This window comes from Homo sapiens, chromosome X (genome assembly GCF_000001405.40).
Source record: "Homo sapiens chromosome X, GRCh38.p14 Primary Assembly".
Taxonomy (NCBI): Eukaryota; Metazoa; Chordata; class Mammalia; order Primates; family Hominidae; genus Homo; species Homo sapiens.
Window position 1 is genome coordinate 46,252,216 of NC_000023.11, and position 72,089 is coordinate 46,324,304.

Here is a 72,089-nt window from a genome sequence, read left to right on the forward strand (position 1 = left end):
TGTTCTTATGATAGTGAATTCTCATGAGATCTGGTTGTTTGAAAGTGTGTAGCACCTCCCCTTTCACTCTCTTCCTCCTGCTCCAACCATGCAGGACATGCCTGCTTCCCCCTCACCTTCTGACATGATTGTAAGTTTCCTAAGGGACCTCCCCAGCCATGCTTCCTGTACAGCTAGCAGAACCATGAGCCAATTAAACCTCTTTTCTTTATAAATTACCCATTCTCAGGTAGGTGTTTTTTTGTTTGTTTTTTTTTTTGAGACAGAGTCTCACTCTTGTTGCCCAGGCTGGAGTGCAATGGCATGATCTCGGCTCACTGCAACCTGTGTCTCCTGGGTTCAAGTGATTCTTCTGTCTCAGCCTCCCGAGTAGCTGGGATTACAGGCACCTGCCACCATGCTCAACTAATTTTTGTGTTTTTAGTAGAGACGGGGTTTTGCCATGTTGGCCAGGCTGGTCTGGAACTCCTGAGCTCGTGATCCACCCACCTCGGCCTCTCAAAGTGCTGGGATTACAGGCATAAACCACCACACCCAGCCTCAGGTAGTTCTTTGTAGCAATGTGAGAACAGACTAATACACAGGATGATGCCTAATGCCACTTGCTGGTGGAATGGAGTTCCTGCATTCCTTGAGCAAGTGTTTCAATACATTTGAAACACCTTGTGAAGGCATGGATGACTTCACAAATGACAGCATGGAAAACTCAAGCATTGCATCAAAATCTCCAGTAGACCACAGGGTTGCTCCTTCAGGAAGGACTGCAGCATAAAACCTGACCCGGGTGGTGCGGAATCCATCTGGATTGATTCCACGTATTTTAGCTCCTTCACACAGTTTCTTTTCATCCCTTATTGAGAATGGATATTTTGCAGAGAGCAGTTTCCAAAGAGAGCAGAGGGGTGCCCACACTTAAACATTGATTGCTCTGGTTCAAGAGGAGTTTGACTCCTATCCTAAAGAGATGATAAATTCAGATAGGTGAGATGACATATCCTTGTCCAATTGGCTGGCAAAAACCAGTGATTGGTAGACACACACACACACACACACACACACACACACACACACACATACAAATATTAATCCCATGGGGGCTTCAGGGTAAAAAACAGTCGTACTTTTATCATTTAGCTCTCCTGGGTGAAGCTGGCTCAATGACATTCATCCCCTTAAACTGGGCCTGGTAGGTTTTATTACAATAGCTCAGGTCCATAAATTAAGGATTAGAAACAAATGTTTCCTTTGGAGAAAAATAGGCTCCCTCTTTTCCTCTTTTGGGGGAATATACTACGTAAGGTATGCTAATCTTGGAGCTTTGTTGGAGATCTAGGTTGCGTGGGACCTTGGCTCAAATGACAGTGGAAATGATGGACAGATATATCTTGGGGTAGGGAACAGATATTTGTACTAAAGCAATGGAACTGATGGGAAAAGGAAGAGAAAGTAGCAGAATCAACAATCATAGATGACAATGGCTTCATAAGTATAAGTCTGAGCCAGAAAATACCAAAAATTTTGGATATTGAGGGAGGAAGAGGGGAGAAAAGAAGAAGGGAAAGGAAAAATAGGGAGAAGTAGAAATAGCAGAGTAAGGATGGGAAGCATTACTATGATCGATACTTGGAGGTAATTCTACAGAAATACATTCAGAAATTAAAAGGTGGAGAGTAAGAAACAAGGCTAGTATGAAAAGAGAGATAATAAAATTGATATGGAGTCTTGTTCTGTCATCTTCTTGGGGAAAGCTATCTCCTTTGTGTTGTCATCTGCTTCAGAAGAGTTTCAAGAAAGTCTGTTTTAAGTCTTCTGTTAAGGAAGAAGGTTGAACTGAGAATTATTACTGTGAAGTGTGTTGAATGTGCAGGTACAGAGGCCAGGGAAACATGGTTACACTATGTGCTCTTAAGTCTTGCATAAAGTCATTAGGATTTTTTTCCAGTAGGACAGGAATACTGCAAGGACTGGTACAAGGAATGAGTAAATCTGCAACAGTGGGTTGTAGTTTCTCTGGGTGCTTTGGGCTTTAGGAGATACTGAAACAATTCAGGAAGAGGCATTGTGGGATCTCATAAGGCTTCTATATCCTTTTTCTCACATTTGTAGATGATACAACCCAGAGGATACTGGGGACTGAGGAAAGTAAATAAGAAAATTGAGGCGATTCTAAGGGTAAGACAGTTGGAAACACAAGAGTGCCGAGCAGTCAAGGGAAGCCATCATAAGATGTATTTGGTCATCCTAGTCAAGGAGATCAAGAAAAAGTCCTTCACATGTGTGACCATCTAATAGTGGCACTTTATTTAGCCTGTCTACCTAAAATAACTGAAAGGATCAGAAACCAGTTTTAAAGAGGTTATTCAACGGGAAAGCTGGAAATGGCCATTCAGGAGACAGAGGCTCCGGAGAAATGGGGTCAGTGCTCCAAAGTTAAAAGTTAGGTTCTTGCTTATATATGCAGAACACAAAGAAATTAAACAGGGTTACAAGTTTTCTATACAAGGCTGGTTTAAGAGTTACAACAAATTAGTTAGTTAGTTACAGTCTGTTTTCTTTTTCCTATGGCTTGTTTTCTTTTCTTTACAGCTGGTTTTCATTTCCTTTCCAATTTAAAAGAGCATATTTAACATTCCATCTTAAGACAATGTGATAGCCATTAAATCTTTGTGTGAGAAAGGTAAGAGGGAGGTTAATCTACAACGAAGACCAACAGTACAGAGGGAAGGGGGTCTTCTCTGGTGCCCTTTGGTCATTTACAACATTTTACAAAACAATGCAGGTGAAGAAGAAGGTTTAATCTATAATCACAGAAACAAAATGTACAGCTGCCCTGGTTACAGCTGGCTGTCACATGACTCAGGCTCCATAATCACATTCCTTTAAGGCTCAAAATAATTTAGAGTTCCAACAGTTTATATTTTGAATTACTTATTTTCTCAACCCAAAAGGTCCCAACCTAATAGGTTGAGGGGAAGGAAGAGAATGAAAGGACTAAAAAGAATGACACATTGAGAAGTTAGGGTCCCAAGAGGACAGACAGGAAACTGTGTTGTATCTGTGGTAGGCCCTTTTTTCCCTTAAGCTGTTTAAGCTACAATGCCATAAGTTTGCGGTGTGAGGTTTTCTCTTTATTTATCATTTTATCCCCAAAATGCTGGGGTAAGTGTTGTAATTCATGTATAGGCATGATCTGCAAGCCTATTTTATGCTTCTGAGCAGCAGCTTACATTTCAGGCTTAAGGCCATTAACCAAATAAAGGTGGATATCACAGGTCCGAGTGGTTTTAATCAGTCACTAATATTAGAGACAGATTTATCATGCCCTTATTGACAGGACTGGATGATTCCCCAGTCCATGTAAAGGAGAAAAACTTCAGAAACGGTCTTTTTAAAATGTTCTCTTATTTCTAGGCCTTTTACATATACAGAGAGGGTGTTATTTCTATAAGGTTAGTTTGATCCTTATTTATAGAGGCCAGTTGGCCTTGTCAAACCAGGTTCAGGGATCTCCTGGTTCTATTGAAAGATGTGTTGAAAGATACAGATAAAGGAGCTCAGGAGCATAAGCCCCCAAAATAGCTCAATACATTTATTTCTTTTTGAGGATTTGGGAAATCTTTAATATGGCATAAAGGTCAGCTCACAACCAGGGTTTGAAGGTCACTTGTGATTGAGGTATTGGATTGGGGTCAGGAACTGCTTGGGAAGGAGCTGATGAAGGCCTGCATCTAAAAATGAGAGGGAGATGGGGAAGGGTAGGAAGAGGAGGAGAAGGGCACAGAAAGGAGGGCAAGGAGCAGGAAAGCAGGGCAGCAAGAAGGGACTGGGATTATAAGAGGCAGAAACAGAGCTAGACCAAAAGGAGGAGGTCTTTGTGGGGAGAAAGTTGAAGTTGTTTTGGAGAGACCATAGATTAGAGTCTGCCTGAATTGTTTCTTTACTTGGCTTCTTCTTACCAATTAAATAAAGCTACCTATTGTAAGTTAGCTATTTTATCTTCTTTTATTCCAAGGCACTTTGCAAATATACAAGTTTTGACTTGTTGCAAGATTCCAATATTGCCTTTCCTGAAGTCCCACAACTTAGAAATTTAATAGTTAGGACCACATTGGCAGAACATGTGCCCAGTGGGAGTCCATTGAAGGAGAAAGTTGGGTAGATTGTTTCCCAATAAAGGAAGTACTAGATAGAAGAAGGGAGAAGGGCCTTGTCCTACCTTAGGACCATCATCTAATCATCCACTTGCCCAGAGAATCCCAAAAAGACAAAAGGAAAATAGATGCAGTGACCTATCAGACAATAAGTTAATCCTTTCAAAGAATGGAAGCCTGAAACCTCTGTGTTACAAGAAAAAAACCTGAGCACAGAATCAGGAACATTATTTACCTCTCAACCCAACAGTAGTCCCCAAGAAAGGAGGAAGCAAAGATCCCTCAATGCAGTCTCTCCTCCTCTGAAACTGCAGTGGGATCCAGGGTTCATCCAGATCCTAAGTCACAGCATTAAACTGTCAAGAAAAAAATTGTTAAAGTGATCTCAAATAGAGGTCAAAGGCTTTATTCAGTCAATGTTCATCAGGGAGCACCTCAAAATTAGGTAACTCCCTGAACCAAAGTAGGAATGGAGTTGTTATACAGCAATGAGAACAGAGGGGTATGTGACTTTGGTCTTGTCCCAGGTTGTAGTTTTTGTTTTCCGTAACTGCTACAAAACTTGTGGTTGGCAAGATTGGGATAAGTTGGCTTTGAGAAATGTGAGCCCCTTTAAATTATCAGGCCCAGAAAGGCATTGAAATGTGACAGCAGTCATGTCTTACTTCCCTCTTTGTAATTGCCCAATGGGTTCTTCTTGCCCACTGCCCAGCTAGAGCTGACATTCAGACAGGAGAACTGCAATACAGAAAGAGTTTAATATACTAGAGCTGGCTAAACAGGAAACCTGAGTTTTATTATTACTCAAATCAGCCTCCTCAAAACTTCAGAGGCTAGGCTTTTTTGAAGGTAGTTTGGTGGGCAGGGGGCTATGGAGTAGGGAGTGCTGATTGGTCAGGTTGTGGATGAAATCATAGGAAGTCAAAGCTGTCCTCTTCAGCTAAGTGAGTTCCTGGGTGTGGGGCCACAGACCAGACGAGCCAGTTTACTGGTCTAGGTGATGCCAGTTGATCCATCAAGTGCAGGGTCTGAAACATACCACAAACACCAATCTTAGGTTTTATAATAGTGATGTTCACCCATAGGAGCAATTGGGAAAGTTAGGAATCTTGGGGCCTCTGGCTGCATGACTCGTGAGCCATAATTTCTAATCTTGTGGCTAAGTTATTAGTTTTGTAACCACTTGAGGTGTTCTTCCTGCCCACTGCATAAAGAAAGATCACAGGATTGTGGTAGAGAAAGACTTTAATAAACATGAGGCCGGCTACACCACGTGGGAGATGGAGTTTGTACTCAAATCACCTCATTTGAAGCTCATATGTTAGGGGTTTTCCAAAGGAAGTTTGGGGAAAAAGTCGGGGGGGGGCGGGTGGCCAGGTAACAGGTGCTTGCTGCTGATTGGTTGGGGCAGAGATGAAATCATAGGGGATTGAAGCTATCTTCCTGCAGGCAGAATGGCTTCTGGGTGGGGCCACAGTAGCAGGGTTTTCAGTCCAGGTGGAGTCATCTGGCCCAGGTGGAGCCAAGGGTGTCAGACATGCAAAAACCTGGAAAGATATCTCAAAAGACCAATCTACAAAACTGGTGTTATTTGCAGGAGTAATTGGTGAAGTTTCATATCTTATAACCTCCGGAATAATGTCAGCTCCTCACCTCTCCTCAGCCTGATGGCCTCCTATTAGCTTTGCAAAAGCGGTTGAGTTTTGGGCAAGGCCTATTATCATTTAAACTGTATCCTAAATGTCTTCCAAAGTTAGTTTGGCCCAATGGCCCAGGAATAATTAAGGGAAAGGCAAGATGGGGATTGGGTTAGCTTAGGTTACTGTTGTAATTTTCTCACTGATAAAACTTTTGCAAAGGCAGTTTCAGTTTTATAAATACAGTCTGGTCCCCAAGCAAGGAAGTGTCAGAGGCATTTGAACCAGAGCAACTCCATCTTGAATACGGGCTGGGTAAATAAGGCCGAGACCTACTAGGCTACATTCCCAGGAGGCTAGGCATTCTAAGTCACGGGATGAGATAGGAGGTCTAGGAGTTTGGCACAAGATACAGGTCACAAAGATTTTGCTGATAAACAGCTTGTGGTAAAGAAACTGGCCTCTGGTTGTCCTCACTGCTCATTATATGCTAATAATAATGCATTAGCATGCTAAAAGACACACTCACCAATGCCATGACAGTTTACAAATGCCATGGCAATGTTAGGAAGTTACCCTTTATGGTCTAAAAATGGGAGGAACACTCAGTTTCTGGAATTGCCCACCACTTTCCCAGAAAACTCATGAATAATCCAACCCTTGTTTAGCATACAGTCAAGAAATAACTATAAGTGTCCTTAGTCATAGAGCCCATGCTGCTGCTGCTCTCTCTATGGAGTAGCCATTCTTTTATTCCTTTACTTTCTTAATAAACTTGCTTTCACTTTATGGACGTGCCCCGAATTCTTTCTTGCGCGAGATCCGAGAACCTCTTTTGGGGTATGGATCAGTTATGTCGGAGAAAAAATAAATTATTTAGGCAGATAGTGAGGGTAAGAAAGTCCTCGGTAAGGTTTTCCTTTTAATAAAAAGCAGCCCCCAAATCATTTCTTTTCTAACAAAGAGCAGCCTGTAAATCGAGCTGCCGACATAGATAAGCAAGCTGGAAGCTTTCACGAGTGAATGCCGGCGGCTGTGCCAATAGGAAAAGGCTACCTGGGGGCTAGGAATGTTTAACATGGTGGCTCCATCTTCCCTTTTCTTTATCAACCACGTGTACAGTAAGGAACAGACAACATGGCACCGGCCACGGAGAGAATCCGTCTGCATAATAAAAGATTAGGGTGCGGTGGCCAGCTTCTTCAGGTTCTATGTAAATGGCACACCTGGTCCAACCAATCTTTGGCCCTATATAAATCAGACACCATCTCCTCAAGTCAGTCTATAAAACCCCATGCACTTGGCTATGGCCCGGGAGACCCACTCGGGCACCCCCCCTTTCACTGCAGGAGAGAGAGCCGTTCTCTTTCTTTCGCCTATTAAACCTCCACTGTTAAACTCACTTCTTACGTGTCCATGTCCTCGATTCTCTCAGCATGAGACAACGAACCTCAGATATTTACCCCAGACAATGACGCCGCTTCATCAGGACCCCTTTTCGGTAACAGAAGGGGTTTGTTTCAGGGAGGGGCTGTTGTCCTCTTTGTTTCAAAGTTAAATTATAAACTAAATTACTCCCAAAGTTACTTTGGCATATGTCCAGGAATAAACACAGGCAGCTTGGAGGTTAGAAGTAAGATGGCGTCAATTAGGTCAGATTTTTCTCATTGTCATCATTTTTGCCAAGTTATGTCCAGCTTATGGCAGTTCGATTGATTTATGGGTACTTGGCATCAGTCTATAACCCACATAGCAAGGTAAATGTAAATCAATGAGAATTTCTGGGAAAAAAAAAAAAAAACTTTTTTACTAATAATTGCCCTTTCCTTATTTGTCCTTTTTTCTTTTAAAACCCAAGTCTCTCCTTTGTTTCCTGGAGCATCTTCTGTGTTTCCTGGGCTGCAGTCCTCAAACTTGGCCCAAATAAGCTCTCTTATTTTTATTTATAAATTTTCTAAAAAATTTATTTTTTGTCTTCCCAAAGCGGTGGGATTACAGGCATGAGCCACCGTGCCTGGCCCCAAATAAACTCTCTATGTTAATTTTGCCTCAGTTTCCTTCTTTAGGTTGACAGTTTTCATGCCACTTTTTGCAGATCATTAGTGCAATTTAATTTTGCCAGCTGCAAGAACAGTTCTTTTGAGCGCTTTCTTGTAAGTAAGCCTTGATGTTTCCCTCTTAGCTGTCTAATGCCAGTTAAGGTTCAGGGAAGCTCCCAAGGGATAGAAAAGATGAAAAGAGCAAGAGAGAGGACAGAGGGGGAAAACGGAAAGGAGGAAAAAGTCTGAGCAAGAAAAACTGGGATCTGTTTTAATTTTTTACAATAGGAAGTGATAACCTAAGTTCAGTTAGGGGCATGACCCACTCAAGACATAACTACCTTAACTACTTGTGGAGAATTGAGTCTGAATCTGTGCTTTGCATATATTAGCTCCCAGCAGTGACCAAAATGAAATAGCTTGGTCTTTTTCCCAAGAGTTCTTTGGCCACTACAATAGTAGCTAAAGCAAACCTAATAGGCAGGTTCTCTATGACTGAAACTACAACCAGTCAGGGAAAGGGAGGCAGAAAAAGTGTTCGGACAAATTTTCTGGAACAATACATTCCTGAGCTCTGCCCAACCACACTCTTGCCCCACCCTAAGCCACCAGCCCCTCCTGAACAAGGAATTCACAGATGCCCTAGGCCAAATTCAAAATTGAGGAACACCTGGGCCTATGAGGAAATGAGCTAGTCTCATCTCTTCCCCCTTCCCAGAGGCTACAAACATAAGAGGCTCACACAGTCTTGCATTTCCCTGCCCAGCAGCAGGGGATAGGCTTACTCATTATCAAGCAAGCCTTAAACATCTACTCTGAGCCAGCCTCAATGAATACAAAAATGAATAACACCAAGCCATGAATAAAGAGCTGATAAACTTCACTTTACTCATACATTTTTGCTCAGCAATGTGTTCTCATTTACGGGATCTGAATATCAGATCATTTAAAAGCTCAAAGTCTTCAAGTATTATGTAGGGATGGGAGAGGTATCTGCTATCTGGGGGAGGTTCTGGAACCAATCCCTCATGGATACTGAGGGACAATTGTATTTAATTTTGAAATACCTTGGATCAAGAAGGGCCTTTGACATGCAGAGAAATGCAAGTGAAAAAGAAAGCATGTATTAGAATAGATATGTGGGGCAATTTACCTGGTCCAGCTCACCTAGCCAGGAACATTAGAGTGGTCATAACTATCATCCAGGAAGTGTGCCTCTAAGACTAGGCCATACCTGATCCTTTGCCCCCTGCCTGTGGTGGGGTTCCTAGAAGTAGTGCTCACACGGGAATTCCTATTGAAGTGATTTATTGAGGAAGGACTCTATGTAGGGGTGAGGAGAACTAGCAGGATGTGATGTGAGATCTAAGCAGGAGACTAGCTTCAGCCTGATCCCACAGGGAAGCTCTGGAGTACAAACTGTACCCCTTTATAAGTCAGTCATTGGCCACAGTCTGTGGTGGGCAGTGGTAGGGGGTGCATGGGGATTGCTGGGCAATTTTCTTTGGAGAGGGAGGCAGCTAGAGAAGAAGGCATCTGTAGGTTATCAACCAACAGTCACAGCAGCTAAAATATTGTTACCGGGGGGTCCTTGCTCCCAGAGCTCCCAAGATGGTGGCGGGCCTCTTCCAAAATGCTGGTGGGCCACTTTCAAGATGGTGGCAAGCCTCGTGTTCTCTGACCTGGAGTTCTTGGCCTCACGGATTCCAAGGAATGGAGTCTTGGGCCATGTGGTGAGTGTTATAGCTCTATTAGAAGCCATGGGTCACGGAAGAGAACCGTGGGACCCAGTGACTAGTGTTCAGCTCGATTAGGATGAACCCAGGCACTTAGCCGTGCAAGAACAATGGCAAGCCTTTAGCCCGATCGGGAGCGGCAATGGGCGTCTCGCTGGATCGGAAGCACAGCGGACACCCTGCCAGATCCGGAGGGATGGAAGTCAGCGGTGGGTCTGCGACGGCAGCAAACAGCAGCGGTGGGCGGCGAGTTAAAGCTCAGCTCGGGCCGTAACAAACACGGACCAGAAGAGTGCAGTTGCAAGATTTAATAGAGTGAAATAGAATAAAAACAGAGCTCCCATACAAAGGGAGGGGACGGAAAGAGGGTAGCCGTTGCTGGCTCAAATGCCTGGGTTTATATCCCGATCATTGTCCCTCCCCCTGTGCTGTCAGGCAATAGATGATTTGCTATTTCTTTACCTCCTGTTTTTACCTAATTAGCATTTTAGTGAGCTCTCTTTACTATCTGATTGGTCAGGTGTGAGCTAAGTTGCAAGCCCCGTGTTTAAAGGTGGAAGTGGTCACCTTCCCAGCTAGGCTTAGGGATTCTTAGTCGGCCTGGGAAATCCAGCTAGTCCTGTCTCTCAATATGAGTGCAGAGAGAAGAAAAAGGAATCTGGGTGAGGCCATCAACAGCATGCACTACCTAGCCCCACCCTCATTATCTTTTTCTGTCAAGGGCTAGATGGTAAATACTTTAAGCTTTTGCCAGCCGTATGGTCTTCATCACAAGCACTCTTATTTTAGCACAAAAGCAGCCATAGGCAATATGCAAATGAATGGACAAGGCTGTGTTCCAATACAATTTTATTTACAAGAACAGGCAACTGTAGCTTCTGTCTGTCCTCTTTCAGAGACAAGAAGAGATCTTGGTCTATCACTAGCACCATGTGCAAGGATCAGATACGGACCGTAGGGGGAAAGATCGGGCTTCTAATCACAGCCCTGTGTCTCTGTAGCTCTTTCAGATGCAAGTGCCAGAAACCCAATGAAACAAGAAATTTTCCTTGACCCTTTCGTGGGCCTCGCGACGGGGGTGCCTTACTTCCTCAGTCCGCAGCTCTCAACTCCTCATGGTAGGGGGAGCACGCAGGAGCACCCAGGTGAGTGGGTGCAGGAGCCAGAGCGAGTGATTTTGGGCGCTGGCAGGAGCAAAACTCTGTGCGGCCCCACAGCAGCATCTAGGGGGGTATCTGTGACCCCTGAAGCCCCAGGAGGCTTGTGTTACAGTGCTCTTTTAGCTTGGCCTCCACAGATGGCTTAAGTGTTCAACAGCTCAGTGGACCCTCTGCCTTTTCACAAAGGCAGAGGGTCAGTGTGACAGCTTTCTGTATCCTGAGCTCTTGCCCGGTGTCCAGAAAAAATCGGGTCACACGAACAAATTGAAGGATAGTAAATATGGGGGATTTTATTCTGATGGAAGTGGCTGTCAGCAGGAGGACTAACTGGAAAGGGGGTGGAGTGAGAAGGTATTCCTCCCCTAAAGTCCAGCCAGCCAGACTCTTCTCCAAAGTCCTGCTGTCAAGCTGTCTGTCTGAAGTCAAGCTGTTTCTCTCTGATGTCAAACCACAGTCTCTGATGTCCAGCTGCTTCTCCTCTTCTCCGCTTCTCTGCTCTCTGCCAGTGGAGCCTGGGGTTTTCATGGGCACAGGATGGGGGACCCGCCAGGCCATGGGTGGTTTTGGAAAAGGCAACATTGGAGCGGGAAAACAGGAATGCATGTTCTCACTTTGGGCCACAGTTCTAGGCTTGAGGGTGGGACTTCGCCAGGGACTTCCTCCTTTTCTGCCTAGAATTTTCCTGCCTCCTGTTCCTATCACTAAGTCAAATAAACTCAAGGAAAACGGTAGGGGAAAGGAAGTACTTAGTGACTCAGGTAACCTAACCATGAGTGGACTGACCTCAAGGACAACTATTCCAGGAACTCAAACTCTTTAGGACCTGCCCTCCACTTATCTCAGCATTTTGGCTTTAGTCTCTCCTACTATAGGTGGACTTTATTTCTGCACCAGGGAAGACAGACCTCTGCTAATTCTGGACTCAAACACTGATGGCTCTAGCCCTGGAGAAGAAAGAGGATCTCCTTTATCGAGGGCCAGGTAAAAAGATCCTGTGGAAAAAATTGGATTACATGCCCATCCATGGATGACAGATCACCCCACCCCCGCATCTCGCCACCCCACCCAGTGTGGTCAGGGCAATAGTGTCTGACACAAGAAATATGATGAAGAGAGCCCAGACCTGGCCGCTGGGGAATCATTTTGAACCACAGAGTCTCCCTAAATCATGTTGGTTATAGTAGCCTTGATCTACTGACCTCTGGAATCTGTGTCTTCTCCCCTCTCTCTGTTTGCCTGTGCTGAGATTTTAGTACTCAAAAAGTACAAATACTTTTTGAGCACATACTATGTGCCAGGTACCGTGCTAGGTACTGTGGATTTTGTATGAACAAGACAAAAAAAATGACTGACTTCACTTAACTTCCAGCAGGTGAACCTTGCAAAACCCAGAACAGCCAGCCCTGATCTTTGGTTTTGATGGCGTGAGAAATCACAGAACAAGGTATGTTGCTCTAAATAATAGCCTTCATGGCCGGGCGCGGTGGCTCACGCCTGTAATCCCAGCACTTTGGGAGGCTGAGGCAGGCGGATCACCTGAGGTCGGGAGTTCAAGACCAGCCTGACCAACATGGAGAAACCCCATCTCTACTAAAAATACAAAAAATTAGCCAGGCGTAGTGGCACATGCCTGTAATCCCAGCTACTTGGGAAGCTAAGGCAGGAGAATTGCTTGAACCTGGGAGGCGGAGGTTGTGGTGAGCCAAGATCGCGCCATTGCACTCCAGCCTGGGCAACAAGAGCAAAACTCCACCTCAAAAAAAAAACAAAACAAAAGGATAGTCTCCATTCACTGTCCACTTCTTTTCTCTCATTATCTCTATCCTACTGCAGTGTCTTCCACCATTCCACTGAAACTGCCCTGGAAAAAACCACCAAGAAACTTCTTATTGCCACCAAAAATGCACCATTTTTGTCCTCATTTGTATTGAACTTGGGTGCATTTCATGTTGCTATCTACTGCCTATATTCTAAAACTCTGTCTTTTCTTACCTTTGGTAACATGCACTCTTCTGGCTCTCCTAGATATCTGAATGAGAGGCCAGTTAATTATACTTTTCAATTTTCACTTTTTATACTTTTTTTATAAATAGAAAGTTTTATATTAAAAATTGAATTTTTTAAATAAAGTAATTTAAGGCTAATAAGAAAGCTAAAAAAAAAATCTAGGATTCATGAGAAAAGGAGTATTGATCTAGCTCTAATTCTATCTAACAGTCAGAATAAACTCTCTACATTTCAATAGCCTAATCTCTAAGAAAAGGAGATATTGCTAGATTTAATTGAATAAGCATTGGCTGTACATTCATTCTCTGTACCAAATCACATAGATATATAATACTAGGTATTGGGAGTACAAAGATGATGAAGACCTTACCAATGGCTCAAAGAGCAGTGGTGGAGGGGCAGGACAGATTTTGTAGATGAAATGATAATTGTCCTGAGATCCGAGCAAGTATTCATCAGGCTAACAAAGTGTCATGCTAGACAGAGTCAAAGCAGGCAGATTAGCAATAGCCAAATTTGCTGTGAGTCCCGAGTAGCATCATGGCTGAAGTATAGAGTTTGGAATAGGGAGCAGGGAGCCAGGATGAGGCCAGAAAGAGGAGACAGGAATCAGATCAAGGAAAACCTTACAGGAAATGCAAAATGTGAACTTTTTCTGCAAGCAATGGGGAGGCGGTAGAGCAGGGCTTTCTTAGCCTGGGCTATTAACGTAGTTGACCATCTTTTTGCATATGTTAACCATTTCAAAATCTACTAGATTGCTTATCTTTTTCTCATCAATTGGTAGGGCACTTTAAATATCTAGATCTTAAAAATGTACCTGTTTCCAGTGTTGCAAATATTTTCTCTCAATCTGTCACTTATTTTTTATGCTTGCCTATGTGTCTTTGCAGTATAGAAGTTCTGTAGTTTAATGTAGATACATGCAGTGGTCTTTTACTTTAGTGAATTCAAAGAATTAATTTTGTGTTTTTAAAAGTCCCTCTTCATTCTAAATGTGAAAAATATTATCTTGTCTAATTATTTCATAGTTTTGTTTTTATAGCTAGCTTTATTCTGTCTTGGATTTTACTTTGTGCATGGTGTAAGGTGCACATCAAGCTTATTTTTTCCTCAAAGGAAGAAAGACCTTTCACACCATTGTTTCTTGTGCAGTATATTCTGTCCCATGGTATGAAATGTCATCTTAATCACATTCTAAATCCAGATTTTCCTGTATACATTAATTAACATATGTAAATATGTAAAACATTCAAAAACACCAGAAGCTAAATAAGAAAATGGCCAAAGGACATGAACAGAAAATTAATGGAAGATATATTTAGCTAACCTCCAATCTCAGTAGAAGCTTAAAGTGCTGATTAAAATAATAAAATAAAATTGTTTCTTTCTAAAATCAACAAAATGTCACACTAGGGGTTAAAAATAAACCAAAGTTTCTAAAGGTAAATTTTAATGAACATTCTCATTCTCTGATGTTGAGAATGTAAGTTGGTATAATCTTTCTATTCTTAAATTTATAATTCTCATTAACACAATAAATCATCCTTTAGCAGTGTATCCTTTAAAAAAAAATCAAAGATTGTCAAGGATTTACATAAAGGATGTCCATGTCAGTGATATTTAAAACCAAGACAAATTTAAAGCAACCTAAATGTTCATCAATAGGAATTAGTTAAATTAATTATGATACATGCTTATTAGAGAATATCACACAGTTATTTATTTATTTAGAGATGGTATTTTGCTCTTTTTGCCCAGGCTGGAGTGTAATAGCATGATCTCAGCTCACTGCAACCCCCACCTCCTGGGTTCAAGCTATTTTCCTACGTCAGCTTCCCAAGTAGCTGGGATTACAGGCATGTGCCACTACACCTGGCTAACTTTTTGTATTTTTAGTAGAGATAGGGCTTCACCATGTTGGTCAGCTGGTCTCGAACTCCAGACCTCAGGTGATCCACCTGCCTCGGCCTCCCAAAGTGCTGGGATTACAGGTGTGAGCCCCCATGCCCGGGCCACACAGTTATTTAAAAGGATGCCTTCATAGTGTGATTTTTAAAACAGTTTCAATTAAAAAATGTTTCTGCACAAGACTCAATATACATTTATTAACAATGTCTTGCCAAGCTAATTTCAGTTCTTTTTTGAAGAGTTAACTAGACTAATATATAAGTGGAATTTAACACAACTAAAAGAATATATAAAGCTTCTAATATATAGAGAGAGAGCTCCTGGTACACCTGGTGGATTGTAGTTGCCAGGTACTGAAATATAGAGGTAAATAAAATGTAACCCCTGCCCTCAAAAAAGCACATAATCCAAAGACAGAAGGGAACAGACAAATGAAAAATTATAGTACAATGTTGTAAATGCAAGGAGTATTCAGACTTACCACGTAAGGGAGCAGAGAACAAGTATGAAACTCAACCCAGGGGCATCAGGGTAGAATGACTTAGAACCAGTATATCTGAATCCTGCAATTTTTGAGAAGGACTCTCCCATTCTCTGTATGGATTTGAGTGGAAAATGCTGGAAGAATGGCAAAACAACTTGGTAGGTCCATTGAACAACTTATCTGATAATTAGTCTCTACTAGCATACCTCAGGATGCTGTACTTGACATTCCTCCTTTTTTTGAAAATGTTTTAAATAATTTGGATGAAGACATATAAACATACTTTGATCATTTACAAATGACCCAAAGATGGGAGGACTAGTTAACATAAAAGATGAAGGAATCAAGAATCAAGATATAGCTGGCAAGGCTGAAATGATGGACCTCACTGATAGGATGCAAGTTAACCAGAATGCAAAGTCCCACATTTAATTCAAAGGCTGGGTTAGCCTAGAGTAGGTAGCAGTTTATAGTTTTAAAGACCAATGGGTTTTATTTGATTGCAAGTTCAATACCATCTTAAGGGACACCAATGCATTTCTGTCCAAGACATCAGCTGTGCCTGCATCAGGGCACTCTGTACTGGCTGGACTACACCTGAAACAAAACCACTATCTCCCTTTAAGGAAGGACTGTACCTTGCCAGATCACAGTGAAAACAGGAGAAAACTGAGACTCTTCTGCATGAGAAAGAGAACATGAGAGTCTTCCCCGAATATCTGATGGATCACATTTATTCTGCCTGGCAACATAGGGAACACTTAGGAACTTAACAGGAGACATATTTCTCCACATTGGAGGAAACATTTATGAGCACCTTAGGACAGGTAGCACATCTAAATAATAACATTGTTGAACGTTTACTCTCTGCCATGGAATTTCTCATTTAATCTACACTCAGTTTTATGAGGTCAGGAGTATTGTTATGCCCATATTACACACATAAAATAGATTTACTGAATTAAATTAAAATTAACTCATGCTGCCCATAAATAAAATGGACTGCCCTCAAGGTAGTAACTATCCAGGTTGATGCAGAGGGAATGTAGCACTGAGGCCCTCCCAGTCTAAAATTCTATCATTCTGTGATTAGATGAACTCAAGTTAATATGGGACAAAGTTACCATGTTCAGGAAAAGTATGTGAAAATTTGCTATATCATTATTTTAAAAGGAGCAAGAATGAAAAGTCCTCTTAGCTGGGGCAATTAGTCATGTCTTTAATAGGTAAGCTCAGCTCCATCAACTTGCTGAGTCATCCTGCCACTTGCTTGAACATGGGTGAGTTAGATGCCAAGTTCCACTATCTGGTAGAGCCTAATGGCTCATGTTTCTCCCACATCTAAGCGTTCCTACTTCCTGCTGTGGTGACCCAAGTTTAAATGTTATGACTTTTGCCTCTGTTTCCCTGACTTGCCATCCTATTCCTCACCTGAGACAAAAGTTCTACCTACCATACAGTTGACATCTTTTAGCATTTACTATGATGCTAAGTCCCATGTAACTTTTCCAAAAACCCTATAATAATAGTAAGTAGTATTGCTATTCCTATTTTATAGATGTGGAAACTGAGGTTTAGCATGTCCCTGAAGTACTAACAATTCTACAGGCTGGATCTACGATTCAAACCTAGATCTATCCACTTCCAAATCCATGCTTTTACCCATCATCCCCTGGAGCTAGTTCTCTTGACTAATACCATCATATGTTGTCTAAGTCTTGCCATGCCTAGGGCCATGAATGTATTAATGACTATAATCATGGAGCCTCTTGTCACAGGAATCCTAGGATTTCCCACCACGCAAATTGTCTCAGTGCTGTGCCCCACCAGCTTGATTAGATGCCACTCTTGAGCTGGCAGTGAGCCATCTTAATGTCCCTGAGAGCCCCCATCAAGGCTAAATTGGTTTCTCTTAAGTCCCCTTGCTCCCCTTGATAACGAACAAGGAAGGGGAGAAAATGTGTAAATCAAAAGTGAAATCATCACCTTGAAATATTTCATACCCTTCAAGCTCTTGAGAAATAACCGAATGTGTTCTCACAAATAACTGGGAGACATCAGGATAAAAGTTCATGTGAAGTTTGAAGGAGAGGATGAAGATCCTCCAAGCGCATCAGCAGAAACAGCAAAGAAGTAATAATATATTTTATGCAAGAGTCTATTGGAAAGAGGAAGCATATGGAAGAAGGCAGTAGCAGATTACTAAAAGCAGATGGGAACATTTTTACTTTGTGAAGGAAGTCTATGGAGATCCCAAGTTAGCTAGAGAAACATTCCTATTTTGAGTACAACAAACATCTCAGTCCCATGAACACTGGGCCTAGACCAAGGATTGGCAACATGTGATGGTCACAGTGCCCTGGAAAAAGGATTGGAGAGATAGGCAAAGTAGTTTAGGGGGCTTGCCTCAGCATTAGACATGGTTGCACATCAAGGAGCTGAATGTTTGAGCCCTGGGTAGACTCTATAGTATGTGAAGAAGACCCTTAGCTCTCCTGCCTGTCCCTGGAATACTGGAATTCTGAGAAATTGCCAGTCTTGCACTGTGGAGACATTCCCATACCTACACAAGAGCTTCAGGAGCTGAGGACAGCTACCTATAGTGGGATGCCAGGGCCAACATCAAGGCAATAGCAAAAGGAAATTTTCAGGAAACGGTGTGACTGGCCATGCTCTGTGTGAGCAGCAAGAGAGACTTGCCACTGTGTGTTTCCACCTGAAAAGCTGTAAAATCTGTGGAGAAGGTCTGTGAAGATATTGAAACCAGTCAGTAGAAAGACAAATAAATATAATCATTATTGAATTGTTATAATAAGTGAGTCTATTGCAAACTCATTATGATGGTATAAGCCTATTGACCAACTACATCCTTATTATAGTTATTATAATTACTGGCTCAGTGGAACTATCACCAAACTCCCTAATATAATTTGTTTGGTCTTTTTTTAAATGTTTGTTATAAAGCAGTAAGCCTCATCCTCCTGTGAGATGTATCATGTTATCTGTTACTAATACAAGTTAAATATTAAGATATAGGAATTATTTACTTCTATTACACAGAATCCAAAGTTTTCCCAATAATAATGCTATTAGCACTGTAGCAGACCCTGTTAGTGCCCTACCCAAATCCCCTGAGCCCCACCCCTACAGACTAAAGGCTGCTTACTGTGAATATCTGTGACTCTCTGCTTGAGAGTGTTTTGCTGGCTACCAGAGCATGCAGGGGCTTATGCATGGCAAAATGAAAGTTCTAAAGAATTAATTAACTCCCAATGATGAATGGGAGTTGGAAGATAAATACCCCAGTTTCCTTTCCCTTTGGTTGAGATAACTCTGAGGTGTGTCTTTTACACTAGCCCCAAGAGTTCCCCAGCAGTATTGCACTCCAGTTGCCTATGGTGGTAACTTGCTGGAATACAAACCCTTTGTTGGCTTCCCTCCCTCATATCCCCAATCCTCAGCCAGTGCTTTCTGATATTCTACCCCTCACCCAAATTAATCATTAGCACTCGAATCCTTGTCTCAGGGTCTACTTCTGCTGTAACCCAAGCTAAGACATCTACTAACTCTTTTTTTCTGACATACCTTTTTGGGTGGGAAAGACAGTGGACTGTAGACATTTGTTACCTTCAGTACATCCATGGGAGTATGATATATGTCATTTGTGTCACGGTAGAATAAAGGTTGATAATTGTCATAAAACATGCACCTGACTAGTTGATTGACTGTGACACAAGGTGGCTTCAAGAAGGGATGACAGCTCAGTAAAGAAAGGGCTCCTGGGCCGGGTGCGGTGTGGCTCATGCCTGTAATCCCAGCACTTTGGGAGGCCGAGGCGGGTGGATCACGAGGTCAGGAGTTCAAGACCAGCTTGAACAATATGGTGAAACCCCGTCTCTACTAAAAATACAAAAATTAGCCAGGCGTGGTGGCAGACACCTGTAGTCCCAGCTACTCAGGAGGCTGAGGCAGGAGAATCGCGTGAACCTGGGAGGTGGAGGTTGCAGTGAGCCAAGACTGTGCCACTGCACTCCAGCCTGGGCGACAGAGCTAGAGTCTGTCTCAAAAAAAAAAAAAAGAAAGAAAGAAAGGGCTCCTGGAGAACAGGGCCACACCTCTTATGGTCCCTCCACTCCCAGTCCCAAGTTTCATGAATGTTAGTTTGTAGAAAAAGGCCTGAGAATACCCCTTTATCTCTGAGAGGCACCAGTTGTGAGCATAGAGAGGCAAAGAAAAATTAAGAAGAGTTTCCTTTTTGTGTAAATACAGGGAAACTTTTTCTTTTCTTTCTTTATTAAGATAGGTGAAGCAGCTCAATGTCAACTTCCAGAATGGTAGAGTAAGAACCTCTGAAAATTCGCTCCTCATAAAAGCAAGGAGAACACTAGAAAAAAAGCTGTCAGAAACAACTTTTCAGGACTCTGGAAATTAAAACTTGCAACAATCTTAGGAATGTTTATTCAAGAAAAATGGCTAAATCTTGGTAAGAACAACAAATATTGTAGCCTCTTAACCTATCTTAATCCCATCCCTCTCTCCCCAGCTCCACAGTAGCCTTAAATGCCTTAAAAACTGTAACTACAATGGCTGGGAAATCCAGCAGCCTAGCATCCACTGAAGAGGGCGAAAGAGGTTTGGAGTTGGGCGGGTGCAGTGGCTCAGGCCTGTAATCCCAGCACTTTGGGAGGCTAAGGTGGGTGGATCACGAGGTCAGGAGTTCAAGACCAGCTTGACCAACATGGTGAAACCCCATCTCTCCTAAAAATACAAAAAAAAATACACACAAAAAAAGACATTAGCCAAGCATGGTGGCACACACCTGTAATCCCAGCTACTCAGGAGGCTGAGGCATGAGAATTGCTTGAACCTGGGAGGCGGAGGTTGCAGTGAGCTGAGATTGTGCCAGTGCACTCCAGCCTGGGTGACAGAGTGAGACTCTGTCTCAAAAAAAAAAAAAGAGGTTTGGAGTTTCCCAAAAGATCCAACCCCAGAGAATTATTGCTATTTAACATGTCTGACAGTTCACTAAAAAGTTCCATTCTCAGGCCTCATTTTAATTTGGCATGAGTCAGAGCCTTCTCTGTACAAAAGCCTACTCTGTGCAAATACCCTGTAGGGTATTTGTAAAAACAATAATTGGCAGTTGCATAACATCACAGCTGCCTAAGGTGGTGTTACTAGTTGGAGCCAACAAGAGACTGATCAAAAAATGTAAAAGAAAAAACTGAGGAATTAGATGTTCATAAGGGGCTTTGAGGAGCTCTGACATATTCCAGGGAACCTAAGAGGTCATGTGAATGTGCTGGTCTGTGTGCATGGTCCAGGAAAGACCTCAAAGAGCCCTACACTTAAAACCTAATACAATCTATGTGAGAAAAAGAAAACTAAACTCTCACCTCTGGCTGATCTTGAGGCTCTGCACAAGCAGGAAGAGAAGGCTAAGGCAGAGGTGCAAACCTGCCTGCTGAAACATTCAAAGCATATTCCAACACATATATGGAGCCCTTCAGCAAAGGCTGGGAGACTTATTGGTTCAAGACATTTAAGAGAAACTTCATTCCATTAATAGCTGACCACTATGGTAATTAAGCAGGGACTTCAGTGGCTATACACAACAAAGAATACAGATTTTATAGAATTAGTCCAGGAAAGTTACTAAACACATTACAAATCAATACCTCTTATGACTATAGATGCAAAAATCCTTTAAAAAATACTAGCATGGCCAGGCGCATGGCTCATGTCTGTAATCCCAGCACTTTGGGAGACCGAGGTGGGCGGATCCGAGGTCAGGAGTTTGAGACCAGCCTGGCCAGTATAGTGAAACCCCGCCTCTACTAAAAATACAAAATTAGCTGGGCATGGTGGTGCGTGCCTGTAATCCCAGCTACTTGGGAGGCTGAGGCAGGAGAATCACTTGAACCCAGGAGGTGGGGGTAGCGGTGAGCCAAGATCATGCCATTGCACTGCAGCCTGGGCAACAAGTCTGAAATTCCTTCTCAAAAAAAAAAGAAAAAAAGAAAGAAAAAAAAAAAGAAAAATACTGGCAAACTGGCAAACCGAATCCAACAACATATAAAAAGAATTATATACCATGGCCAAGTGGACTTTATCACAAGAATGCAAGATTGTTTAACATACAAAAATCAACCAATATAACATACCATATTAATAAAATATAGGACAAAAACCACATGATTACATCAATAGATGTTGAAGTACCATTGAGAAAATCCAGCACACTTTCATGATAAAAACACTCAAGAAACTGGGAATAGAAGAGATCTTAACCTGATGTTAGATATGAGTTCTACATTTCTTTTCAAAGAATATGTCAGTATGTTCAATTCTTTGCCTTCTACTTTTAAACTTAACTTCCTCGTAAAGCAACCTTTTCCGATTACCTACTCCACCCTGACTCATTCTGATCACCTGCTCCACCCTAACTCATTACGATCACCTGCTCCACCCTAACTCATTCGGATTACCTGCTACCTGCTCTGCCCTGACTCCCACCAAAGCACTCACCCCGTCATTCTCTTTAAATTAGCCAATCGGAATTAGTTTAGCCTGTGCAGTCTAACCTTAGCCAATAGGGGAAGGGGCCACGTGCATCAGGGATAAGAACCCCTTCCCCTCCCTTGTCCAAGTGTGCACTCACCATTGCTCCATCTGTAAGGGTGCACCCTTCTATAGAAGTAACTTGCCTTGCTGAGAATTAAAAAGAAAATTTTATACTCAAGTGCTATTTCTTTTGTGGCACTGAAACTTTATATATAACACTGAGAAAGGGCATCTACAAAAATTCACAGTGAATATCATACTTAATGATTGAAGACTAAATTCTTTCCCTGTAAAATCAGGAAAAAGGCAAAGATGTCCTTTCTCACCACTTTTATTCAATATTGTAATGGAGGTTATAGCCCTGTCAATTAGACGAGAAAAACAAATAAAAGACATACAGATCAGAAAGGAAGAAGTAAAACTATCTATATTCACAGATGACAAGGTCTTATATAGAGAAGATCATAAGGAATTGACACCAAAATTATTGGAACTAATAAATAAGTTCAGCAAGATACAAGACCAGTATACAAAATCATTTGTACTTCAATATACTCACAATGTATAATTTGACAATGAAATTAAGGGAACAATCATATTTAGAATAGCATCAAAAAGAATAAAAATGTCTCTGCTGAGAAGAGGACCCAGAAAAAAAAAAGAATAAATAGGAATAAATTTAACAAAAGAGGTTACAACATAAAATACAATATAAAAATAAAAAGACAAATGACCCGAGCCTGGATAACGTCTCAAGACCTCATCTCTGCTCTTGCTCTCCCTCTCCCTCTCCCTCTCCCTCTCCCTCTCCCTCTCCCTCTCCCTACGGTCTCCCTCTCTTTCCACGGTCTCCCTCTCATGCGGAGCCGAAGCTGGACTGTACTGCTGCCATCTCGGCTCACTGCAACCTCCCTGCCTGATTCTCCTGCCTCAGCCTGCCGAGTGCCTGTGATTGCAGGCACGCGCCGCCACGCCTGACTGGTTTTGGTGGAGACGGGGTTTCGCTGTGTTGGCCGGGCCGGTCTCCAGCCCCTAACCACAAGTGATCCGCCAGCCTCGGCCTCCCGAGGTGCCGGGATTGCAGACGGAGTCTCGTTCACTCAGTGCTCAATGGTGCCCAGGCTGGAGTGCAGTGGCGTGATCTCGGCTCACTACAACCTACACCTCCCAGCCGCCTGCCTTGGCCTCCCAAAGTGCCGAGATTGCAGCCTCTGCCCGGCCACCACCCCGTCTGGGAAGTGAGGAGTGTCTCTGCCTGGCCGCCCATCGTCTGGGATGTGAGGAGCCCCTCTGCCTGGCTGCCTAGTCTTCAAAGTGAGGAGCGTCTCCGCCCGGCCGCCATCCCATCTAGGAAGTGAGGAGCGCCTCTTCCCGGCCGCCATCACATCTAGGAAGTGAGGAGCATCTCTGCCCGGCCGCCCATCGTCTGAGATGTGGGGAGCGCCTCTGCCCCGCCGCCCCATCTGGGATGTGAGGAGCGCCTCTGCCCGGCCGTGACCCCGTCTGGGAGGTGAGGAGCGTCTTTGCCCGGCCGCCCCATCTGAGGAGTGAGGAGACCCTCTGCCTGGCAACCACCCCTTCTGAGAAGTGAGGAGCCCCTCCGCCCGGCAGCTGCCCTGTCTGAGAAGTGAGGAGCCTCTCCGCCCGGCAGCCACCCCATCTGGGAAGTGAGGAGCGTCTCCGCCCGGCAGCCACCCCGTCCGGGAGGGAGGTGGGGGGGGTCAGCCCCCCGCCCGGCCAGCCGCCCCGTCTGGGAGGGAGGTGGGGGGTCAGCCCCCCGCCCGGCCAGCCGCCCCGTCCGGGAGGGAGGTGGGGGGGTCAGCCCCCCGCCCGGCCAGCCGCCCCGTCTGGGAGGTGAGGGGCGCCTCTGCCCGGCCGCCCCTACTGGGAAGTGAGGAGCCCCTCTGCCCGGCCAGCCACCCCGTCCGGGAGGGAGGTGGGGGGGTCAGCCCCCCGCCCGGCCAGCTGCCCCGTCTGGGAGGGAGGTGGGAGGGTCAGCCCCCCGCCCGGCCAGCCGCCCCATCCGGGAGGTGAGGGGCACCTCTGCCTGGCCGCCCCTACTGGGAAGTGAGGAGCCCCTCTGCCCGGCCAGCCGCCCCGTCCGGGAGGGAGGTGGGGGGGTCAGCCCCCTGCCCGGCCAGCCGCTCCGTCCCGGAGGTGAGGGGCGCCTCTGCCCGGCTGCCCCTACTGGGAAGTGAGGAGCCCCTCTGCCCGGCCACCACCCCGTCTGGGAGGTGTGCCCAACAGCTCATTGAGAACGGGCCAGGATGACAATGGCGGCTTTGTGGAATAGAAAGGCAGGAAAGGTGGGGAAAAGATTGAGAAATCAGTTGGTTGCCGTATCTGTGTAGAAAGAAGTAGACATGGGAGACTTTTCATTTTGTTCTGCACTAAGAAAAATTCTTCTGCCTTGGGATCTTGTTGATCTGTGACCTTACCCCCAACCCTGTGCTCTCTGAAACATGTGCTGTGTCCACTCAGGGTTAAATGGATTAAGGGCGGTGCAAGATGTGCTTTGTTAAACAGATGCTTGAAGGCAGCATGCTCGTTAAGAGTCATCACCACTCCCTAATCTCAAGTAATCAGGGACACAAACACTGCGGAAGGCCACAGGGTCCTCTGCCTAGGAAAACCAGAGACCTTTGTTCACTTGTTTATCTGCTGACCTTCCCTCCACTATTGTCCCATGACCCTGCCAAATCCCCCTCTGTGAGAAACACCCAAGAATTATCAATAAAAAAATAAATTAAAAAAAAAAAAAAAGACAAATGACCCAATTACAAATTGGGCAAAAGTTTGAGTAGACATTTCTCCAAAGACATATAGGCCAATAAACACATATCATTAGTCATTAGACAAATAAAAATCAAAACCATGATGAGATATCACCTCATACCCACTAGGATGGCTATAATCAAAAGGACAGATAAGAACAAGTGTTGACAAGGATGGGGAAAAGTTAGAACCCTCATACGTTGCTGGTGGAAATATAAAATGGTGTAGCCACAGTGAAAAACAGTCTGGCAGTTCCTCAAAAGTGAATCACAGAGTTACCACATGACCCAGCTATTCCACACCTACTTATTTCCCCAAAAGAACTGAAAACATGTCCACACAAAAACTTGTACATGAATGTCTATTACAGCATTTTTCTTTTTTTTTTTTTTTGAGATGGAGTCTCACTCTGTTGTCCAGGCTGGAGTGCAGTGGCGCAATCTCACTCACTGCAACCTCCGCCTCCAGGGTTCAAGCTATTCTCCTGCCTCAGCCTCCCGAGTAGCTGGGACTACAGGCACCTGCCACCACGCCCAGCTAATTTTTGTATTTTTAGTAGAGATGGGGCTTCACCGTGTTAGCCAAGATGGTCTCAATCTCCTGACCTCGTGATCCGCCTGCCTCGGCCTCCCAAAGTGCTGGGATTACAGGCGTGAGCCACTGCACCCGGCAGGGCTGGGGTATTCTTTTCCAGAAATCTCCTAAAACATCGAGCTTCGGTGCAGTTTGTGGGGGCAAATGAGGAGAATGAGCAATCCTGCTTCAGCACGTGTCCCTCGGCATGCCAGATGACAGTGATGAACACCGATGCATATTTATAATTTATAAACTACTTTGAAAATGATTCGGAGAGGAAGTAGCAAAGGTGACATGCCTGCTAAAGGGGAGGAAGTTAAAGGAAAAGATGGCCTCAGGGCCAACTTCATGAGTGTGCCACCTGTGCAGTCACACAGGGCTTCATACTCTAAGGGGTCTTGTGCTTGGTTTAATGCCTTGCTGTTGCTGTCTCGAAGTTCTTAGTAATTTAATCTTCAAACTTGTATCTTGTAAGTGAAGTCTGATGGAACAATGGAGCATGAGCATAAGCAGACAAGATATGAGCAGGATGTGTGTCCACTAGTTCTTGTTGCCTTATTCACATAGAACATTTTAATACCTCATGAGCACAGAACTCCAGTGGAACCATGATGCACCAAGAGTTCGCTGACACTAAAAGTGAATCAACTTAAGGGTGTTACTTCTACAGCTGAGTAAGTAAGGGCACTGACAGTGCAAAAAGCCATGTTACCATTTGAACCAGAATTTTTTTTTCTTTGAGACAGAGTCTTGCTCTGTGGCCCAGGCTGGAGTGCAGTGGTGTGATCTCGGCTCACTGCAACCTCCGCCTCCTGGGCTCAAGCGATTCTCCTGCCTCAGCCTCCAGGGCAGCTAGGATTACAGGTGCCCACCACCACGCCTGGCTAATTTTTGTATTTTTGGTAGAGACCAGATTTCGTCATGTTGGCCAGGCTGGTCTCAAACTCCTGATCTCAAGTGATCCTCCCGCCTCAGCCTCCCAAAGTCCTGGGATTATGGGCGTGAGCCATCGAACCTGGCCTGAACCAAAACTTGCCGAGAAGGTAATGGTGTTCTGGCCAGGTGCTGTGGCTCACGCCTGTAATCCCAGCACTTTGGGAGGCTGAGGCGGGTAGATCACCTGAGGTGGGGAGTTTGAGAGAGCCTGGCCAACATGGCAAAACCCAGGCTGTACTAAAAATGAAAAAATTAGCTGGGTGTGGTGGCCCACGTCTATAATCCTAGCTACTCGGGAGACTGAGGCATGAGAATCGCTTGAACCCAGGAGGCGGAGGTTGCAGTGAGCCGAGATCACGCCACTGCACTCCAGCCTGGGCAACAGAGTGAGACTCCGTCTCAAAAAAAAAAAAAAATTAGAAAGTAATGATGTTCTAAGAAACACAGACAAGAGACCCCATTATATCCTATCTTACCCTTCTTGCTTTCCTTTATTAGCCAACCACTTTCTCTGAAAATGATGGTATAAAAGGAAACAGAAAATAGGCCAACTCATAGTTCCTTTTCCTTTCAGTTTAACCTTATTCATCAGTAAGCCAAAGGTAGGGAGTGTTGGTAGCATGTGTGCATATCAAGATGTGAAATAAAAGTATTTGGCTTTGTTCTGTGTAGTGTTTTCCACTGTTCTGGTAAGAATGAAATACATATCCGTGTGACCTACAAAATACTAATTGCATAATTTTGGTGATTCTGCATATGGGTTAAATGCTCTTATATTTTGATTTAAAAGTAGCACTGGGTAACATAAAAATAAATGACCCAATTCATGCTAATAATTCAAATTTTTAACTTTTCTTTACTTAGAACCACATTAGCAAATAAAAGACATAATGACTAGTTGTGAAAAAGAGATCACGGAAGAAAGGATAAAGCTTCACATTTTATTACCGCTAATGTACTTTGTTACTGCGTTTTGAACAAGGAGTCCTGCATTTTTATTTTGCACTGGGCCCTGCAATTTATGTAATTGGAGATTGCCTTGATATCTGCATTTGTGGTTTTCAAAAAGTCTGCCACTTCACAAGCCCACACTTTATGTTGGAGTCATTGTGTGGGTGTAAATTGTGTGAGTAGGTGTGTGTTAGCAGGGTTGGAGTGAGGAGGGGAAAGCGCTGGAGAGCAGGCGACAGTGGCAAGACCAAATTAAGAGCACACAGATTTCAGAAAAGGAAGTGGTCATTGGATTCTCTGAAGGGCTCACAGTATTAAAGTCACAGGAACAATGCTGAGATATTATCATGTTAAATTTTCCAAGTCAAATGGTGAAGAGATGGAGGTCGGGGGAGGAGTTTCAGCTTCACCATGGCAGCAAAAAGGTTTTCAGAAGCCTGCGTGAAGCAGTTCTCTCTCAGAACTAAATGTACAGAATGTAAAAGACAACCAGAATTGGTTGTAAATGTCATTTGTTGTGAGATGGAAAGTAATCTCAAGATTTTTCCCATATTTAACCCTTGGCATTTTTGTGAAAAAGAGTTGCTGCCTCCCAGTGCCCATGCAGTGAATGTTTTCAAACATACCACCTCTCATTGCATAAAATGAGGTTTGGATTATTTTATCCCTATTTCTTAACATCTACTTGAGGAGCTCAAGCATTTAATATATATTATCCTGCAATAAGTAAAAAATATTTTGAAGATACAAAATTGTGGCTCAGTAAAATTGAGTAGTTTGCTCAATGTCACACAAAAGGCTGAAGAAGAACCCAAATCTTTTGCTTCTTGATATAATGAATGGGATGCTGGATCCTATTCCCTTACTCTGTAAAGACAGAACATGATTTTCTAATTTGGTGTTGGTTATGTGCTTTTGTGGGCAGGAAGGAATGATGAATCATTTTAGACTAAGAGCTACTTCCGGTATTGTTAAGGTCAGCTGATTAGACATTTTAGTTTCACCTCCCACCATAATTATCTTTTGCCATGTAATATAACATAGTCATCGATTCTATGACTCAGACATATTTGGGGAGCCATTATTATGCCTACAGCGTACATCAATCAAAAATGGAGAAATATACAACTCAACAATAAAGTTTTAGACTTCAATATTGGGCTCTCAATAATTGATAGAATGATTAGACAGAAAATCAGCCAGGATATATAAGACTTCTGTGCCTTATATGTATTTCTATACATATATCAAACAACTTGACCTAACTAACATCTATATAACACTCCACCAAACAACATAATACACACATACATATTCTTGCTTTGTGCAAGACCAACTGAGATTTATCCCAGGAATGCAAAGTTAGTTTAAAGCCAAAATTCAATTATCATAATAGATACAGAACAGGCATTTCACAAAATTCAATACCTTTTTATGATAAAAACGCTCAACAAAGTTGTAGTAGAAGGGAACTTCCTCAATCTGAGAAAGGGCATCTATGAAACACCTACAGTTACCATCGTCATCCTATTTCATGGTGAAAGACTGAATGCTTTTCCCCCAAAATCAGAAACAAGGAAAGGGTGTCCATCTCACCAATTCTACTCCACATTGCACTGGAGGTCTGGCCAGTACATAATTAATCATGTAATTAAAAAGAAGTAGAAAGCATTCAGCTAGAACGGAAGAAGTAAAACTTCACAAATGATCTAATCCTGTTTATAGAAAATCCTAAGGAGCTCCTGAAACACTTATTAGAACTGATAAACAAGTTCAGCGAGGTTGCAAAAGACGATACCAATATATGAAGATCAATTGTATTTATAGATGTATATATAAAGAATGAACAATCCAAAAGTGAAATTAAGAAAATAATTCCATCCAAAAGATTACCAAAAAGAATAAAAATTTTGGAATACATTTAACAAAAGAATTGCAAGACATATGCAATGAAAATTATAAAACATTGTTGAGGGAAATTAAAGAAAATTTAAATAAATGGAGAAGGTCCATGTTCATGAATTGGAAAAATTCTTATTCTTAAAATGGCAATTATTCCAAATTAATCAGTAGATTCAGTGCAGTCCCCATCAAAATTCCATAAGCCTTTCTCTTTCTCTCAATTTCTCTCACAAAAATTCATGAGCTGATCCTAAAATTTGTATGAAAAACCAAAAGACACAGAAGAGCTAAAATGATTTTTTAATAGAAATGTCGTGGACTTTCACTTTGCAATTTTAAAAACTTACTATAAAGCTATAGCAATCAAGACAAATCAAAAAATAAACAATAAGAAATGTTGGCAAGGATGTGGATAAACAAGAACTTTCATTTCCAAAGTGGTGTAGCCACTTTGGAAAATGGTTTGGCAGTTTCTTTAAAAGTTAAGTATACTTTTCCCATACTACCTATCAATTCCACTCCTTGGTATCTATCCAAGCTAAATGAAAACATTTGTCCACACAAAAAACTCGTACACCAATATTCATAGCAGAAGCATCCATAAAAGCCAAAACACGGAAGCAAACCAAGTGTCCACTGATGAATGAATGGATAAACAAAATGTAGTATAGCCAAACAATAGAATATTTTTGGCAATAAAAAGAAATAAAGTAATGATACATGCCACAACATGGAAGAGTCTCAGAAACATACTATGTGTAAGAAGCCAGACACAAAAGACCACATATTGTATGATTCTTTTTATATGGAATGTCAAAAAAAGAAAAAGCAAATCTATAGAGACAGAAAGTAGATTAGTGGTTGCCTGGGACTGGAAGTAAGAATGGGAAATGACTAGAAATGGGCACAAGATTTCCTTTCAGGGCAATGAAAATATTCTAAAAGTGGGTGGTGGGAGTAATTGCACAACTCAGTACATTTACTAAAAATCATTGAATTGTGTACTTAAAGTGGATTAATTGTATGGCATATAAATTATATCTTAATAAGTTTAGTTAATAATTCTAATAGAAATCAAATTCTCCATTTAGGCACAGAACACACTTCAGTTACTTTAGAGTATTGGCTAGTGGTTGCTGCCCATAAGGCAAGGCCCTTAGAGGCATCTTTTTTATATAAAGGTAATAACTATAATAGCATTTCTTGAGTTCTTACTATAAGTCATACGCTATCTTAAGCACTTGAAATGCATTTGTTCTTTTAATGCTCATAATAAATTTATGAGTTAAGTAACTTGTTCAAAGTCACACAGGTGGCCAAACCAAGATTCAAGTGTATGTCTGCCTGACTCTAGTTTTTGCTCTATATTCTCACATTCTTGAGTTCTTACGTGAAACCAGAAAAAAGAAGAAAAAAATCACCACCTTTAAAGAGGTCTAGAAGACCTGATACCTGCTTAACAAAATGGCGTAATAGCAATTATGATCACAGACTTCAAGACAAAGAAAATGAATTAGTCTCTAATGCTGTGTAAAAAAGGATCACTGCAGACTTAGTGGCTTAAAACAACAATAAACATTTAATATCTTCCACAGTTTCCAGGCATCAAGAATCTGGGGACAGCTTGGCTCAATGGTTCCAGTTCTGGTTTCTCATGAGGTTGTACTCAAGATACCAGCCAGGGCTGCAGTCAAATAAAGGCTCAACTAGGGCTGGAGCATCTGCTTCCAAGGTGGCTCACTCACACGCCTAGGAGGTTGGTGCTGACTGTTGGTGGGAGGCCTTAGTTCCTCTCTCCATATGGTCCTCTCTACAGGGCTGTGTATGTGTCCCCATGACAAGGTTACTAGCTTCTTCCAGAGCAAACTGTCCAAGAGCCCAAGGTGGTAGCTAGGCTGTCTTTTATGATCTAACCTCAGAGGTCACACATCTGCAACGTCTTATTCAGTATAGGAAGGATCTACACAAGGACTTGAATGTCAAGAGGCAAGGATCATTACAGTCCTCCTTGGAGGTTGGCTGACACAGCAAATGTTTAGCTCACTCTGCTAGGGCTGGGAGAGCTGGAACTGTCAAGCATTTCATACCACATTTACCAGAGACATACACATGACAGTCCAAATAAAAAATACTCTAAAGTCATGGACAGCCACCTGTCTCTTTGGGCTGCAGCCCTGCTCTGCTCACTGCACATAGCAGTCCTAGTGGACTCAGATGGTAAATGGGGAGCCAAAAATGTGGCTTTTGGTGCCTCTACAGGCCCCTCATCCTGTCCATCTGATTTCCTATCCTGGACATATCTCTTTGCACATCCCACATCCCCTACTTCTTATCGAAATGGGCCTGGTCCTATATTTCATCTTCTTAAATCTTTCGTTTCATCTAGAGCTTGTAAAGCTCTAAGTCTGGAATACTAATTCAAGGTAGTGGGTTAGAAACTCATTTGGTGGCTGGGCGCGGTGGCTCACGCCTGTAATCCCAGCACTTTGGGAGGCCAAGGCGGGCAGATCACGAGGTCAGGAGATCGAGACCATCCTGGCTAACACGGTGAAACCCCGTCTCTACTAAAAATACAAAAAATTAGCTGGGCGTGGTGGCGGGCGCCTGTAGTCCCAGCTACTCGGGAGGCTGAGGCAGGAGAATGGCGTGAACCCGGGAGGCGGAGCTTGCAGTGAGCCGAGATCGCGCCACTGCACTCCAGCCTGGGCGACAGAGCCAGACTCCTGTCTCAAAAAAAAGGAACTCATTTGGTATAGTTGCACTCTAACTGCCTTCTAAAGCTTTAACCCCCCAAAATGGATGCATATGGGAGTTTTGTCATTTGCAGGCAGAGAGGAAGCATTTCTGTTTCTTTAAATCATATCAAGTTGACTCAAACCATAGATTCATGCATTTATTCATTCAATCAGTCAGCCAACCAGCATTTATTGAGTGCCTACTATGTACCAGGCACTTTCCTAGGTACTATATAAAACTCATCTTGCATACTATGAATGAATGGCAGCAAAACATGTTATAGGTTCCACAGCTGCAGAGTGTAGAAAGATCAAATGTAGCGCTCCTTCCTAAGGTTCCAAGGGAAGATACAGAGTCATCTTCAAGTAGAGCACTCTATGATATGCATACATTACTACTGGAAAGGTACATTTGTTAGCATCTCAGCCATACCTAGGAAAATCTTGTCAGCCAAAAAAAAAAAAAAAATCAAATTAGTTCCTCTGAGTGCAGCTTTTTAAAAGTACATTTAAAATACCACCCCCATGAAAACTTCAAAAGGTACATTTATGAACCCTATGAATATGAAAATATAATTCCCATCTAAGAGTTGATATTGTGCTTAAAATAAGGCAGCTAACAAATGTTGCCTCCTGAATAATTAGATATTACAAGTGCTAAGAGCTGTCAGGACAGGGTACCATAGTTATAGAAACCAGATAATTAAAATTGTCTTAGATTCCTCAGCAACTTGTCTTTTCCTCATTAACAAAGAGAAGTAGAGGAACAGATCATTTATACAATCAACAAAAGCTCCTTAATGCTCACTCTGTACAGTAACTAACTGTGCTGGAATTTGGAAAGCAGAGGTGGACAAAAAGACAGAGTCCAACGTCACTGAGCTTAAAATGCAGTAGGAAGGCATGAATCAAATAAATATTTCAGAAATGTATTCACAAGGGCAATGAGTGTAAGAAGGAAAAGATGGTCCAAAAATAATTTATGCTACCATGCACTTCAAAAACAACATTTTATGACCAAGACTGTGCTCCTATTTTAGCATACAGGGAAGCAGTATAACATATTCATCTTGGAAAGTAAGTTCTAAAGTCTCACTACTTGAGTTCCAATTCCAGCTCCACCACTTAGAAGCTGCAAGACCTTGGGTAGTCTAAATGCTCTCTCTAAGCTCCAGTTTCCTCATCTGAAAATAAAGCCTTCTTTAAGGTGCCCTTGTGATAATTGAGATGATATCTGTCAAATCATACTGCCCGACATACAACGAATATCTATAATTTTATTAACCATGGCTTATTTAAGGTAATATTAAAATTACTTTCCATTCCTTGAAGAAACATTAGCATTATAAAAGAAGGTTTGGGTTTATATTTTCTCCACGTATTTATTCAACCGTTTATTTATATCTTTGACATTTTTCTTGCCAAAGCTAAGGAGAATATAGAATACCACTTTATTTTTGTTGTTGTTTTGTTTTTAAAATGTATTTATTTTTAAATTGACATATAAAATTGTATGTATTTATCATGTAGAAAATAATGTTTCAAAGTACATATACATTGTAAAATGGTTAACTCTAATCTAGCTAATTAATAAATGCATTACCTCACATAGTTGTCATTTTGTGGTAAGAACACTTAACATCTACTCTCTTAGCATTTTTCAAAAATATAATATATCATTATTAATTATAGTCACCATACTATACAATAGATCTCTTGAACTTATTCCTCCTAGCTAATAGTAATTATGTATACTTTCACCAACATCTCCCGAACTCCCCTCCCCGCAACCACCCTAGCTTCTGGTAGCTGCCATTCTTCTTTTTAATTCTATGAGATCAACTTTTTTAGATTCCACATATGAGTGAGAATATGTGGTATTTGTCTTGCTATGCCTGGCTTATTTCACTTAACATAATGTCTTCCAGGATCATCCATTTTGCTGCAAACAACAGAATTTCCTTCTTTTTTGTAACTGAACAGTATTCCACTGTGTATATGTACCACGTTTTCTTTATTCATTCATTCATTGATGGACTCTTAGGTTGACTTAACATCATGGCTATTATAAACAGTGCTGCAATCAACATGGGGGCACAGATATCTCTACAACATACTGATTTTATTTCCTTTGGATATACACCCAGTAGTGGGATTGCTGGACCCTATGGTAGTTGTATTTTTAATTTCTTCAGAAACCCCCATAATGTTTTCCAAAATGGTTGTACGAATTTATATTCCCACCAAGAGCATGCAAGGGTTTCTTTTTCTCCACATCCTTTCTAAAAGTTGTCCTTTTGAAAATAGCCACTCTAACGGGTGTGAGCTTATCTCATTGTGGATTTGATTTTCATTTTCCTGATGATTAGTGATGTTGAGCATTTTTTCATATACCTGTTGGTCATTTGTATGTTTTCTTTTGAAAAATGCGTATTTAAGTGATATGGTTTGGCTGTGTCCCCACCCAAATCTCATCTTGTAGTTCCCATAATCCCCATGTGTTGTGGGAGGGACCTGGTGGGAGGTAATTGAATCATGGGGGCGATTACCCCCATGCTGTTCTCGTGATAGTGAGTTCTCACGAGATCTGATGATTTTATAAGGGGCTTTTTCACTTTTGCTCAGCACATCTCCTTCCTGCTGCCCTGTGAAGAAGGTGCCTTTCTTCCCCTTTGCCTTCTGCCATGATGGTAAGCTTCCTGAGGCCTTTCCAGCCATGCATAACTTGAGTCAATTAAACCTCTTTTCTTTATAAATTACCCAGTCTTGGGTATTTCTTCATGGCAGTGTGAGAATGGACTAATACATTAGGTCTTTTGCTCATTTTAAAAATCAGATTTCTTGTATTTTCGCTATTGATTTGTTAGAGTTCCCTACAATTTTGGTTATTAACCCCTTATAAGATGTATGGTTTGCAAATATTTTCCCCGTTCTTTAGGTTGTATCTTCTGTAAATCAAAAAGTATCTGAGACAGGTCTCAATCAATTTAGAGGTTTATTTTGCCAAGATTAAGGATCATGGCCCATGACACAGCTTCAGGGGGTCCTGAGAATATGTGCCCAAGATGGTAGGATTATAAGGTGATTTTATACATTTTGGGGAGACAGAAGTCATAGGCAAAGACATAAATCAATATAGGCAAGGTATACATTGGTTCTGCCCACAAAGGTGGGACATCTCAAAGCAGGGGATCTTCTAGGTCATAGGTACATTCAAAGGTTTTCCTGATTAGCAAATTGGTTGAAGGAGTTAATCTCTGCCTGAAGAGTTAAAGTCAACTTGACTTAAGGTAAGGAGGTGGTTGTGGAATCCAAGATTCTTGTGATATAGATGAAGGTTCCAGGTAGCAGGCTACAGAAAGAATAGGTGGTGAATGTTTCTTATTGGACCTTAAAAGGTGTCAGACTCTTAGTTAATTCTCTCCTGGAACAGGAAAAGACCTGGAAAGGGAAGGGCATTCTCTACAGAATGTAGATTTCCCCCACAAGAGATGGTTTTGCAGGGCCATTTCAAAATATGTCAAAGAAACATATTTTAGGATAGAATACTTTGATTTCCTTTAGGGCCTGTTATCTGTCATGTGATGTTATACCAGAGTAAGGTTGGAGTTAGTATCTTTTTTTTTTTTTAAGGTGTGCTCTTTTATTCAACTGGTCTCAAGTCAGTGTACAGGTAAGCCCTGGCTGCCTCCACACCTCCACCCACTCCCAGAAAGACCAAAAACCTTCATACACGTCAAGTTGAGGGGCAAAAAAGGGGGATCACAATGGCTGATCATTCAAAATAAAACAAAATTTAAAAAGTATTAAGGTGAAGATTAAACATTTTTTGCATTACATAATTTATATGAAAGCAATGCTATCACCTCCCCTGTGTGGAGAGGACTGGGGCATTCTCCTTAGAGAGAAGTGGGGTGGCTTTTGGGAGGGCAAGGGACTTCCTGTAACAATGCATCTCATGATATTTGGAATGACTATTTAAAAAAAGAACAATGTACAATCAAAGTCCTTGGCCACATTGTAGAACTTTGAGGGGTGCTCACTCCAACTGACTGCTGTCGCCTCCACCTTTCCAGTTTTCAAATCCTGAGTCAAGCTAAACAACAACAACAACAACAACAAATAATAATAATAATAATAATAATAGTAAGGCCACACCAATCTCATCTTGTTTTCTGGCAAGTTGGGTTTTTGTCAAGAATGGGTGTAATGCAACTAAGTAACAGTCCGCCTAGAAGCACTTGCTGTGGGTGATGAAGGGGCCGGCCTCTTGGTATTTTTGCTTGCTGATCCACATCTGCTGGGAGGTGGACAGGGAGGCCAGGATGGAGCCATCGAAACACACAGAGTATTTATGCACAGGAGGAGCAATGATCTTGATCTTTACTGTGCTGGAAGTCAGGACAGTGATCTCCTTCTGCATCCTGTCGGCAATGCCAGGGTACATGGTAGTGCCGCCAGACAGCACTGTATTGGCGTACAGGTCTTTGCAGATGTCCACATCACACTTCATGATGGAGGTGAAGGTAGTTTCGTGGATGCCATAGGATTCCATGCCCAGGAAGGAAGGCTGGAAGAGGTACTGGGGCAGTGGAACCACTGGTTGCTGATGGTGATGACCTGGCCGTTGAGCAGCTCCTAGCTCTTCTCCAGGGAGGAGCTAGAGGCTGCAGTGGCCATCTCCTGCTCGAAGTCCAGGGTGATGTAGCACAGCTTCTCCTTGATGTCAAGCATGATTTCCCGCTCAGCAGTGGTGGTGAAGCTGTAGCCGCCCTCCTTGAGGATCTTCATGAAGTAGTCAGTCAGGTCCTGGCCAGCCAGGTCCAGAGGCAAGATGGCATGGGGGAGGGTGTACCCCTCATAGATGGGCATAGTGTGGGTGATCCCATCGCTAGAGTCCATCACGATGCCAGTGGTACTGCCAGAGGCATACCAGCTTGGATGGTCAAGTACATGGCTGGGGCATTGAAAGTCTCAAACATGATCTGGGTCATCTTCTCATGGTTGGCCTTGGGGCTCAGGGGGGCCTCGGTCAGCAGCATGGGGTGCTCCTCGGGAGCCGCACATAGCTTGTTGTAAAAGTTATGGTGCCAGATCTCCATGTCATCCCATTTGGTGACAATGCTGTGCTCCATGGGGCATTTCAGGGTGGGGTCAGGATGCCTCTCTTGCTCTGGACCTCATCGCTCATGTAGGAGTCCTTCTGACCCATGCCCAGCATCACGCCCTGGTGCCACGGGCACCACATGATGGAGGGGAAGACAACTGGGGGGCATCATCGCCCATGAAGGCAGCCTTGCACATGCCAGAGCCTTTGTTGAAGACGAGAGCAGTGATATCATCATTCATGGTGATCTGGCAGTGGGTGTGGACTGGTGATGGAGTGGGGAGGGTGAGGCTCTGTGCCCGCCAGGAAGATGCAGTCTCCACAGTCTGGAGTTGTTATCTTATTGCTACAAAGAATTTCTTCTGTCACTCTTAGGATCTCTATTTTAATAGTAATGCTGAGTTGTGTCTAAACTCCAAAAGGAAGAGGGTATAATGAGGCATGTCTGACCCCAGTCTCCTTCCTGTCATGGCTTGAACTAGTTTTTGAGGTTTCTTTGGGATCCTCTTGGCTGAGAGGGAGATCCACTTACTCAGTTGGGGGGCTTAGAACTTTAATTTTAGTTTACACTTCAGTCTGTCAATTATTTCCTTTGCTGTGCAGAAACTTTTCCATTTGATGTAATCCCATTTGTCTATTTTTGCTTTTGTTACCTGTGCTTTGAGGTCATGTTAAAAAAAAAAAGAGAAAAAGAAAAAAAAGAAAATTCATTGCCCAGACAAATGTCTTAAAGCTTTTCTCCTGTTTTTGCTTCTAGAAGTTTCATAGTTTGGGGTCTAACATTTAAGTCGTTAACCGTTTTTGTGAGTGGTTTTTATACAGTGAGAGATAAAGGTCTAATTTCATTTTTCTGCATGTGTCTATCCAGTTTTCCCAACACTATTTGTTGAAGAGACTGTCCTTTCCCTATTGTATGTTCTTGGCACCTTCATTAAAAATCAGTTTGCTATAAACGTGTGGATTTATTTCTGGGTTCTCTTTTCTGTTCCATTGGTCTACGTGTCTGTCTTTATGCCAGTATCATGCTGTTTTGATTACTATAGCTCTGTAGCACATTTTGAAGTCAGATAGTGTGATGCCTCCAGCTTTGCATTGTTTTTCTGTGTTTTGTTTTTGTTTTTTTTGCTCCAAATTTCTTTGGCTATTCAAGGTCTTGGATGGTTCCATACAAACTTTAGTATTTTTTTCTATTTCTGTGAAGAATGTCATTGGTATTTTGATGGGAATTGTATTGAATCTGTAGATTGCTTTGGGTAGTATGGGCATTTTAACAATTTTAATTCTTACAATCCATGAACACAGGATACCTTTCCATCCTTTTTATATCTTCTTCAATTTTTTTTCAGCAATGTTTTCTAGTTTTCAGTGTAGAGATCTTTCATCTCCTTGGTTAAATTTATTCCTAAGTATTTTAATTTTTGTAAATATTATAAATGGAATTTTTATTTATTTTTCTGATAGTTTGCTATAAACGTATAAAAATGCTACTGAATTTTGCATGTTGATTTTCTATCCTACAACTTTATTAAATGTGTTTATTAGTTCTAACATTTTTTGATGGAATCTTCAGGGTTTTCAGTATTTAAGATTGTGTCATGTGCAAACAGGGACAATTTAACTTCCTCCTTTCCAATTTGGATGCCTTTTATTTGTTTATCTTAGCTAATTGCTCTGGCTAGGACATCCAGTACTATGTTGACTATAAGTGGTGAGAGTAGGCATCTTTGTGTTGTTCCAAATCTTGAAAAGCTTTCAACTTTTCCCACTTTTAGTGTATTAGCTGTGGATTTATAATATATAGCCTATATTGTGTTGAGGTACATTCCCTCTGTACTTAATTTGTTGAGGGTTTTTATCATAAAGAGATGTTGAATTTTGTCAAATGCTTTTTCTGCATCTATTGACATGATCATATGGTTTTTTCCTTCATTGTATTAATGTGATGTATCACCTTTACTGATTTACATATGTTGAACCATTCTTGCATCCCTGGGATAAATTTCATTTGCTCATGGTGGATAATCTTTTTAATATGCTGTTGAATTTAATATTTTATTAAAGATTTTCAAATATCTATTCATCAGGGATATTGGCCTGTAGTTTTCTTTTTTGGTTGTGTCCTCATCTGGTTTTAGTATTGTGGTAATGCTGGCCTTGTAAAATTAGTTTGGAGGTATCAGTTTGTTCTCACATTGCTATAAAGAAATACCTGAGACTGGGTAATTTATAAAGAAAAGAGATTTAATTGGCTCACAGTTCCACAGACTGTACAGGAAGCATTATGCTGGCATCTACTCAGCTTCTGGGGAGGCCTCAGGAAACTTACAATTATGGCAGAAGGCAGAGGGGAGCACACATATCACATGGCTGGAGTAGGAGCAAGAGAGAGAGGGGAAAGGTGCTACACACTTTTAAACAGCCAGAGCTCACAAGAACTCACTCACTATCACAAGAACAGCACCAAGTGGATGTAACAAACCATACATGAGAAATCTGCCTCTGTGATGTAGTCACCTCCCACCAAACACCAACTTCAACATTAGGGATTACAATTTGACATGAGATTTGGACAGAGACACAGATCCAAACCATATCACCCCTCTTCAATTTTTTGGAAGAGTTTGAGACTTCAAGTTACTGTTTCTTTAAACGTTTGGCAGGATTCAGCTGTGAAGTCATCATGTCCTGGGCTTCTCTTTGATCGGAAACTATTTGTTACTGAGTCAATCTCCTTATTCATAATTAGTCTATTTAGATTTTGTATTTCTTCATACTTCAATCTTGATAAGTTGTATGTGTCCGGGAATTTACCTGTTTTCTAGGTTATCCAATTTGTTGGCATATAATTCTTCATAATAATTTCTTATGATCTTTTGTTTCTATGGTATCAGTTGTAATGTCTCCTTTTGTGCCTCTAATCTTATTTGAGTCTTCTCTCTTTTTTTCTTAGTCTAGCTAAAGGTTTGTCAATTTTATCTTTTCTTTTCCTTTTTTTTTTTTTTTTTTTGAGACAAAGTGTCACTCCTGTAGCCCAGGCTGGAGTGCAATGGCACAATCTCAGCTCACTGCAACCTCCGCCTCCAGGGTTCAAGCAATTCTCCTCCTGTCTCAGCCTCCTGAGTAACTGGGATTACAGGCACCTGCCACCACGCCTGGCTAATTTTTGTATTTTTAGTAGAGACGTGGTTTCACCATGTTGGCAGGCTAGTCTCGAACTCCTGACCTCAGGTGATCCACCTGCCTTGGCCTCCCAAAGTGCTGGAATTACAGACGTGAGCCACTGCCCCCAGCCTTGTTTATCTTTTAAAAACAGCAACTCTTTGTTCCATTTATCTTTTCTATTGTTTTTCTAGTTTCTATTTCATTTATTCCTGCTCTGATCTTTATTATTTCCTTCCTTCTACTAATTTTGGGCTTAGTTTCTTCTTGTCTTTCCAGTTCCTTGAGGTTCAAGGTTAGGTTATTTATTTGAGATCTTTCTTCTTTCTTAATATAGGTGTTTATTGTTATAAACTTCTTTCTTAGAACTGCTTTTGCTGTATCCCATAAGTTTTGGTATGTTGTGTTTTCATTTTCATTTATCTCAAGAAAAGTTTTAATTTCCCTTTTAATTTCTTCATTGACCCATTGGTTGTTCAAAGCATCTCTTCCCAGGTGCTGCATTTTGTCAGCTGGACCTTAAGAAGCACTGTTTGTCCCCCCAAGTAATATATAGACCCTTGTGAGAAAACCTCCTTTAGTTTCTAATTAGAATCCCCCTCTGCTCATGGGCCTCGGACTTTGTCCCTGGCAACAAACTGGAGAGAAAACCATGTTTTCCTCCTGCATCACATGCTGATCTTGTCCCACCCATAGCTTGTCAGCCCTTGCCAACTGCCAACATCTGCATCTCTTTGCCTGAGATTTCTTCAGTAGCCTGTCTTCCCTGCTTATGGACAAGTTTCTTGCATACCAATGACCCACAAGTGTAGATGTAGATAACTCCGCTGCTTGTGTTCTACATTGGCTTCTAGAGTTCCCCAATATAATGGAGCTCTAATTAACCATGGTGGTAACTAGCTTGATAAAGCACCATTTATTGGCTCTCTTCTTACCTGTCTCACTCCTCCACTCTCTTGTCGGTATTTCTTAGGATTATCTCCCAAATAAACTATTTGCACTAAAATCTTTGTCTTAGGACCTACTCCTTGGAAAACCTACACTAAGTTGCCTTCTCATCTCTCAGTCTTTCTCTCCAGGAACAAAGAGCACAGGCCCACATCCCCCATGTAAAATCAACACATGCCAACAGATGCTTGAGGAACTACCAGTTCCTCAGTCATAATCAGGCTTTGAATGCAACTCAGCCCCTCTGCTACAAATATAAGTATCCTCCCATACACAGAGGTCCTCTTCCTCTATCCAGAATTTTGCCTGGGTTGGGTGTCCCGTCTATACACTTCTCAGGTTCCTGTAATTCCTCAATTGTCATAATGGCAATATTGTATTATATTAACATGTTTTATTAACCATTGATGGCATCACACTCTAAGATCTGTGAGGGCAAAGACCATGTCTGTCTTGTTTACCATTTATACTTATTATGTATGATAGTGTATGGTGCAGAGTCAATCCTCAATAAGCATATGTTAATTTCATGTAAATTTCCAGGGAATGATAAAAGCCTGACACCTCAGATAGCCTAAAATCATGGGAAAGGAGTAAAGTCATTAATAATACCACTTGTGGAATGTCAGCAATATACCTGGCCCTATGTTAAGTAATTTACAAGCATTATTGTATTGGTTACTCATATTAACCCTATGAGATAAGTTCCACTATTCTCATTTTAGAGTTGAGGAATCAGAAATGAAGTTCGCCCCTGCCAGAGATACACTTCTAAGTAGCAAAACTGGAATTAAACTCAGATCTTTCTGATTCCAAGAGTGAGCTTATTAAGCGCTAGACTGTGTTGAGAATCTCACAAGACTGTTCTGCTTTAAGCACCACCACAGGCAAAGCACTATTTATTGATAATAGCGATAGTGTAATGACCATTAAAATGAGTACAGTGGGCTGAATGGTGGTCCTCAGATGATATGTCCATGTCCTAATTTTCAGAATCTGTGAATGTTATCTTATTTGAAAAAGGGATTTTTGCAGATATAATTAAATTAAGGATCTTGAGATGTGAAGCTCATCCTTGATTATCTGAGTAGGCTCTAAATCCAATGACAAGTAGCCTTATAAGCAACACAAAGAGGAGGAAGACAGAAAAGACGGCATTGTGACCACAGAACCGGAGATTGGAATGATGCAGCCACAAACCAAGGAATGCCTGGAGCCACCAGAAGCTGGAAGAGGCAAGGAACAGATTCTCCACTAGAGACTTCTGAGAGAGTGTGGACCTGACAAGAACTTGATGTCAGACTTCTGGCCTCCAGAACTGTGAGACAATAAATTTATGTTGCTTTAAGCCACCAAGTATGTGGTAATTTATCCACTTAAGTCCAATACCTTATGCCTGGGTTATGTGGCATTCTACTGACTCTGGCCAGACCAGATATTTCTCTGGCCAGCCCACAGCATAATTGTGTGGCAAGCTGGAATGCTAGGCTGTCAATGGAAATCTCTGAATGTCTACAATATGTCTCTCTCTAGTGCAGGAGATCACAGGGTCATGAAACTTAAGAGATGATAGGGATCTTGAAGAGCATGTGGTTTGACCTCTCCCCTAGGCAGGAATTCTGTTTTCCAGAGTTACTAGTAGTTGGCCAATCAGCCTCTTTTTGAACACTTCCCCAATGAGTAGTGTACCCCTCTCATACCATATCCCTCTTCATTTATGGACAACTTTCACTGGAGAGTTCTTGATATCGCTGAGCCCTAATTTTCCCATTACATTTTCCATCCAGTTACCAAAATTCTATCTTGAAGACCCATAAAAGTAAGTCCTAATTCTTCTTTCATATTAACAATTTCTCAAGTTATTGAAAATACCTGTTATGTTCCTCAACTATCTAGCAACTAGCCCCGTTCCACTTACCATTACTCAGGTGAAGTCATTTTTAAACCTCTCATCATATAATATTCTTCTCATTTATTCATACAATTTAAAATATGGCACTGAAGGCTGGGCATGGTGGCTCATGCCTGTAATCCCAGAACTTTGGGAAGCCAAGTCAGGAGGATTACTTGAGCCCAGGAGTTTCAGACTAGCCTGGGAAATATAGTGAGACCTTGCCTCTACAAAAAATTTTAAAAATTAGCCAGGCATAGTGGCATGCATCTGTAGTCCCTGCTATTTGGGAGGCTAAGGTGGGAGGATCGCTTGAACCCAGGAGGTTGAGGCTGCAGTGAGCTATGATCACATTACTGCACTCCAGCCTGGGCAACAGAGCAAGATCCTGTCTCAAAAACATATATGTAGAGAGCATTGAGAACAGAACACAATCTACACATAACTCAAGCAGGGGAGAGTGGGACCATTACCTTCCTTATTTTAGGTTTAATTCGTGCATCCTAAGACTGCATTCACATTACAGATAATGGTGTCATATGATTGACTCATTCCCACCTTCCTGGCAGCTGAAATCTAAGAGTTTTACAGAATTTCTGTTAAACCTAATTGATTTTGGAATCTATAGGAAGTGTTTTTTTATTCACTTCTGGAATTGCCTCTTGTTTGTTTCAGCTAATTTTTCCAGGCTGTCACAATACTTTTAATGCTAATTTATCATCTGGTATATTAGCTTGCTTTGGCTGACTCTCATTCCCATGCTCCTCATACCTGGAACCTAACACTCTGTCTCCAGGCTCTGGTTTAAACCCTTCCTTGCTGGACTCTTAGAACATGCTCACACACTCCTATTATAAGCCATTTCTCCTTACCTTTGACTCTTCTCAAATCATAACAACCAATTTCTGGGCCAGGGCTCCAATCTCTAAAATATCTTCCTGCTCTGATCTTCTTTCATTCTATTATGTCAGAAACTCACAAGTACTCAAACCTATTGAAACATAATAGGATGCATGTAAGTGCAAGGGGCAGCTAGCACCTTATGAGACCCAGAAAGACAACCGACATTTGATAAATGGCATCAAAGAAGTATGCTGGGTGTGACCCTGGGAAATTACAGCAACTTTAAGAAGGTTCACAGCAAGGCTTTGGCAACCTTTTTGGATTCTATTCTCTGAGCTGCAGGTATGAACTTGAAGAACCTAAAAGCAGCTCTCATAGGCCTAGTGGACTAGTTCCAAAGTGATAGGGGCATCATCATCTGACATTATCAAAACTGACTCAGCAAGAAGGGTCCAGAGTTCAGTAAGGTTGATGGGCATAACAAATAGTATCTTGTCAACACTTTGCAGTTGCTCTTTTTTAAACTAAAAAGCATGTTGATAAGAGAGGTGAATGGGAGTGGCAGGGAGATATCACATGCTTGGAAGAAAAGAAATCCTGTTTCATGCCACCATTTCTGATTATTTTTCTCCATTTCATTTCTGAAAAAAAAGTGTGAAAGGAATACTTCGTGGTGGTGAAGAGATAATGTAAGAAAAATAGAGGAAAAAAACTACTATTTAAAAGCTGCTGTATTGTTATTTTCCAGATTTTTACGTTACTTATGCTATTGAGATGCTGTCCATTTTAAAAGTATTTATGACAGATGATGGAATTGAACAGCTAAAAATAATAAAATTTAAGCAAGTCCCATCAACTCACACAATGATACTTTATACCTACATAGCACTTTACTGTTCTCAAAGCACTTTTTCATGCATTAAAACCTCACAACAACCTCATGGGATTACCATTATTATCACTGCTTCAAGATGATATTTAGTAAAGTGAAGAGATTCACCCAAGTTCATAAAAGTAGTGTGCAGAGACAAAACTTGGACTTGAACCAATATATTCCAAGCAGTATTCTTTACACCATGACACAGTTATCTTGAAAGAAAAAGAATGAATCGTTACTAGCATAGCTCCCTTAAAAAACTGCAATTATCTTTAGATTTCATAGCAAAGGCGTAGAGATTCTCTTCAGTTATACATATATGAAAATAAAACAATTCTTCTCCAAGTCTTCCATCCCAATTAGTCTCTCTCAGTCCACAAAGATGTCTCTAACTACTTTAATTTAACAATTCAACTTAACAAATATTTAGTGAATGCCGGCAATGAATAGGTGCTATGCTAGCACAGCAGAAATTCAGTTATCTTGGCTTTTAGAAATCTTACCAACTAGTAGAGAACACAGTTGTCTTAGATATCTATTGCAGCAAAACAGACTATCCCAAGATTTCGTGGTTTGAAAACAACCACTTATTGTTGCTCACGATTCCATAGGTTGGCTAGAATGCGCTGGACAGTGCTTCTTCTTCACTGCCATTCAGTGGTCCCAACACCAACATCAGGTTCAATGAGAAGGACTCACAGAACTCAGAAAGGCTGTTATATTCATGGTTAAAATTTATTACAGTGAAAGGATAGAGCAAAGTGCAGGAAAGACCAGGCATGAGCTTCTAGTTTTTCCTTCCCAGTGGAGTTTAGAATAAGGACAGCACTTAGTTTCTCCCAGAAATGATGTGTAGCAATATGCACGGAATTTTGCCAACCAGAGAAGCTAACTTGAGCTTTTCTGTCCAGAGTTTTTACTGGGGTTTGGTAATGTAGGCGTGGCTCCTACACAGCTGACCCTATTCTACAGCTCCTCCAAACTCAAGCTGATATACTACACAGCCCAAGGCCCCACCACAAATGACATTATTTGCAAAAAAAATCGAGTGTGGCCTGTAACACCCAGGTTAAATAATAAATAAAAACACTCTTTTCAATCAGGACCAAACTTTCTTTTGGCAAGGTTAATTCTTTGCTACATATCCACATAGTGTCTGCTGGGACTACAGACATTTGGAGACTTGATTAGACTGAAACATCCAAAATGGCTCACTCAGATGGTGACAGTTAGTGTTGGCTATTGGCTGGGAGCTCAGCTGGGGTTGTCAACTAGAACATCTTATACATGGCCTCTTCACATAACTTGGCTATCTCATAACATAGCAAGTGGATTATAAGAGGAAGCCTTCTAAGCATACAAAAAGAGAAGTTGCAGATCTCCTAAGGCCCATCCTTGGAATTTCCAGTGTCACTTATTCTGTATTCCACTGATCAAAACAAGTCACAGACTAGGCCAGATCAAGAGGAGGGGAAATAGTCTCCATCTCTTGGTAGGAGAAGTAAAACATAATTTACAGCCATATTTAATGCATGAAACAGCAGATACATATCTTTCTCAAGGGACAAAGTTCCCCAAACTACAGTGACACTGCCCTAAAGACTCACTGTGAATGCTTGTTGGAACAGCACAGCTGGAGAGAAGTCTGAATCCTACTCTGGGATTTCAGAACTGCAAACGAGTTGGAGCCAAGGACAGACCACATTGGTAGGCCATATAAGAGTGTATAAGAGGCATACACTCTGGGCCGGGCGTAGTGGCTCACGCCTGTAATCCCAGCACTTTGGGAGGCCAAGGTGGGTGGATCACGAGGTCAAGAGATCGAGACTATCCTGGCCAACATGGTGAAACACCGTCTCTACTAAAAATACAAAAATTAGCCAGGCGTGGTGGTGCACACCTGTAGTCCCAGCTACTTGGGAGGCTGAGGCAGGAGGATTGGTTTAACCTGGGAGGTGGAGGTTGCAGTGAGCCGAGATTACACCACTGCATCCCAGCCTGACGACAGAGCAAGACTCCGTCTAAAAAAAAAAAAAAAAAAAGACATACACTCTGTGTGACAAGCTGGAGGAGAGATTGTGAGTGCTTTGTAGTCTGCAGCTGCTGACTACAGTCAACGGAAGACAAATACATATATACATACATACGAATACATACATACTAAACAACCACATAAAAGCTGTCACTTTACCAATGTCCCTGATGACCCCAAGAAAGCTACTGTCTCTGTGCCCCTTTCCAGGACATAAACCAGTTGCTACAAACTTTACACATTTAAGGGTCTTACTTTTGCAAATCTGTACCACTGAACTGGCTTCACTAGTCCTAAATTTAGTTTTGGCCACATGAGGAAGGCCTTGAAAACCAACTGTACGTGTGACAGCTCCATGAGACAGGCATTTTCTGGACTCCTTTCAACCCTAAAAGAATTTGATAAAACAACAAAATGGTTCACCAAAATGACCAAGCAACCACAAGTTCAAGACACCATTTCCAGTTTGAGTTTAAGAGAAGATTTTTTTATGGCTTTAGTTAGTGATGCCCTACCTCATTAAAAAAGAGATCAAATTTTCAAAATAAATGAAGAGGATTTCTTAAACATCCTAACAATAGCGTGTTAAACATTGATATAACTGAAAGAAGAAACAGATAAATCCACAATTATAGTTGAAGTCTTCAACAATCCTCTCTCAATAACTGATAAAACAGGCAGACAAAATCAGTAAGTATATACATTATTTGAACAGCACTATCAAATAACTTAACCAAATAGACGTTTACAGAACACTCCATCCAACAAGAGCAGAATACACATTTTTCTTAAGTGCACAGGGAATATTCACTAAAATAGGCCACATTCTGAGACATACAACAAATCTTAATAAATTAAAAAGAATAGAAATTATACAAATAACATTTTTAGACCAACCATAACAAAATTAAGCTAGAAATCAATAACAGAAAACTATCTGGAAAATCACCAAATATTAATAAATTAAATAATACCCTTCTATGTAATCCATGGGTCAAAAGAAGAAGTCTAAAGGGAAATATTAAAATACTTTAAGCTGAAATAAAAATAAAAACACAACATATAAAGATTTGTGGTGCTACAACAGGGATGAATCTTAAAAATATTGTACTAAGTAAAATATGCCAGCATGAAAGGACAAATATTATATAATTCCACTTGTGTGAGGTACCTGGTATAGGCAAATTTACAGATACAGAAATTAGAACAGAGGTCAGCACATCTAAGGGTAGGAAGAAATGAGGAGTTTAATGGGGATAAGTTTCTGTCTGGGATGATGAAAAAGTTCTGGAAATGAGTGGTAATGGCTGTACAACATTGTGAATGTACTTAATGCCACTAAATTGCACACTTAAAAGTGGATAAAATGGTAAATTTTATGTTATGTACATTGTACCACAATTTTAAATGTATTAAAAAATTAGTGGGACCCTGATAAAATAGTCCTTAGAGGGAAATTTATAGCATAACATCAAATACAAATATTAGAAATGAAGAAATATCTAAAATCAATAGCCTAAGCTTATAATTTAGGAAACTAGGAAAAGAAGAGTAAATTAAATAAAGCAACCTGAAGGAAAGAAGTAATTAAAAAATAGAGAAAATCAATAAAGTTAAACCTGGCTCTTTTGAAAAGATGAATAAAATTGGTAAATCTTTAGACAGCCTAACCAAGAAAGTAAAAAAGAAAAGACACAAATTATCAATATCAGGAATAAGAGAGGGAGTTCACAGCCAATCACACAAACATTAAAAGCTTAATAAGGGAATACTATGAACATCACTATGACCATAAATTCAATAACTTAGATAAATTGGGTCATTTTCTTGAAAAACACAAACTACCAAATATCACTCAAGTTGAAAGAGATAACCTGAATAGCTCAATATCTATTGAAAAAAATGCAATTGATAGTTTAAAACCTTCCCAGAAAAAGAACTACTGGCCCACGTGGTTTCACTGATGAACTCTACCAAGCAGTCAAGAGAGAAACAATATCAATACTACATAATCTCTCACGGAAAATAGAAGGAAGAAACACTTCCCAACTCATTCAATGAGGTTAGCATTATCCTAATAACAAAGCCAGACAATGATATTACAAGAAAAAAGACCACTACAGATGACTATGTCTCATGATTATAGATGCAAAATTTTTAAACAAAATATTAGCAATTTAAGTGCAACCGTGAAGATAAAAAGGACTATATATCGAGACAAGGTGTGGTTTATCTCGGGAATACAAAGCTGCTCCAACATTCAAAAATCTATATTAACATTTTTGAAAACATATTAAGAGACTAAATAAGAAAAACCATATGATTACATCAACAGATGCAGAAAAGGCTTTCAACAAAATTTAACATCCATTTATGATTTTAAAAAATTTCAACAAACTAGGCATACATGGCAACATTCTTAACCAAATAAAGGTTATCTGCAAAAACCCATAACTAACATCATAATTTGTCACAGCCTGATGGCTTCTTGTTGCTCACTGCCCTGAAAAAAAATCAATGAGAACAGCAGGTGTTGCAGCTAAGAAAGAGTTTAATCACAGGGCTGGCCAAGCAAAGAGAACAGGGAGAAATTTTTCAAATCTGTCTTTCTGAGAATTCAGAGGGCAGGATTTTTTTAAGGGTACTTTGGCAGGCAGGGGGCTGAGGAACTGGAACAATTGATTAGCTGGGGATGAAATCACAAGGGGCATCTAAAACTGGCTTCGTGCAGCTGAGTCAGTTCCCAGGAGGCGGGTGCTTCTCAAAATCTGATTGGCATCTCTCGGTGTACCAAAATGCTAAATCTGAAAAATATCTCAAAGACCAGTTCTTTAGGTTTCACAATAGTGATGTCATCTATAGGAGTAGTTAGTGAAGTTAGAAATCTTGTGACCCCTAGTAACGTGACTCTGGGGCAGTAAGCAACTTATAGGAAAACATGCTAAGCAATGGAAGGTGATTGTTTAACTCTGCCCATTCTTTAGCAAAGTTCAAGCCCCTACCATAATTTTAAACTTGCCTTATGAATGTGGCATCAATCTTTAAATAAGGAGGGGGTCAGTTTCCTTTGTCTCAAAGTTTAACTGTAAACTAAATTCCTCTCATAGTTATCTTGGCCTCTGTGCTAGTATAAGAAAAAAAAATTAGCTTGTGACATTAGAAACAAGATGGAGTGGAGTCAGTCATGTTAGATTTCTCTCATTACTTATAATTCTGCAAAGGTGGTTTTAAGAATTAATGGTGAGAGACTGAATGCTTTCCCCCAAGATCAGGAACAAGACAAGGGTGTCTTCTCTCACCACTCCTATTGAAAATTGTATTGGAATTACTAGTTAATGCAATAAGGCAAGGGTAAGAAATAAAAGGCATACAGACTAGGAAAGAAGAAATAAAATTGTCTTTAGTCCCAGATGACATGATTATATGTGTTAAAAATCCGCAAAAATCTACAAAAACAACTATCATAAAAATGCTTCGATAAGCAATTATGAATATTCTTGAAAGAAATTAAAAAATAGAAAATCTCAGCAAATAAATATAAAATATAAAGAAAAAACTAAAGGAAATTTTAGAACTGAAAAATATATTGACCAAAATTAAAAACTCATTGGAAGGGCTCAATAGTAAAATAGAAGTGACAGAGGAAATTATCAGTGAATGTTAATATAGATCAAAACAAAGAATCCAATCTGAACAACAGAGAGAAAATAGATTGGACAGAGAAAGAGAGAGAGAGACCTGTGGGAAAATAACAAAAGATCTAACACTCACATCATCAGAATTCCAAAAGAAGAAAAGAAACTGTGGGGTTGAAAAAATATTCAGAGAAATAATGGCTAAATTTTTCCCAAATTTGCTTTTAAAAATACCCATAAACCTACAGATTCAAAAAGCTGAACAAAACCCAAATAGTATAAACTCATATTCATACCCAAATATATTTAAATCAAATTTCTAAAAACTAAAGACAGAAAACGTCTGCTTTAAATTGTGCTTTAAATTGGAAACTCAGAGATATCTGCTTAACTACTTCCTTCTGAAAAATGGAAGGCAGTAACTAGAAACAAGGATGGAAGATCTGTGTTCATTCTTATTTGGTACAAAATAGGATAATGATTCATGTTTTTCTTCAATATCAAAACAGCATTTAAACCAAATGTATTTATTTATTTATATCCAGCCTTACTCAAAGAAATGAGACCAGTCACAAAAACAAATATACTTAAATATTTAACCCAGCTATTTGGTTTTATTAAATCTGGAAAGATCTCAAACATTATTTAGCTTGCATGGTTGGCAGAATAGTGCCCCCCTCCCCCCCGCCCAAAGACATTGGCTTCCTAATCCCCACAATCTACAAATACATTATGTTATATGGCAAAGGGACTTAAGGTTGCTAATCAACCTTAATAGGGTTGATTATCATAGCTTATCTGGGTGAGCCCAGTGTAATCACAAGAGTCCTTAAAAATGGATGAGGGAAGCAGAACAAGAGGTCAGAGTGATGCGAATAGAGAAGGATTGAACCTGCTGCTCTTGGCTTTGAGGCTGGAGGAAGGGGACCATGAGCCAAAGAATGTGGGTGGCCCCTAGAAGCTGAAAAAAGCAAGAAAATTAATTCTCCCCAGAGCCTCCGGAAAGAATGCAGCCCTACTAACACCTTGATCTTAGTTCACTGAGACCACATTGGACTTCTGACCTCCAGACCTATAAGATAATAAATTTGCATTGCTTTAAGCCACTAAGTTTTTGGTAATTTGTTACAGCCACCATAGAAAATTAATACAACTAAGGAAATGTTTCTCCAAGCTCACATTTGAAGTTAATAGAAATTTAAATCAGCCTTACAAATAATTGTTTTCCCTTTATGATCAAATATTATTGGTATCTTACTTCGTTTTCTTGCGACAACATGGATACACATTCATTTGCAAACATAATTTGGACCCATTTTTTTTTCCCCACAGCTTAAACTTTTAGGAAGGCAAAACCTTTAGGAAGCATTCTTCTACAATTAGCCAACATCAGATTTGAATGGCATTCTTAAAGACCATCTAATTTTATAAACAGAAATTTAAATTGTAGAAAACATTAAGAAAATAAAATTGTTATAGATGAATATCATATTGCTGTTGGGAATACCGTTAGACATTCTGAATTAGAATACTGATGGAAATTGCATGACTTTTTGTTTGATTGACTAATGCTAGATTTTACCTCTGGAAAACATTTCCAAAAACATTTGCAAATAAAAAGAGCAAAGGCATTAGCTGTTTACTAAATGGGCCTTTAGTCTGGTTTAGAGCTTAATGCCCTCCCACCCAACACAGCTGCAGACACACACACACAGAATTTTTTCCTACAGAAAAAGGCATAAATTTCTGAAGAGTTAAAATACATTTGGAGATACTACAGATACTCAAGAATCTGCTGTGATGGAAGTAAAATGGGAATTTGTGTAACTCAAAATAGCTGATATATCTATAATCCTTAATATTTGTTTGTGAAATATGCTATATACAATACTACATATAAAGTGTTCTTACCAAAAAAAAAAAAAAAACCCTCAAACCCAAATCTAATCAAGCCTCTAGTTCAAATAACATTTTACAGGAAGTACACAGGACAAGAGAACATATTAAATGACAAATCAGTTGCAAGAAGAGAGAGAGATTATAGATTTAAAGAGATCTAAAAGCCTATTAACCGAATTACAGTGTATGGACCTTATCTGGACCCTGATCCAAAAAAACAAATAATTTACGCTATGTATGAGAAAATTTTTAATTTGAACACTTAATGGATACTTGATGATGTTAAAGAATTTTTGTTACCTTTTTCTAAGTGTGATAATAGTATTGTGGCTGTATATTTTCTGAAATTCTTACCTTTTAGAGATACATGCTGAAATATTGGTAGATAAAATAATATGACATCTGAGATTTGCTTCCAAAAAATATGGGAGGTAAAAATAGAGATGGGGACATAAATGAAACAAGATTGCCCATGAGTTGAAAGTTGTTGAAGCTGGGTAATGAGTCAGTGGGTTTTCATTATACTATTCTGTCTACGTTTTTCTATGTTTGAAATTCTGTTTGAAATAATAAAGAGGTTTTTTTAAATAAATGCTTTTAAAATTCTATATGATGTTTTACACATACAATTTTCATTCCTTATCACCATTCACTGGGGAAACATTGAAATAGAATCACTTTTCGCTAAAGTAGACAGTTGCTGTAAGTGCTGAGCGGTATAGGGCACAGAAGTGTGTTGGGAAAAGGCAAACTTTTTTCATTTTTGGTTTGCTTTGCATGTTTAATGAGAATAAAAATTCCACTTTGGGGGTAAACCATACCCAGCTTTTTTCACTCCCCTCCTAAAGGATGCTTAATATTTTCAGTTGTGCTTTGTATTTGGTAATTTAATCTCAGCAACAGATGGGGTTACCCACTACTGAGGAGTAAGAAAGAGTATTCTACTATGCAGCTGTAAAAAAGGATGAACTCATGTCCTTTGCAGGAACATGGATGAAGCTGGAAACCATTATTCTCAGCAAACTAACACAAGAGCAGAAAACCAAACACCACATGTTTTCTCTTGTAAGTGGGGGTTGAACAATGAAAACACATGGACACAGGGAGGGGAACATCACATACCGGGGCCTGTTGGGGGATGGGGGGCTAGGGGAAGGATAGCATTAGGAGAAATACCTAATGTAGACGATGGGTTGATGGGTGCCACAAACCACCATGGCATGTGTATACCTATGTAACAAACCTGCACATATATCCCAGAACTTAAAGTATAATAAAAAAAAAGAAAGAGTATTCTTCTCCTCCTATACATTCTATTAAGTACTCCTGTACACTAAGTGTTACCAATACTCCTGTACACTGAGTGCTGCCAAACACCAGGGGCTGGTCTAGGTCCTGCTGTTTGCCACACAAAAAAACAATCACTGAGAGAATGATAGGGAAGAAGGCTTTAATCGGGTGCTACAGCCAAGGAGAACAGGAAATAAAGTCTCAAATTTCCAACCAACTAGAATTGGAGGTTTAAATAGCAAGAAAGGCAGGAAAACAGGAATTAGGGAGGGCTAAGGAAGCAGCCATGATGAATGAGGGGTCTGGCATCTCATTGTCTGGATGCAGTGATCTGGTGAGTTTCAGTTCCTTGCCTGAGGGTCGGTTTCCTGAGGAAGTCTATTAGTCCATTTTCACACTGATATAAAGATACTATCTGAGACTGGGTAATTTATAAAGGAAAGAGGTTTAATTGACTCACAGTTCCACATGGCTGGGAAGGTGGCATGAAACTTACAATTGGCAGAAGGCAAAGGGGAAGCAAGCACCTTCTTCATAATGTAGCAGGAGAGAGAGAGAGGGGAGAAATGCCAAATGCTTTTAAACCATCAGATCTCGTGAGAACTCCCTCATTATCACAAGAACAGCATGGGGGAATCTCCTCCCGTGATCCAATCACCTCCCACAAGGTCCCTCCCTCAGCATGCAGGGATTACAATTCGAGATGAGACTTGGGTGGGGACACAGAGCCAACCCATATCAGGAAGGAACTCAGATGAGAGAGATGTAAGTTCCAAGTTTTAAGACTGGGAAGGTCAACTTCTATGTTTATTCAAAAAACTTGTAAATGTCAGTTATATGGGACAATTGAACCGGTTTTGTGAGTACACTCCTGTCCTTTCTATTGAGTACTCTTGTACACTGCTGAGGGATAGGAGTACTCTCCTGGAGTTTGGGTAGGGATAGGATGGCAGGACTGTGAAAATGCTTCAGGTAAAACAACCTGAATGAAAATCCATAGCAAGAAGTTGGCAGAAAATTATTATTCACTGTTGAACACCAAATCCCAGGGCGGACCCATTTTGCTTGGTAGCTCCTCACTCTTTTCCACTTCATCCCATTTTTCCCTACTTCCTTGGGGCTAGGACTTCAAGGTCTGACGAGCAAAAGGAAGGGACTAGGCATATTAAGAGTGCAGGGAAAGTGAGCCTTTCAGGGGAAATATGCCTAACTCTAATAATAAGAGAAGGAAGATGAGAGAAAAAGTTACTCCTGCCTGGCTGGGCGCGATGGCTCACGTCTGTAATCCCAGCACTTTGGGAGGCCGAGGTGGGTAGATCATAAAGTCAGCATTCGAGACCAGCCTGGCCAACATGATGAAACCCCGTCTCTACTAAAAATACAAAAATTAGCCAGGCGTGGTGGTGGGCACCTGTAATCCCAGCTACTCAGGAGGCTGAGGCAAGAGAATCACTTGAACCTAAGAGGCGGAGGTTGTACGGAGCCGAGATCGTGCCACTGCCCTCCACCCTGGGTGACACAGTGAGACTCTGTCTCAAAAAAAAGAAAAACAAGTGACTCCTGCCTAAAGCCCAACATCCAGGAGTAGACTGATGATGTCTGTACCACATGGGCAAAGGGGAGCAAACTGGAGCTGAAACACTAGGTCCCCTGGAAAAAGGAAACATTTGGGAACTGAGGGGCTGGATGAAGGGCATTTCCTGACATCTGCTAGTGAAATGGGAAAAATTCCCTTGTCCCCCTCACAGGGCATGTGATGGGGGTGTGGCTCGCTTCTTCAGTGCCTTGCGGCTCAAACCTCTAGGAGGAGTATGCAGACCGGCAGGTTGTGGGGCTCCGACTCCACAACAGCGTCTGGGGTGAATGTTTACAGCAGAAGCCCCAGTGGGTGTGTGCTGTAGGGTGCTCTTTCAGTTTAGCCGTCTGTAGGCAACTTGTGTTACACAGCTCAATTAGACCCCCTGCCTTATCGCAACGACAGAGGGCTTTCGGTATCCCAGGGTTTCTTGCCTTGGTGTACCGGAAGAATCAGATCACACTTGGGCTTGGAGAATGAGTGCAAGGTTTTATTGAATGGAAGTAGCTCTCAGAAGATGGGAGAGCCAGAAGGGAGATGGAATGGGAAGGTGTTTTTTTCCTGGAGTCGGACTGCTCAGCAGCTGGACTCTCCTCCGACTGCCCAGGCCAAACTCCACATCGTTCTGCAGGTTGATGGCCTGCCGGCGTGCCCCAGCGTGCCGTTGTCTGCTGGTGCTTGTCAGTGTGCTCTTCCGCCAGTGTGTTCCTCTTGACATCCAGCCACCTGTGAGTTCCTCCACCAATGTGTTCCTCTCGACGTCCAGCGGCTTGTGTCTCTGCCTGCGAGGGTCTCAGAGTTTTTATAGGTACAGGATGGGGGCATGATGGGCCAGGGTGGTCTTGGGAAATGCAGCATTTGAGCAGGAAACCAGAAATGCCTGTCCTCACCTAGGTCAGTTCGGCACAGGTCCGGGGGTGGAGCCCTAGCTAGGGACCATGCCCTTCCCGTACCAGCACTTCCCCATCCTCCCATATCACTAGCAAGGATTAGTTTTGTTTTTCTCTTCTTTTCTCTTCCCCTCCCCAACCCTGACTTTTTTTTTTCCAGATAAAGAAGGGGACAAGAAAGGAAATATAGTGAGCCCCAGAGGAAAAAAGCCAAGATATCTCCCCTCCCCTTAGCTCCCTCCATGGCTCACACTTTAAAGCCATAGTTTTCAAAATCACCTGCAGAACATGTCAAAACTCGCTAGGCCCCCATCCCCAGGGCTTCTGATCCTGTGGGGCTGGAGTGGAGCCCAATAATTTGCATTTCTAACAAGTCCCTAGCTGCTGCTCCTGCTGCTCTAAGCCAAGCTTTAAAGAACAGCTACTCTAAAAGGGAGCTGGTGAAAACCACACCAAAGGTCCCCAGCACCAGAACGCGAGGCTGGGAGGTCTTGAGCTTGGGTGAGTGAACCAGCACCAAGTGAAGTAAAGGAGAATTTGGCTGGATTTCAGCTTTCCTATATCATCACAAAATAAATGTTTTAAATTGGTGGATTGGATTTCTTTTTAGTTGAAGATGATAAACATTTCTTAAGCATCTGCTAAGTGTTAGTCCCTGTTCTAAGTTCTCTATCTTAATTCTTTTTTGTTTGTTTGTTTTGAGACAGAGTTTCACTCTTGTTGCCCAGGCTGGAGTGCAATGGTACAATCTGGGCTCACTCCAACCTCCGCCTCCCAGGTTCAAGCGATTCTCCTGCCTCAGCCTCCCAAGTAGCTGGGATTACAGATGTGCACCACCATGCCTGGCTAATTTTGTATTTTTAGTAGAGACAGGATTTCACCATGTTGGCCAGGCTGGTCTCGAACTCCTGACCTCAAGTGATCCACCCACCTCAGCCTCCCAAAGTGCTGGGATTACAGGCATGAGCCACCAAGCCTGGCCTAATCTAATCTTAATTCTTATAGCAACAACTTTGTAAGGAAGTATTATTACCAGTTTTACAGAAGAAGAAATAGTTTAATTAACTGAGAAGAAGAAATAGTTTAATTAACTGAGATTTTTTTTTTTTTTTTTTTTTTTTGAGACGGAGCCTCATTCTGTTGCCCAGGCTGGAGTGCAGTGACACGATCTCGGCTCACTGCAACCTCCACCTCCCGGGTTCAGGCGATTCTCCTGCCTCAGCCTCCCTAGTAGCTGGGACTACAGGCGCGTACCACCATGCCTGGCTAATTTTTGTATTTTTAGTAGAGATGGGGTTTCACCATATTGGCCAGGCCGGTCTTGAACTCCTGACCTTGTGATCTGCCTGCCTTGGCCTCCCAAAGTGCTGGGATTACAGGCGTGAGCCACCCCACCTGGCCAACTAATTGAGATATTAATTAAACTAATTTACTACATTTACTAACAACAAACTACTACAACAAATCTTACTATTACTAACCATGTGATAAGAATCCTTACAGAAGATAAGTAGAGAATATTGGGTTACCCAGTATAGGGAACTTTAATTTTTTTAACTTTAAGTTTAAACATTAAAGTTTAATTTTTCCCCTGAAGGCTTGACAATTTGAGTCTGTGAAACAAATTGATAATAGATTAACAAGGGGAAAGGCATACAAATTTTATTAATGTGCATATGGGCACAGGAGTCATACAAAATATAAAAACTCAGCCAGGTGTGATGGCTCATGCCTGTAATCCCAGTGCTTTGGGAGGCCAAAGTGGGAGCATTGCTGGAGCCCAGGAGTTAAACCAGCCTGGGCAACATAGCAAGACCCCCATCTCTACAAAAAAATTTAAAATTAGCTAGGTGTGGTGGCAGGCGCTTGTAGTCCCAGCTATTCTGGATGCTGAGGTGGGAGGATCGCTCAAGGCCAGGAGTTCGAGGCTTCACTGAGCTATGATCTCACCACTGCACTCCAGTCTGGGCAACACAGCGAGACCCTGTCTCAAAACAAACAAACAACAAAAAAACCCTCAAAGAAATGGCCAGATGGTTGACACTTTTATACCGTCTTGAGGTTACAGAAAGAACAGGGGCTTGGAAGGTGGGAAAACATGTTATGGTGGCAAGACAGGTTACAGGAGGGAGAGAAGAGGATAGGCTTGGCTAACAAAGGCGGTCTTTTTTTTCCAGCATCCATTAACTAAAGCTCAGAGCAAAGGCAGTCTTGATATGCAGATAAAACCTCAGAGGTAGCAACCCTCAGGAAGAATAGATGGGTGTCAGGCTCAGTTAATCTTTCCTGGACCCAAACAAGGGGGGCTTCAGAGAAAGCCTGTTTGCATCTGTTGTTTACCTCACTTTATTTCCTCTACAGATGTAAATCTCCCCAACAAAAGACAGCTTTGCAGGGCTACTTGTGTTCGCAGGTCCTCTGAACAGTCATCTCAAAGTACGTCAAAGAAGTATATTTTGGGGTGAAATATTTTTGTTTCCTTCACTAGCATAGTGAGCTATTTCCAGTGTGTTCTGTGGGGCTGGGTTCAAGTAAACTTTCTACAACAGAACCAAGTTTTCTACAACAGAACCAAGACCAGGATCACTGATGTGGCACCGGATGTCTTGCAGTTTGCATAACAAAGAGCCATAACCAGAGAAAGGTCAGTCTTCTGGGACATTGCAGAGAAGCTCTTGGGTACAGAGGCCGATGGCACCACTAACCAAGAATTGAATGCCTTCTCTGATTTCTATCTGGTGCAAATCTCATGAGGACACAAGGAAAAGAGGGTCTTTCCTTAGTAGCATGTTGTTTGCTGAAAAAGATACACAATCCAAAGAATTCCATCCATCAGTGGCCTTTAGCTAAATCAATCCCAATAAAATACCACGTGGCCTGTGCTGTGACAAACATGTGCATGAATTACAACTTTACCATGATCCTAAGGAGAAAAAGCAAAAGTCAGCCATTCAAACTGTGATCTTCATTTTCCTGGTTATTCATTGGCATGAATCAACTTAGAACTCAATCCTTAACAGATTAAAAGGTTACATTTGTTTCCCAACCAGCTAGTTTCTACATGCTCTATCAGAGCTGTTGAGTTTTTGTTCGGTTTGGTTTGGTTTGGTTTCGTTATTGCTTTGATTTAAGTCATGCAATAACCATGCTCAGCCTAAGAGAAGGATGTGAGGAAATGCAAACCTTTCTAGACTGGGAAAGCACTGCCATAAAGAACATGAGAGGGGGAAAAAAAGAAAGAAATCAAAGCCTAGCATTTGCCCAAGCGAAGGAAATACAGCAGGTTGAAAGTGCTCTTAGTGTGTGCATATGGGCAATGTTTTGTAACTCTGATGAAGACACGGTTGTTTTGCATTTTTCAGCCACAACAACCTGCTTTGACTTCATAGGGTTTTGTGAATCATTAGTGAAGCTGATGTTCCTCAGAGCCTGGCATATTTCCTCCCAACTCCAACCAGCATCTGCTTCTCAGGCTGAGGCTGGAGTCTAGGCATCTGCACACAGGCTGCAGTGCCCAACCTGGGAACAGTGCTGGGGGCTGCTTTCCTCCAGCTTCACTGCCTCTCTTCCAAGAAGTAATGCTGTCTCCAGTTCTTATTCACTGTGATGTTCCTCTGTTTCTCAAAAGAAACTCTCTAACTAGATTAGGTGGAACCATCAGCCATTTCACATGGTTCAACCTAATAAAATGAAACAATCTGACACCGGTTTTATAAAGGATGGGCTTTTGAGAGGAGACAGCTGGAAATAGGGGGGTAGATATTTAAATAAGAGGACTTTAGGGGATTTGGGGTTGGGAAGAAAGGCTTCACATCACTAATTACACTAGCCTAGAGCAATTTTGTCTTAAAGACAGAGGAAGTTTCCTGACTCAGCCATTTCACAGTTGCAGTTGCCCCTGTCCAAAAAGTAACTGCGACACCAAGGGTAAAATTCCTTTTAGTTTTTCTTTCTGTGGGTGGAGTGAGCAGCAGCAACCAACCGCTAGAAAAATTCTTGAGCTGTCACATGCATTTTGGTCTCTGGCTTCTAGGAAGAAATGCAGTGAAGGCCCTGATGCTGTGTGCCTGCTGAGCCTGGAAATCAGTCTATAAAATGGTCACAGCCACAAGGAAAGAGTTACATCTTCCTGAAGCCTCTTCCACATCATCCCGTGATAGTAGGACAAGTGTGGGGTTAAGGAGAATAGATAAAGGCAGCATAATGTCAGGGCTTTGACACCCAATCCACAATGATTAGACTGGTGTGAGTGTTCGCCCCTGCACTCCTCCACGTGTCTAGTTTAGGCCTGCCTGGCTGAGACTCAATTCTTCTAACTAACACTTTTTTCAAAAAGCTAGAAATTATAAAAGAAAACGCTCCAGGATAGTTCCAGGCTTCTAGCTTTAACATTTAAAAAGAAAGAAAGAAAAAACTGCAGTCTCAAAAATACATTGCTGCTCCACCACCAAGAAGTAAGTTTAAATAGCAGAAGATTCCACCCCGAGGATGCACATACCTCTTGCAAGAAGCCCGTTTGTGACCCGAGCAGCACACTTTCAGGAAGTTGCTCTAGCAATTCTGGGAGGGGGAAGAAGGGGAGAGGCTCAAGCCCTAACCCCATTACCACCCAAAGCCTCTGGATAAAATGACCAAGCCATGGACTGACATGTGAGAAATGGTGCTGCTTCATAGCCTTAGAGCCACAAAATCATTGTGTCCTCAATATCAGAGCAGGCCCAGCAAACCCCATAGTCTCCCCTGCATCCCCAGGCTTTTTTATATTGGAGACTTGAGTTAACTTGGCAACCTTTTCTGAGGTTGACTTTTTTCAAATTATTATCGTTATTATTATTATTATTTTTTTTTTTTTTAGTAGAGACGGGGTTTCACCGCGTTAGCCAGGATGGTCTCAATCTCCTGACCTTGTGATCCGCCCGCCTTGGCCTCCCAAAGTGCTGGGATTACAGGCATGAGCCACTGCACCCAGCCTATTATTGTTATTATTAAGAGACAGGGTCTCACTCTGCTGCCCAGGCTGGAGGCAGTGGCGCAATTATAGCTCACTGCAGCCTCCATTCAAGTGAGTTCAAGTGATCCTCCCACCTCAGCCACCCGAGTAGCTGGGACTACAAGCAGGCGTCACCACGTCTGGCTAATTTTTTAATCTTTGTAGAGACAGGGTCTCCACTTGTTGCACAGGATGGTCTCAAACTCCTGATTCAAGCGATCTTCCCACTTTGGCCTCTCAAAAGACTGGGAGTACAGGCCTGAGCCACTGTGCCCAGCCTTTTCAATTTATTATTCTCTTAGCAAACATAGTTTGGCAAATGTTTATTGAGAGGTTACTCACACTCTCTGAGCCTCAGTTTCCTCATCTGCAAAATGGAGATAATAATAATACACACCTCATAGGGTTGTTATAAAGATTAAGTGAGTTAATGAATATAAAGTGTTTAAAATAGTTCCTGGGCAATAGTTAGCACTTAATTTTAGATATTATTATTATTATACTTTAGTTATTACTATTGTAAATACAATAGTCCTCCTTTATCCACAGTTTTGCTTTCCATGGTTTCAGTTACCCATAGTCAACGTGGTCTGAAAATATTAAATGGAAAATCCCAAAAATAAACAATTCAGAAGTTTTAAGTTGGGTCCTATTCTGAGTAGTGTGATGAAATCTCATGCTGTTCCACTGGGTCCCACCTAGGACGTGAATCATCCCTTTGTCCAGCGGATCCACGCTGTCTATTCTACAGCCTGATAGTCACTTAGTAGCCATCTTAGTTATCAGATTGTTGTTGTATCACTGAGCTTGTGTTCAAGGAACACCTATTTTACTTAGTAATGGCCCTAAAACACAAGAGTAGTGATGCTGGCAATTCAAATATGCGCAAGAGAAGCCACAGAGTGCTTCCTTTAAGTGAAAAGGAAAGAATAAGACTGAATTATTGGGATTGTAACATATATTGACATGTTATATATGACAGTAGAAGCCACAAAAGTTAGCCAACTATACAATTAGAGGGAGCAGTCCACAGAAGACTGCTCTGACTTCTGACATCAACTGCAAGTTTGAGAGTTTGCTAAAACCACCCCAAGGTTTGAAATTCACTAGAAGGACTCACTAAAGCTGTTCTACTTATGGTTACTGTTTATTACAGGGGAAAGGATACAGATCAAAATCGGTCATGGGAAGAAGCAAATGGGACAGAATCCAGGAAAAGTTCCAAATGCAGAGCTTCTGTGGTCTTCTCCCTGTAGAGTCATGGACCATGTTACTTTCCCTTCACTAATGTATGACAACACACACAAACTATTACCAACGAGGGGAGCTCACCTGAGCCTTGGTGCCCAGAGTCCATCTTGGGACTCCATCACATAGGCACCATTGACTGTCCACATAGCTAACCTCAGTTTCCAGTACCTCAGGAGGTCTAGGTGATACTGCATGACCCAAAGCCCCCACCCTAAATCACATTGTTAAACTTTCTGGAATGGCCAGCCCCACCCTAAACAAAAAATAACCTCTCAAGCATGACATGCCAAGGGCTTAGAGATTACCTCCTAGAAGTCAAGGGCAAAGGCCAGACATCTCTTTGGGCAAGGTTAAATTCTTTGCTACACAATAATACAAAGGAAGAGGAAAGGAGCTCCCTTGTAGAAAAATTATATATTTACTGGAATTTAGTATAAATCTGAAGTGCATTCTAATACATTAAGATATGTATTCTAATCCCTAGACTAACCACTAAATTTTTTTAAAAACCCCTATGTAGCTTAAAAACCAGTAGAAGAATTAAGATGGTACATTAGAAAATATCCACTTACTACTAAAGAAGGCAGGAGAGAAAGAACAGAGGAATAAAAAACACATGAGACTTCCTGCTTCATGAGTGGGCTTTTGAACAGGAAGATAAGCACTCTTTCTTCCAACATTGGGCCTTTTTGAGTACGCATGAACATTTTTTTTTTTTTTGAGATGGAGTTTCACTCTTGTTGCCCAGGCTGGAGTGCAATGGCATGATCTTGGCTCACCACAACCTCCACCTCCCGGGTTCAAGTGATTCTCCTGCCTCAGCCTTCCGAGTAGCTGGGATTACAGGCATGCGCCACCACGCCCGGCTAATTTTGTATTTTTAGTAGAGACGGGGTTTCTCCATGTTGGTCAGGCTCGTCTCAAACTCCCAACCTCAGGTGATCTGCCCACCTCGGCCTCCCAAAGTGCTGGGATTACAGGTGTGAGCCACTGCGCCTGGCCGCATGAACATTCTTGAACACATGACAGGTTTATATTCCTTTGAGGTCTTTTGCCTGCTCTGATTGCCTTCTAACACCACTTACCCCAGAAATGTGTAGAGGCCCAGAGACCTTCCAGGTCCCCTGCCAGTCCAATCCTTGGCCTAAGCCTTCATAATTGGAAGATAAATTACATGCTCAGTATTCTCACTCATAGGTGGGAATTGAACAATGAGAACACATGGATACAGGAAGGAGATCATCACACTCTGGGGACTGTTATGGGGTGGGGGGAGGGGGGAGGGATAGCATTGGGAGATATACCTAATGCTAGAAGACGAGTTAGTGGGTGCAGCGCACCAGAATGGCACATGTATACATACGTAACTAACCTGCACATTGTGCACATGTACCCTAAAACTTAAAGTATAATGATAATAAAAAAAAAATTACATGCTCAGTTCTTAGCCAGTGGATCTCAGCATATTCTGTAGAAGTGCCCCCATGAGTTATTAATTGAAGCCCAAGCAAAGAAAATAATACATTAAAAAATTGTCTGCTATGTAGGCTGGCTACCATGGTAACCACCAATTTCTTCCAGATCTGAGCAATTTTAAATGCAAAGTGGGTTGAAAAAATCCATTTGTATTTACGGGACTCAAAGCTTCATGAAGGGTCACATGTGGTAGGTGCTACAGATTAACCACACAGCTAACACCGATGTCTCCATTTGTGAAACACCTTGCTCAATTGACTCCATCGTTCTTGGTATATCAGGCAGCCCTTGGTTCTCCCTCTTTCTGTAGACAATGGAGGCTATTTCTCCACAAAAGCCTTTGTTCACATTCCAGGGCTCTGCCCCGTGCCAGAATCCACTGTGTAGGCTCTGGCATGGGGTTTGATGTCATCAACAAGTTGATGAACCTCATGAAAATGCTCCCTTATCAGGCTAGTATCCTGACACACCTTGGGAAGGGAAGGGGTACAAGAACATGTCCTTTCAAATGTATTTGTATTTTTCTAAAGTACTTGTTATAAATGCACCAAAATGTCAGTGGATATAGCTGTCATAAAATATTCTTAAGACTCAGAGTAATAAATCATGGATATGTAGAAACAGAAGAAGTGCCTGTATAGTGTCTTCAAATAATCAAGGCCAAAATCACATGTTTCCTTAAATACCACACACTCGATGGTTGTATATCATAGGTACCAAGTTTTACTTAATTATTGGAATGGTACAAAGATTCTGGAGTCAGACTACCTAGTTCAGTCTACAGCTCTTCTGCAACTGCTTATGTGACCTTGGACAAGCTTCTTGGCTTTTTAGCTTTTTTTTTTTTTTTTTTTGGAAACAGGGTCTTGCTCTGTCACCCAGGCTGGAGTGCAGTGGCTCAATCACAGCTCACTGCAGCCTCAAATTCCCAGGCTCATGTTATCCTATCAACTCAGCCTCCTGAATAGCTTGGAACTACAGGCATATGGAACCATACTCGGCTAATTTTTTAAACATTTTTTTGTAGAAACACGGTCTCACTATGTTGTCCAGGTTGGCCTCAGACTACTGGGCTCTAGCCATCCTCCTGCCTCAGCCTCCCAAACTGCTGGGATTACAGGCATAAACCACTGCACCTGGCCCTTTTTCAGCTTTAGTCTCCTCATCTGCACTTACTTCATAGGGTTGTGAGGATTAAGCAGGGTTAAGCGCACAGCACCTGGCATATAGAGTAAGATGCAGTACAATGTATCTTGGTAAATAAATATAAAGCCAGAGGGCTGTGAGAGCAAAGAGGAGTCTCAGACACTTCTGAAAGGTTTCCTACAAGATTTGCTGGAATCTCCATGGTGGGGGGAAAAGAGAAACCTGGGACCAGAAGGACCAATAAAAGAAAGGTAGAGAGACAGCTAGGAAAAGCATTATGGAAGCACTTCCTCACTAGACGGTGAGCATGAGGAAGGTGGTGAGCATGAGGAAGGTGGTAAGCAGGCGTGATTTACATCTGTATCTCCTGAGCCCATCTGAGTGCCTAAGTATAGTGAAATTAAGTAGAAATCTATTGAACTAAAAGGATCTGGAAGCCTCCCAGAACTGGAATCAATGCAAAGGAAAACAGAACAATTCTCTTCCTGATCACCAGGCTGAGGCTGGGAACAGTTAGTCACAATCACAGGTATTGTTAGGGTCATTTATGAGGTGAGTCATAAGTAATTTGTTAACAATAACAAAGCGTGGAAGTGTCCCAATGATGTGCTCCTTCACAGATTAGAGCAGATTCAAGGTTATCACTATAGCAATGATGTAGCCCAATATGCTTTGTTGAGTGAGTTTGCTCCTGAGAGTGTGTTGCACACATTTGCATACTGATTGCAATGTAGATCAAGGCAAACAAGAAAAAATAAAAACAAATGAAAGTCAACTGATTCAGGCTAGAGAAGTATTGGACCTCTTCTGATTTTCACTGTGAGCGAGAAGTCAGTTCGCTGGCTCCATCTTTCCTCCCATGACCCACAGTAGGAACAGATCGGGGGAGGAGGGCAATGCTGCCTTTATTTATAGGAAGCAGCAGAGAAATCCTTTTTAAATGATTTATTTTAATAATGTAAAAAGTGAAACCATATAATTTGTATTTTCTTAGCACTTTGTGGATTATAAATATTCTCACATGCCTTATCACTTAGATGATCAGTTTGGCTTATGTGAAAGACCTGCAGTTGAAGGCTGACTTAGCAAGGATGTCATCTAAATGGGATCTGAGGGTTGGAGTCTTTATCCATGGAATACAAACCAGCCTGTGTTAGGAATTATGTAATCCATACTTTCCCAAAAGCACACCTCACACCCAATGCATCTTTAAAAAAAAAAAAAGGTTGGAAGTGAAGGGGATCAGGATATGCCACCATAAAATATGCTATTTCGGCATAAGGATTATTTTGAGCTGAAAGCAATTGAGAATCAACTGGTGCTGCAAAAGTTCTCTGCCTCCCTTTTGTCTGCATAAAAGTAGGGCATAAATTTATCATGAAAAAGGTGCCCTCCCTTTATCAGGAAGAGAAGCATAACTCTTATCACTGAAGATGGGGAGTTGATGCTGAGATCAGTCTGCATAAACAGAATTTACTAAAATAATCCTTCTCTTCTATTAGTTCCCCCCATATATTTCCTAGTGACTTTCCCACAATTTATCACCCCTAGAAGCTCCAACTCTCTTTGCTTTTTCTAGCCACTTTCTCACAATTTATTGCCCTTCATAAAAATGATATATAAGCCCTCATTATAACCACTTCTTTGAGACTTCTTTTCTGCGAACAGTCATGTACATAAAAATACTAAATAAAAACTGTACCTTTTCTCCCGCTAATTTGTCTTTTGTCAGTTTAATTTGCAAGTCCCAGGTATTGAACCTAAGACGATAAAGGAAACGTTTTTTCTTCCACAACAGAAGGAAGGGATGGAGGAAGGAAAGGACTGAGGGAGAGAGGGAGGGAGCAAAGGAGGAAGGGAGCGAGGGAGGGAGGGAGAGAGGAAGGAAGGAAGGAAGGAAGGAAGGAAGGAAGGAAGGAAGGAAGGAAGGAAGGAAGGAAGGAAGGAAAATGTTTTTCTTTTATTTGTCTGACACTCAAGCAACTTTGGGATTGTATCTCTTGGCTTCCAGTTTGTCCTCCAGTCTCACAAGGCAGATAATAGCAGGAAGGCCTAGATGCTGACCATGGAAACCTGAAATACATAGTTGAGGGCATATCACTTTCTCTCCAGAACCAAAGCCTTTACCCTGTTCTCCCACAAAGCCTCCTAGAGTCCACATCAGCCCCACATCAGCACTCAGTAGAGACTGGCTCTAAATCTCTCATCACCGTGGGTTGTCACACCTAGATAAGTCCTGTGATTTAAACAGTGACCTTTTCAAATGGCTTTGCCACTTAATTACACAGACTGTACACTTATGAGTAAAAAGAAACATACCTCCACGTACAATCACTGAGACAGACAAGGTAGAATTCTTTATTTATTATTATTTCAGGATTTTGATGTGATTGTTTGGTATCTGCTAGACTCAATGGACATGTAACTTCACAACTGAAGACTTCTTTTACTTCATTTCACACCCCGCAACATGCCAGTTATTTTTCTAAAATACAAATCTTTTTATGTCATTCACCAACTCAAAATTCTTCGGTGGTTAATTCCCCCATTGTCTATAGAGAAAAATTATAATTCTTTAGCTTGACATACAAATCCCTTTCAATATTTGAATCCTGCCAAATTTGTAGCCACAACTACCAATAGTCTACTCCTCCCCATCCCCCACAATAACATATTAACTCCAGTCATATCATATTAGTTCTGATTCCCTGAAAAACACCATGATTTTAAGGTAGAAGTCTTTATTCCCATTTTAGTGAATGTGATTCACTCCAATACCTTCATCCCCTAACAGGACTGTAAACATCTTGAGGCCTTTGATCATGTCTTTTTGCATTCTTTGCAATGCCTTGGCTAGAGCTAGACACATAATGACAAATGTTAAATGGTTACCTATAGAAACATTGGCCTCCCTTGGTTTTATTAAATTCTTGCTACCAAGTTTTTGGTGCTGTTATTGTTTTTTTGGGCTATTTCTCTGCCTGAGTGCTATCCTTCTATGAGGACACCCCAAATGGAAGTATACTATGGGTAACTATTTTAAAAATAAACAAATCAGCAAAGTAAAACCCAGGCAGGCTGAAGCCAAATGTATCACTTCTTGCACATGCTAATGGGTGGCATGGGGCACCGTTTGCAAGAGACAGTTACAAAGTTCTAACTTACTTATCTAGTAATGTATTTACAATGAATCCTTTGTAGCAACAGATCAAAGAACAGCATTTATTAACCTATATCTGTATTTGATTGTACAGCAAATTAGCACAAACACACACCCAGAGATCAGCTTCAATTTCCTCATGCAACACTGGCTCTCTAAAGAGAAATAAATTTTCTGACCCAGAACAAAGTTTTGGAAAGACAAATTTTTGAAAAACAAGCATTTATAACGGCATTTATAATGTTAATGGGGTTCAACTTGAAAAATTACCCAATTGGCTCATGAGAAAACATACTTCTTTAATAAACTGCTATGAGTGGGAGTGGGCAGGAGTTGGGGAGAGAAACAGTGGAAGTAGTGAGAGCATGATAAGTGAAGCAAAGAAGAAGACGTGTGTGTGTGTGTGTGTGTGTGTGTGTGTGTGTGTGTGTGTGTGTGTGTGTAGACCTGTACACAAAACCTCCATTATTTTTATGCTTTCATTTCTACACAGCCAGATAATGTCAGGTAAAAGTATAACTTATGACTCAGTCAGAGCAATGCTTTTGCTTTGATATATCGATGTTGGCTGAGTCAAGTAAGGGTGGAGATGGCAAGAGAAAGATAATAAGTAGCAAATATATGTGTTCAGCGGAAAGACAAAGCTCTCACTTTGAAGAGCTGAGTTCAGAGGTTTCAAAGGGCACACAGGAAATGCTCCAACAGCATAAACTGGGCCCCAAGCGCCATTCCAGCCAACTTTCAGCCCTCCACATGGCTTTATCTGATCTCATGATTCTCTGTCTCCAGAACCAAAGTACCCACAAAGAAGAATGGCTTTGTGATAAAAATCAGATCAGGGCTTCGATCACTTTTATGATCACTAGAGACCTGGAGGTATAGAGATGAGAAGGTAAAAGGCAGACAGTCAGACTATGGTGGGTTCCCCTGAGTTATGGGGAAAGTTATAAATTATTTACTAAGGCACACACAGTGCCTGTTTTTATGACGAATATAATAGCCTGAATACCAAAAGAAAAACTAAATTGAGCTCTGAATCAGGTCTGAAAAACATTACAAACCCATCTCTATCTTTCAAAACTATATACAAGACAGCATTTTGGTAATTTGATGTATGTAAACTGAGCCTCAGTTACCCACTTGGGCCAAAAAAGGAGAAAAACAGGCATTTAGGGCTTGCCGTTTTCCTCTTTGAGGTTAAAAAAAAGTCACCAATATGAAGTAATTAGAAATTAAGTCCAGGAGACCAAATTATGAGTTCTACTATTTTCCCAACATAAAACGCCATCCGCAGAGCAGAAAGATGAAATTTCATAGAAAGTCTTCAAAGAGGAAAAGCAATGGTCTTTTCCCTCTGCTACTCTGTAGTTTGTCCTCATCTTGTGGGAATTGGGGCCCATGGTTAGGAGAAAAGAGTGTGTACTTTCAGTATAATAGCAAAACAGTTACAGTCAAAGACATTGTGTGGGAGAAGAGTATATGCTAGATTTACATCAGATTTGAGAATCAGGTACCACTGGTTAACATGGAAGGTTTCACAGAAAATTGTTTATGTCAGAGGAGATGGTGCCCAAGATTTCAAACATCTGGCTATATAAACATCCATGGGGAATCAGTATAGACATCACAGATAATTCATGGGAGGTAGTTTGTACTCATAATTGGATATTTTCACAAATGTTTTCTTAAGAAAAACCATAGAAAATGAAGTTGGCCTTAGAATAACTGAACACTCTGATAAGCAATATACCCCCAGAAATGTTCCAGACTTTTGCTGCTTTACTCCTATCTCTTTAACAAGTGGAAAAACTCTTCTTCTTTACAACCTATGTCTGTATCTGGTACTGCAACACTCAAAATATCCACTTTATTGAGAGGCTACTGATCATAAAGAAAGAAAAAAAATGTAGATAGCAATGCTGTGGTTTATCACATGCTGCACAGAACCAATGTGAACTTCCCTTTTTTGATTCATAGAATTCTATGTATTCATAAAATTCAAACAATAAACATGGCTCCTCTAATGATTTCTCTCTTTGCTTGATTTCACTGGGAGACTAGCCTAGTGCCTCCCTCTGATAGCTCAGGAGTCCCTGGGCCTCTGTTATCAGCCTTTGGACTTGGATTAGAGAAGTTATTTTCTTTAATTGATCATGAATTTACAGTCAATGGTATATAGTCACTCTGTCTAAGCAGTTCTGTGAGTGGAGGGCAGGAAAAATAAATTTTCAGAATAATCGGAACGTCTGAATCCAGGAAATTTTCCTGGACTGCTGGGACTTAGTAAGGCAGCAATGTAAAGGTAAAAAGCAGTGGCCCTCAAGGCAGCAAACCTTGGATGCATGGCCATGAGGGTCTTACTTGCTATCTCTCAGAAGAAGCAGCATGCTAGAGCGGCCTCTAAGAAGAGCTCAAATCTCTGCTCTTCTAGCACAATGCTAAATCATGTGTTTCATAGAAATGGGGATGGGAGTGGGTGAGTGGGTGCAAATCCACTAACTTTTCTTGAGCAGTCAAAGTCAAGCAAGCACTGCTAATGGTGGTGATTGCATCTGGATCAATGTAGGGGAGGAAAAATATCCTTTTCTCTACCTATCCTAGGTTTATGGCCTGTAACAAAAAGCAGCTTAATCAGAAAACCATACAGGTTTATTTCAAATAAGTTTTACGTGACATGAGAGCCTTCATAAGGAAATGAAGACCAAAGAAACAGGTACATTTGAGTGTTTTTATTCTAGGTTTGATGAAGAATGAACAGTCATGGAGAAATATGATAGGACAAAGAATATTATCTAATGGTAATAAATGGGGCAGGGACTTAACGAGGCCTGTTTGTTTGAATTTTTCTCTGTGTTCCTCCATTTTCAGAGATAAGGATGCTTTTTCCTTCCCTGTAGGTCTAAGGAGGGCATCTGTCAGATGAGGGTCATATAACCTACTTTAGGGGAAGGTCAGTGTATTAGTTGGTTTTCATGCTGCTGATAAAGGCATACCTGGACTGGGCAATTTATAAAAGAAAGAGGTTTAATGGACTTACAGTTCCACGTGGCTGGGGAGGCCTCACAATCATGTTGGAAAACAAGGAGGAGCAAGTCACATCCTACGTGGATGGTGGCAGGCAAAGAGAGAGAATGAGAGCCAAGCAAAACGGGCTTCCCCTTATCAAACCATCAGATCTCATGAGACTCATTCACTATCACAAGAACAGTGCAGGAAAGACTCGCCCCCATAATTCAATCACCTCCCACTGGGTTCCTCCCATGACATGTGGGAATTGTGGGAGTTACAATTCAAGATGAGATTTGGGTGGAGACACAGCCAAACCGTCTCAGTCAGAGAGTCCTTCCTAGGTTTTATAATCCACTTCAGGGGAGAAGTATGGGGAAAGGTAAGACCAATGGTCCAGTTTCTGCTATTTTCTTCAATATGACAAGATGCCATCTTTTGGAGTAGTGTGTCCTGAACCCCATCGCCTATGTGGCAACAGATTTCATCTTTCCTTTGCAGAGGATACAGAAAAACAGGACACAGAAGCTAACAAGAAACTCCCAGGAACTCGAGGCACAGGGGCAGGTTCATGTCACAATACTCTTTCTCTCCATCTTTTCCTCTCCTTCAGCCATTTTTCGGGACCTAAGATGCTAAACTTAGGGTCCTTCTTTCTCAGGCCTTTCCAGGAGTTCTTCCTCATCCTTGGCTCCCATCTCCCCTTCTGACTCCTCTGGGCCCCTGAGTCCTCTACTCAGTTGGAGGAAGTTGGCTTTATCTGCCATGGCCTCTGCATCTCTAGGCCATGCTAGAAGCCCACTATATAACCATCCAATAAGTTCTTCTTGCCTGCTTCCCAGATGAAGCTAATTTATCAAGACAGGGTTATTGCAATAGAAAAAGAGTTTAATACAAGAAGAGCCAGCTAAATGGGAGACCAGAGTTTTATTATTACTCAAACGAGCCTCTCTGAAAATGTGGAGGCTAGGTTGTTTTTTTTTTTCCTTGAGACAGAGTCTTGCTCTGTTATCCAGGCTGGAGTGCAGTGGAGTGATCTCGGCTCACTGTAACCTCCGCCTCTGGGTTCAAGCAATTCTCTGCCTCAACCTCCCAAGTAGCTGGGATTACAGGTGCCTGCCACCATGCCCGGCTAATTTTTTTTGTATTTTTAGTAGAGACAGGGTTTCACCATCTTAGCCAGGCTGGTCTTGAACTCCTGACCTCGTGATCCACCCACCTCAGACTCCCAAAGTGCTGGGATTGCAGGTGTGAGCCACTGCGCCCAGCCAGGTTTTTTAAAAGATAGTTTGGTGGGCAAGGGGCTAGGAAATGGTCCTGCTGATTGGTTGGGGATGCTATCATAGGAG

The 72,089-nt window shown here is 41.5% G+C and overlaps 1 pseudogene, besides 2 other annotated features; it reads right to left on the reverse strand.

Moving 5' to 3' along the window:
• Window positions 2,434–2,935: an enhancer, noted in NCBI's record as "NANOG hESC enhancer chrX:46114084-46114585 (GRCh37/hg19 assembly coordinates)". NCBI's record gives its function as "activates a minimal SCP1, AML or CMV promoter by ChIP-STARR-seq in naive H9 embryonic stem cells {active_cell/tissue: H9 hESC(naive)}" and the evidence as "EXISTENCE:reporter gene assay evidence [ECO:0000049][PMID:30033119]".
• Window positions 10,964–12,163: an enhancer, noted in NCBI's record as "CDK7 strongly-dependent group 2 enhancer chrX:46122614-46123813 (GRCh37/hg19 assembly coordinates)". NCBI's record gives its function as "activates an origin of replication core promoter dependent on BRD2, BRD4, P300/CBP, MED14 and CDK7 cofactors, with strong dependence on CDK7, by STARR-seq in HCT116 cells {active_cell/tissue: HCT116}" and the evidence as "EXISTENCE:reporter gene assay evidence [ECO:0000049][PMID:35650434]".
• ACTBP1 (ACTB pseudogene 1) lies at window positions 35,601–36,991 on the reverse strand (annotated as a pseudogene).